This window comes from Monodon monoceros, unplaced genomic scaffold, assembly GCF_005190385.1.
Source record: "Monodon monoceros isolate NGI ecotype Baffin Bay Population unplaced genomic scaffold, NGI_Narwhal_1 Super_Scaffold_16, whole genome shotgun sequence".
Taxonomy (NCBI): Eukaryota; Metazoa; Chordata; class Mammalia; order Artiodactyla; family Monodontidae; genus Monodon; species Monodon monoceros.
This window is the reverse complement of record NW_021703772.1, coordinates 57,558,683-57,630,771: the sequence shown is the minus strand read 5'-3', so window position 1 is coordinate 57,630,771 and position 72,089 is coordinate 57,558,683. Positions and strand designations below refer to the sequence as shown.

Sequence of the window (72,089 nt, the reverse complement as noted above, 5' to 3'; positions counted from 1 at the left end):
GGCAACTGCAGAAGTTCTGATGAGAAAATTGACTTTAAGAAGCACAATGAATGTGAAGCTAAAGAAAAAAAAATTTATGGAGGTGAACTAATACAAGTAAATTCTGAAGTACATGAGCCTCTGAAGAGAATGACTAAGGATGGTATAAAGGGAAATTAATTTATTGGAGGGACTCTGGCCCTGGTCATTGTCAAGAAGCAATCACATAAATGTCACGATCAAGTCAGACAAAATCATGCAATTGTGTAACCTTTTTGTATCTTGTACCACCCAACAGGACTAGTCCCCACTGGAACACAAGAGTTATAATAGGTTTGTGTTAAGAGATAGCTGGCCAGACTCATTTAAAGATGGGCACCTGTATGTTGACTTGTGAACCAGAGCCTAGTCTACCATCACTCAGGGTCACGTGTTTTTGGTTAGGAACCTTTGAATAAGATTCTTGGCTGTGAGTTAAACACATTATTTAAGGATGGAGCTATAGGTAGACTGTGCATTCAGAACAGACCTCCTCTTCTTCTCCTCTTCCCTCTTCCTCTTTGTTATTATTTTTTGTTCTCTACTTTCCCTTATGGTAACAGCCTTTCCCCTACCTTACTCCACCTGCCAAAACTTGACCAATCATAATTTCTTCATCTCTTTGGCCACTGTGATTGGCTTGAAGAGTGGGAATAATACTTCAGCATGGCTAATCAGAGCCTTTGGCTGGGATATTTCAAATAGGATCTAGAAAGAGAAGCCTCATTCACCTCTAGTGGTGGAGTTAAACAGGCAGGAGTCTGGAAGTTATAATTAGAAAAATTTAAATGATTCTGACTAGATTCAGGTTAAAAAAAAAATCTGGTCTAAAATGAATGCCGTTAGAAATATAAAAAGAGTGTTTTGTCTGGTGTCATTGTGATGTGAATTTTAACATATAAGCTGTGTTTTAAACATTTAATGATTATTCTTCTGAATGCTCATATTACCCTGTCTTTGGTCAGTGGAAACCTTTCAGGCTGGCTCCTGAGAACTGTTGATGCAACTCCAACTCTATAGCTTCCTCACTTTCAGTTGTGATATGTAGGCTCATCCTGCACATTTCCTGTTCCAATCAGGAGACAGCTATTTCTCCAAGGATCTTTGGTTTGTTCAGTGGAAAACAGTATTTGGAGTCCACAACCTCTTCCCCTTTGTAGGATTCTAGGGAACTAACTTATGATATTGAAAACCGTTACAGGGAAAACAGCATTTATATTGCCTTTTCCATTTGAACTATACCTCAAGATATCAACAGTTCGTAAGGGGAAGTTTTTCTGTTGTGTGTTTTGTTTTTCCATAGAAGTATTTCAACTAACAAAAGAAGATGGACTGGGATCACTAGAATATCACTATTTTCCATTCCGTTTTGAATTAATGGACCTGGGCAATGATCGCCAATGGCTGTTAGCATCTCAAAAAGAGAGACAGCCAGATGTTATGTACTTCTTGATGGAATTAGACTACACCAACAATGAAGTAATCTTGCCACAAAACAGTTGAGTCTATTCAAGTGTCTCACTATCACTACCAATTTATAGAAAATATAAGGGACAGAGGAATATGTTACACTGTACCACAGACATTCAAACAGCAAAAATCCAACGTTAGGAAGCCTATATGACCAAAACCTGACTTCTTCAACAACAACAAAAACATTTCCAAAAGGCGGGGGGGCGGGGAGAAGAGAGAGGGAGAGAGAGGGAAAGAGAGAAAAAGAGAGAGAAGAGAGAGAAAGAGAAAGAGAGAAGTATGGAAAGGAGGAGTAACCTACAGATTAAAATGTACTTGAGGCATATCAACCAATTGTAACACTTATTGAATATTGACTATTGGATATTGATTGTAATTGGTTATTTGGAAACTGACCCAAACAAACTGGAAACACTTATAAAGCAACTGGGGAAATTTGAACACTGACTGGAGAATTTTGATACTAGGACATTGTTTTTTACATATTATTAGGTTGATGAGGGTATTATGGATCTGGTTTTACAAAGAGTTCTTTCCTTCAGAGATTCTATGCAGGAAGTAATATGATATCTGAGAATTTCCCTCTAAATAACCTGTGGGGAGTGCAGGGTGGTGATGTAGGTGAAACAAAACTGATGGGCTCAGTGATGGGTACAGTGGGATTCATTATATCATTCTATTTTGTATATGCTTGAAGATTTCCATAATAAGACTTTGTTTTTAATTGAAAAGACAATCTACCACCTGGGAAGAGATATTTAATGCCTAGAACTTAAAAAGACAAATATATAAAAAGAAGTTATTAATATCAATAAGAAAAAGGCCAAAATTCCAACTTAAAAATTGGGCAAAGGATATGAAGAGGCAGTTTACAGAACAAACTCTAATGATTATGAAACACATTAAGAGATGCTCAGCTTTACCACTAATCAAGAGAATGAAAATTAAAATCACGTTGAGACATCTTTGCACAACTATTAGTTTGGCAAACATTAAAATGCTAGATGATACCACATGTCGGAAACTTTGTGGAGAAATGGGAACTGTCCCTTGCCTTCGTAGGAATTAAAATTTTTATATCCACTTTGGAGACCAACTAGGTAATAGTAAGTCTGAAAATCTGCACATCTCCCAGAAATGAAAAATTACAAGACACTTGCCTTCCTCACCTTCTGTAAAGATGGGATGCAGGTGTTTGACCCAGTCTGCCAAACAGATACATCAGCTCCAAACTTTGAATCTGAAAATGATGTTAAAAAGTAGGGACCAACAGAATGGCCATCATCAAAAAATCTACTAACAATAAATGCTGGAGAGGGTGTGGAGAAAAGGGAACCCTCTTGCACTGTTGGTGGGAATGTAAATTGATACAGCCACTATGGAGAACAGTATGGAGGTTCCTTAAAAAACTAAAAATAGAACTACCATACGACCCAGCAATCCCACTACTGGGCATATACCCTGAGAAAACCATAATTCAAAAAGAGTCATGTGGGCTTCCCTGGTGGAACAGTGGTTGAGAATCTGCCTGCTAATACAGGGGACACGGGTTCGAGCCCTGGTCTGGGAGGGTCCTACATGCCGCAGAGCAACTAGGCCCGTGAGCCACAACTACTGAGCCTGCGCGTCTGGAGCCTGTGCTCCGCAACAAGAGAGGCCGCGATAGTGAGAGGCCCGCGCACCACGATGAAGAGTGGCCCCCGCTTGCCACAACTAGAGAAAGCCCTCGCACAGAAACGAAGACCCAACACAACAAAAATAAATTAATTAATTAATAAACTCCTACCCCCAACATCTTCTTTTAAAAAAAAAAAAAAAGAGTCATGTACCACAATGTTCATTGCAGCTCTATTTACAATAGCCAGGACATGGAAGCAACCTAAGTGTCCATCAACAGATGAATGAATAAAGAAGATGTGGCACATATTTATACAATGGAATATTACTCAGCCATAAAAAGAAACGAAATTGAGTTATTTGTAGTGAGGTGGATGGACCTAGAGTCTGTCATACAGAGTGAAGTAAGTCAGAAAGAGAAAAACGAATACCATATGCTAACACATATATATGGAATCTAAAAAACAAAACAAAAAATGGTCAGGAAGAACCTAGGGGCAAGACGGGAATAAAGATGCAGACCTACTAGAGAATGGACTTGAGGATACGGGGAGGGGGAAGGGTAAGCTGTGACAAAGTGAGAGAGTAGCATGGACATATACACACTACCAAATGTAAAATAGATAGCTAGTGGGGAGCAGCCGCATAGCACAGGGAGATCAGCTCGGTGCTTTGTGACCACCTAGAGGGGTGGGATAGGGAGGGTGGGAGGGAGGAAGACGCAAGAGGGAAGAGATATGGGGATATATGTGTATGAATAACTGATTCACTTTGTTATAAAGCAGAAACTAACACACCATTGTAAAGCAATTATACTCCAATATGGATGTTAAATAAAAAAAAAATGGATGTGGGCTTCCCTGGTGGCGCAGTGGTTGAGAGTCCGCCTGCCGATGCAGGGGACACGGGTTCATGCCCTGGTCTGGGAGGATCCCACATGCCGCGGAGCGGCTGGGCCCGTGAGCCATGGCCGCTGAGCCTGTGCATCCGGAGCCTGTGCTCCACAACGGGAAAGGCCACAACAGTGAGAGGCTCGCGTACCGCAAAAAAAAAAAAAAAAAAAAAAAAGGGTGAATTATATGGTATGTGAATTATATTTCAATAAAGCTTTTTAAAAAAATCAAAAAAAAAGTACGGACCAAGCGGAACCCTTGTCATGAAGGTGGCAGCAGAGACAGCACCTCTGTACAATTTCTGGAGTCGGCAATGAGTACAGTCCTAGAAATAGCACAAGCATCGAGCAGGTGTCATTTAGAAATAAAAGGGGCAGTACCCATGCCTTTAAGCAGAGTAGCATTGTCCTTATTTGATCAATTCTATGGTGTGATATTAGGTAGTTTATCTTCAGGTTGGTTCTCAAGCCCTTCCTGAGATTCTGTAAGCTATCTGACATTCTTTTAAAAATTATTTTTCTTGTTTAAATGATCCATAATGGCTTTCTGTTGCTTATAACTAAGACTCTTGACTGATGTGGAAAGCAATTTGGCAATGTCTATTAAAACTGAGGCTATGTATACCCTACAACTCAGCAACTCCACTGCTGTATATATACTTTAGAGCAACATTGTCCAGTAGAAATTTCTACGATGATGACTGTGCCCTCCAATACGCTAGCCACTAGCCATGTGTGGCTACTCAGCACTTGAAATGTGGCTAGTGTGACTGTGGAATTAAAATTAAATTGTATGTGATTAATTCTAATTAATTTAATTAATTTAAATTTAAGTATCCATATGACTACACAGTGGCTAGTGGCTCTTTATTGAACAGCAAAACTCTAGCATAATGCTTGCCTTTGTGCACAACAGCAGTATTTGTATTAATAGAAATTCAGAAACAAGTTGTAGTCATGCAAACAATACCGTAAAGCAGTCAGAGTGAAGGAATTGAGTTTATACTATCAACACGGATAAATCTAAAGAACACAATTTGGAGGGAAAAAGCAAGCTGTATTATGTTAGATACAGTGTGATACCACTTTACGTAAAGTTAAAGAAACACAGAAATATTCTTTATATTCTTTACTGATTTAAAAATGTAGTAAAATTTAAAAAAACACAGAAGGGAAGACTTCACACTAAATTCAGGAGTGTGTTCCCCCTGGTAAGAGAGGAGAGAGACTTGGAGGTCTTTCACTATACACATTCTGAGAGCTGTTAAAGCTTGGGTAAGTATCACTAATTTGTTTTATTGTTAGAATTTTTATCCATATTTAGGTATTTCATATATCAAATATGAAATATTAAAATATTTTAAAATTCTATAAATATATACCTTTTATACATTGAGTAACTGACTAGCGTGCCTCTTCAGCCTCCTTTCATTCCAATGATCCTAAGGGATTCTCTGTCCTCCTCTTCTTCCATAATAATGGAGCTGTGGCTAGGGTGAGACTTCCCATTTCCCAGTCCCCCTTGCAGCCACTGGGTGTGGGACTAAACTCTTGCCAATGGAAGGTGGGCAGAAGTGAGGTGAGCAACTTGCCTCTCACAAATTCCTGGCTCTGGACTTCCTGGTGGCTGGAATGGCAACAACCAATATGGCCTTGGCAGCCACATGTGGCAGAGGGAGAGCTGTCATCAGCCACAGTCTCCAAACAGAGCCGTGCACCCACCTGTGACTGTTACCTGAGAGAGAAATCAACTTCCTTATTTCTTAAGCCTTTTTGTTGTTGAGTTTCATTATGGCAGCTCCTTTAGATCTGTAATCATCTTTTTTTTCACTTCTTATGTTCCAAATTATTTTTCTGGTACCTGCATTGTTCATGGTGTTTATTACTATATTTATTAATTAAGGGATTAGGAGTAAGTATAAAATAATAGTAATTTTCACTCGTATTTAGGAAATAAAGAAAATACTGTAAGTTTTTGTAACTGCCAGATAGAGGATAGTGAATTGAAGATTATACAAACAACATTTTCACAGCAGTTATAATTTACGAAGAATTTCATATCTGGCCCATGTGGGCCTGCCTCTAGTTCCAACCTCTCATTCCCAGATAAAGAAACCACGGCCCACATAAAAAGGAATGAAATAATGCCATTTGCAGCAACATGGATGGACCTAGAGATTATCATACTAAACAAAGTCAGACAGAGAAAGATAAATATCATGATATCAGTTTTATGTGGAATCTAAAGATGATACAAATGAATTTATTTATAAAACAGAAACAGACTTACAGACATAGAAAACAAACTTATGGTTACCAAAGGGGAAAGGAGGGGGAGGGATAAATTAGGAGTTTGGGCTTAACAGATACACACTACTACATATAAAGTAGATAAACAACAAGGACTTACTGTATAGCACAGGGAACAGTATCTTGTAATAAGATCTTGTTCAGTATCTTGTAATAACCTATAATGGAGGAGAATTTGAAAAAGAAAAAATATATATATATAGTATATTTGAATCACTTTGTTGTACACCAGAAACACAACATTGTAAATCAACTATACTTCAATTAAAAAAAGAGAAAGAAACCACAGCCCAAAGTTACTGTACTTGGCTAAGTTTACACTGTGAATTAGTGGCAGAGCCTCCTGGTTTATTCCTACTTCATTCCTCACCTCCTACCACTGCCTCCCTTGCTTGCCAGGGAGCTTAGAGATAATTTGGTTGATGTATGATGCTTGAATTCTGCCCACAGTAATTTATTGAAACATCAGGAAAAGATACACACGCTCCTGGGAATTTATAATTATGGGCCACTCTGAATGTTCACTTACGCACATTATTGTTGGAATAAACTTCTCGGAGCTACTTAGAAGTTTTGAGACACAGTAATAAGTCTGATTATAAATTCTGGTACAGTGACTCAAAGGCATGAGAGCTCTCCTTCACATTGGAAGATGAGCATTTACTTTCCATAAGACAATGCCTCTCCAACTTCTCCTTTGCAGTTCCCCAGTGACCAAGCTCTCTGTGTGAGGGGACAAGGTGAGAGAAGGGTTCTGGGTGTAAAATCTAAAGCTCCTGCCTCATGAGCAAAAGATCTTTGAAGGGTTGTATTTTACTTTGAAAATTCTTGCTGATTTTTGCATGCTACTCTACAACATGGCTTTACTTGTTTTAACATAAAAAGAATCTTTTAAGTCATCAGTTAAATTTCTTAAGTCTCCATTCAAAATCTTTGTGGAAAGTTGATGCCTTATTTGTCCTGTGTCTGGATACACTTCCTCAGGTCCACAAGGGTACAAGTTTCCCTTTTTTTTTTTTTGGCCGCACGCTGTGTGGGATCTTAGTTCCCCTACCAGGGATCGAACCCGTGCTCCCGGCAGTGGAAGCACAGATTCTTAACCACTGGATCGCTAGGGAAGTCCCCAAGTTTCCCATTTTTATACTCATAGTTAAGATATTTGGCATGAGAGTAACTTAATGCTCTTCATTTCAGAACATCACTTCTCCTTCACTCCCCTGAGATTCAGGTTAAAGTTGCTTAGAATTAAAATCTTCCTGCGGGGGATGTTTAAAAACTGGGACTAACTAGATTCCCATGAGAGTCTAGAAGCTTAGTTTTGGAGGGGGCTGGGGGAGGAGGAGGTCACTTACACTTTGGGGAGAATATGAACAATAGAACAGAAGTGTTAAAGGGATGCTAGAGATGATTTAACACACAGCGTCAATTCACGGATAAAACAACAGAAGTCCAGAGAGATTATGGTTCTTGCCTCAAATTACAAAGCTGGCCAAATATTAACGTTGACTTTTTCCTCGATTAATAGTTAGTTGGGATATCTTTTGCCCACATTCTAAAATACTACCAGCTATAGAATGCATAGTGGTCATCGGATGCTTCCCAAATTACCAAGAAGTTGTGGAACACTTATAGGTTCCTAACTCTTCAAGGCGGTTAGTACGATTGAGATAGACATTTTGGTAGATGATTTTAGAATCCTTCTGCATTTGAAATGTTATTTAAAAGCCACGTCATTTTAAGCCATGTTCAGCAACAATACCAAATAGCATTCCTAAATCATAAAAAGAAATTAATTATTTAAGTAGAAATAACATGCAATGCCATAATGCAAAGGTCTAGAGCAGGGCTTGGCAAACGTTTTCTGTAAAAGGCCAGATAGTAAATATTTTAGGCTTTGCAGGTCATATAGTCTCCGTTAAAACTACTCAACAATGCCATTGCAGTGTGAAAGCAGCCATAAACAATATGCAAAGGAATGAGTGGGACTATGTTCCAATAAAACATTATTTACCAAACCAGGCAGTATGCTGAATTTGGCCTTCAGGCTGTAGTTTGCAGACCCCTGCCCTAGAGTCCTATATTTTATAGGATTTAAGTGGTGTGTGTACATAAAGTCACCCAGAATGCTTGCTCTAAAAATGCTAATAATCTTTTGTTTGGTTAGTTTTATTTATTTTTAAAATAGCTCCTACATATTTTAATATGTTGAATGTAAATCTAAGTGACAGGATACTTCTAGAGATGTGAGTGTCCTGGCAAGAGTCATGTAATATGACTCAGCTCAGTTACCTCATCTGTAAAATGGCTTATTGTATCATCCTTATTTAGTTGCTTTTTCTGAACCAGCTGGCTCAGGAATGATAGTTGGATGCACAAAAGATACAAAGGGCATATCACTTATCTCGAGATGAATTTGTTCTATCTATCTGCTTCTTTATTTTGCTTCTCAAGAATGCCAAGTTTCTACACCAGCCTCTTGTGTGGCCCACCGAGAGTCATCGCAGCTTCTTTATCTGAACACAAGGAAGGGTGCTTACCCACCTCGCATGGGTGTGGCAAGGAAAGCTCTCCGGCTCTGCCAAATGCCATCTCTCTAGCACTTAACGCTACTGCAGCCGGACCTATCCACACACTTTAACTGTTGCCGACGGATGATTGCCAGGCCCCATGGTCTTCTGGCTTTCCATCCAACAACCTGAGAAGGGAGGTAAAAAGGAAAGACAATAAAAGGTAAGGCTAATGGCTGAGTGGATAATGGCAGGCAACATCTTTTGCTACCATGAAAAGTATTAAGCCAGTGTGTTTGCTGATTTCATTTTGTTGGTGGTCACTTTGCGTTCATTCTGAACATCCAGCAGTTAGCTAAGTAAACACACATGACTGATGAAAGAAGAAAGGAAACTATTTTTACGGGGGCCATTAAACTTTAACTACCATCTGGCAGGGAATGATTAGAGAAGGTCAAAATTAAGGCAGTCAACACAAATGCTGTGTGAATACCTCAGGGAATTAACATGGATAAAGACAGTGAACTTGTGGTTAAATAAAGAGACAGACATAAGAGGGAAGTGGTGAACACATCCTTTATGGCTTTGGACCTCATGGTCACATTCATTGCCAGAGGAGCTCAAAGAGGGGAGAAATAACAAGGAGAGCACGAGAAAAAATCTGAAACACCTGGAAATAATCAGATGCTCTGCACAAATCTTAAAACAGAAAGTTAAAGAACTACACAGGACCACATCATTCGGGCTTCCTCCCTGCCCAGGAAGGGAATGTTTACAGGAGAGGTGTGTCGAAATCGGAAGACAGTTAATACTCAGATTAGTCCACTATTTCATAGTAGGAAACGGCTGTATATGCTGCTGGGAAGAAATATTAGGAACTACATGCTTGTGAACACTAAAAGACCCCGTCATTTTTGGGAATTGCCGTTTGCCCACTAATTAAACAATCATCCAGCAGGTAGTTTGAGAGAGAATTTGAAAAAGGGAAGCTGGGCCTTACTCTTTCAGGTCTTTGGTCAGTTGATAGCACAGTACTTAACCCTAGGGCAGCTTCATCCCGTTGAAAACACACAGAAAAGATTCTTAGAGAAAGCTACTTGTTTTGTCTTGTTTTCTATTTTTGTAGTTTGTATTCAGATGGACTCAGAAGGCCAAACTTCTGAGCATCTGAAAGAGGAACCATGACCAGTGAGTGGTGCTGGGTGGGCCCCTTAGCCTGCTCTCAGTTCTGAAATAAGGAGCTCCATCTGCAGAAAGTCCAGGGCCCTGAGCTTTTCTTTATTAATTCATTTATTAATGGAATATATTTAACATATAACACTGTGTCCATTTAAAGTGTACAACACATTGATTTGATACATACATATATTGTAATAATGATTGCTACTGTAGTGATGGTTAGCCCCTTCTGCCGTGGCATAATTTCTTTTTTGTGGGAATAATTGGGTAAGAATAATTAAGATCTAGTCTCCTAGCAAGTTTGATGATTATAATACAATATTGTTGTCCATATAAACTACACCATGCATAGGACCCAGAATTCTGATTACTGGAATGATCAAGACAGGTTTGGAACAAACAAGCTGAAGCTAGTCCATGCTAGGCATCAATTCGGACATACTCGGATGCAAAAGGAAGGAAGGATGTGTTCCCAGAGGCAGTGTACCTGGAAATTCATGACGCACAGCTTCTCTCTCTCTCTCTTTGATTTCTTATTTAAGGACTTGACTCTATACCAGGTAGTGTGCAAAGACCATTTCCATTCCTTATCTTCTTTGATCATCAATACAATCCTGTGAGGTACGCATTATAATCCCCATTGTACAGAGGAGAAAACTGAGAACCAAGACGGAGGGAGGTTAAGAACTGGTCCAAGGATAAGGCCATATGACTGGGAAATGTGGGTGCCAGGACTCGAACTCAGGTCTCACTCTCTGCACAGCTATTGCTCTTATGTTCTTCCCCACAGTGGAATAATCTCCCTCTGCAGCGCTACTGGCACCAAGGTCTTCATCTCAGTTCCCTATGATTATGGCCTCCATGATTTCCCCTTCTTGAGTGAGGGTGGGCTCAACTTCCCTTTGGGATCAGAGGCTTAAAAATAATGGACACAACCTAAGCAAATCTGCTATGGTCCCCCTGCATAGCCAGGGAGGTAAAGCCAGGGAGGAACAGACAAGCCATTGCCACAAGGGCCCAAGCCCCTTCAAGAGTGTCTGCAAAAAAAAAAAAAAAGAGAAAAAATCAATGGGAAATAAAACAACTGAGTTTTCCAAGCTGTGAATAATGCTTGGTATTGTCTAGTGATGGTATGTAAGAATATTTCCCTTGTTCCTTATTTTTAGCATAAAATATTCTGGAGTAAAATTCTATTTTAATTAAAATTTGAATAATAGCATGACACGCACATATACCCTATGTGCAAGAAAGTGTGGTGTTAAAAGTAAGAAAATTCAAAGGTATGCTAGAAACCTCATAATTAGCGCACTTCCTTCTGCCTTTGTACTTCTAGAATCTCTAAACATCTGGTGATTTTACCATCAGGAAAGAGTGTAATGTCCATCTGTTAAATCAGGCTTCGGCTTCACTCACCTGGGAGGATCAACCAGATGTGGAGGTCCTTTACATTATTAATGATTTCAGTCTTCCCTTTGTACATGCCCTGTGAGGGCACAGTGTGGGGTATGGCCTATAAATCACTAAAAAGTGAGAAAGTCATCTTTTACTTTATTCTAGGCATAATGAAGAAGCAGAACATTTTTTCTCGGTCAGAGCATAAATCATTAGAATCTATTTCAACTTTGCCACCAGAAGACTTTTAACTGCTTTGCTTTTCTTTGACAGATAAACCATCGCAAACCTTACCTCAACACACACACACACACACACACAAATGTGTGCGTCTGCGTGTTTCCTGGTGCTAAGGCCGCGGATGCTAAGTGGATCGTGCAAAGATCCTCCCCTGGATCACTCACATGGTGGCAATCTATGTGATCTTTACAACTTATTTATAAATAGCTTTGTGCGAAATTTCGGTCCACAGTCTTTCCTATCCCATCACAGTTATGAGTCGTGCCTCATGTTACAATGTCCCTGTGACAAAGCACTGACTTCAGCTAGCGTCTGTGGACTGAGACAGCCTGGCCTAATGACAAGTGTGGCTCTGTCCACTGTGACACTGTGACCTTTGGCAAGTTACTCAACCTCTCCAAGCTTCATTTCCTCCTCTATGAAGTGGGGATGATAAGAATAGTACCTACTTTACAGAGTTGTGTTCAGGATTAAATGTGACTGGGTGTATAACTATACCTGACACATAGCAAGAACTCAGCAATTATCAAATAGTAAGACACTGTGAGCAAGCTACTTATAAAAAGCCCTCAGCAAAATGTAGATTTCCCACATAGCCCCTGCACAGCCTCCCCCATTATAAACGTCCCCCACCAGAGGGACACTTGTTACAACTGATGGACCTACACTGACACATCACTATGACTCAAAGACTATAGTGTACCTTAGGGCTTACTCTTTCTGTTGTACATTCCATGGGTTTGGACAAATATATAACGACATGTATCCACCATTACGGTACCATACAGAGTAGTTCCACTGCCCTGAAAATCTGTGTTCTGCCTATTCATCCCTCCCCACCTAACCGTGGCAACCACTCATCTTTTCTACTGTCTTCGTAGTTTTTCCTCTTCCAGAATGTCATATAGTTGGAATCATACAGAATGTAGCCTTTTCAGATTGGCTTCTTTCACTTAGTGATACACGTTTAAGTTTTCTCCATGTCTTTTCATGGCTTGATAGCTCATTTCTTTTTACTGCTCAATAATATTCCGTTGTCAGGCTGTACCACAGTTTGTTTATCCATTCACCTACTGAAGGACATGTTGGTTGCTTCCATGTTTGGGCAATTATGAATAAAGCTGCTATAAACACCTGTGTGTAGGTATCTGTATGGACATAAGTTTTCAGTTCCTTTGGGTAAATACTGAGGAGTGAAATTGCTGGATCGTATGGTTAAGAGTATGTTTAGTTTCGTATGAATCTGCCAAACTGTCTTCCAAAGTGGCTGCACCATTTTGAATTCCTACCAGTAATGAATTAGCAATGAATCTGTTCAAGTTTGCTGTGAGCATAAAACTGCTCTAAAAAATAAAGTTTATTAAAAACTTAAAAAAAAATCTTTCAACAAAATATTTTCTGTGATCTGTTTTCTTTCATGATCTGGATTAGTAGTCCTGCGATCATGGGTATGGCCAATCTAATCTTTCAGTTTCTTCTTCCCTGAATGTGTTGGTGCCCATTATAGTCATAGTAAGATTATTATACTTGTGAAGTCTAGAGGTGCTAATTGCAAGAATTATCATCATCTTCTCAGCAGGTATTTTTTGAGAGCTATCCACATGCCAGATCTGTACCGGGGGCTGAGACATATGGTCAAGACAGGAAAAGAGCATTGGATAATTCCCAACCTTCACTATTGGAACTCTGAGATATAGTTTGCATCTTAAATTTGTAAAAAAAAAAAAAATCCCTTAAAAATCCTCAAAGATAATTTACATAAATCTGGTAGAAACATAAGCTTTTCCTTATTTTCTTCATGAGGGTACCAGAGTCTAGAAAATCACATTTAGCAGTGAGAATCAATCCATGTTGCTGCCAACCTCTGAGAAGCGTAGAAACTGAGCAGTGAACATCTCATCTAAAGCCAACATAAAAAATATGATAAGCCACCAGTTTTTCGTACTTTAGCTTACGTTGCATTAATTACTGTCATGTGGACCTGGGGACACACCTCACTGGGTGGTTGGCCTTAAGCATTTACTCTTTTCCCCTTCCCCTCCCCTCTCTCTGTGATCAAGCTTACTTCTGCCCTCATCTTACTCTTGCCTCTACCTGGGACATAACTAGGTCACTTGCCATCATTCGCCAGCTTTCCCAGGGGCTGGGGTAAGAGCTTTTAAGAGTTAATGTGGGGAACTTCCCTGGTGGCGCAGTGGCTGAGAGTCCGCCTGCCGACGCAGGGGACACAGGTTCGTGTCCCCGTCCGGGAAGATCCCACATGCCGCAGAGCGGCTGGGCCCGTGAGCCATGGCCGCTGAGCCTGCGCGTCCGGAGCCTGTGCTCCGCAACGGGAGAGGCCACAACAGTGAGAGGCCCGCGTACCGAAAGAGTTAATGTGGGAACCTCCCCGCATTTCCCTCTTTATAAACCCCTCTCTTGCCTCCATTTTCCCATCACTACTTCTTATGCTTCCAGCTCCTTCTTGTGGTTCAGAGTACCATCACCTCTCACCATTCACACCTTGGAGGTGCTTACAACTTGTATTTTGGAGCTTGGAAGACCCAACTTCTATCTGTCAGGGAGGGAGAAGGGGAAAGACAAAGTCCCTGTTCCCTTGCAGGGCTGCAGCCAGAGGAAATGCATCATCAGTATCTCCGCTTCATTTTCTGAAGTCGTTTTCCAAGAAAGATTGAGCCAAGCTGTGGTTATTCTCTGCAGTGCTTGTTGATTCCGTATTTCACCTGCATTCGACGTTAACGGGAATTGTGGTTGACCTGGTTCATGAGTCAACATTAGAAGCAAGCCTCTTCATTAAAAAGGGATAATAGTGCTGGGGAATAGAACTAGAACCTGCTATTCACCAACAATAATTTAATCCAATTTTTTTCTGGAGATATTTGTGGGAGCCTCTTTTGATCTGACTTATATTCTATCAACCTAATAACATATTCCTTTATAGAAGACCCTATAATTGGCACTAGATTCAAACATCTGCCCAACCACGAACTGGCCTTTCTCTTTGCGTGTGGCTCAGTTGAGGGGGAAAAGATGCAGAGAAAATCTAAAGATTGGATGTCGTCAGGTTAGGGCCCTGTGTGGCTACAGGCTTCTCTGACTCTCTCTCTTATGACTGGGCCACAAATCCTTTTGGAGTGCTTTCCAGATACTCTTCAAGCTATTCCTGATCCAACATTCCCAAATTCAGAATTTTACTTTTTTTTCTGAAATCAGGCCAAGTATCTTTCTGTTCATATAGCTAAAAACTGAACACAGATTAAAGCACTGAGAAAGAATATGGAGAATGTTAGAATACTGTTTATATTTCTTTATTGTAAAGGATAATCGTTTGCTGACAAGGACACACCAATAACTTAATTATAAATATTAGTGAGTTAAATTATTAATTGAACTTGACTCCATGACATAAAATTCAAATGCCGTTATTAAATGACAAATACTGACTCAGAATATAAGTCAGATTTAGTGAACAATTGCTTAAAACAGGAAGCAGAATTTTAAATAGGATATGAATTCATCTTTGAAATACTTTTTTCTCCATTTGTATATAAACAGAGATGGGAATATAAAATATGTCCTACATGTTAACCAGAAATTAAAAGAAAGCCACTACTAGGATGGCATCGAACATACTCTGCATTCTTAAGGAACTGATGGGTGTTCATGCATTTAGTAGACTATTCTAGACTGTTCATTTTCAAAATCAGCCTCTACTCCAAGATGTAAAAGGAAAAGAAAGAAGATAGAAAACTATTTAAATGAGGTCAATGTCTACGTCTTAAGTTTAGAAATGAAGATATTGATGATTTTAGAAAATGGATATTTTATGCATCACAAGAAGGTGCTACTTTATGGAAATAACAGTATAACTTACTGAGTACCTGCTCTGTGCCAGGCATGGTATTAGAGACTCACATTCATGAATTATGTCTCTGAATCCTCACTCTAACTCTTCAAGGTTGGCAAGTTTCTCCAGAAAAACCAGTGCTCAGGGAAATAAAGTAATTAGACGTAGCTTATAAATGTTATACAAAGTTTGGTTAGCAGCACAGTGCCGACTTGACTTGGAGTTTACCTTCCATCTGCAGTTATATCTTCTCTGGAAGTCAAAATGAAGAGAACCACCACAATCGCATGGCTGATTGCAAATGCCTCCTTACACACACAGTTAGAGAAAGGGCTTTTAAACATGTCACTCCGTTGCTTAACACCTTTCAAAGGCTTCTCATCACACTTCAGAAAACCCAAATTAATAAGCCCTACGTGATCTGGCCCCAACCCCTCTCCAAGGCGATTGCTCCCACACTGCCCCTCCCTTGCTCTGCCTCAGCCACACGGGCCTTTTGTGTTTCTGGGAACACCCAGGAATCCTGGAACACTGTTCCTCCTCCCTGGAGAGCTCTGGGCACTTCTTACAGATTATGGCTTAAGTGTCATCCCAGAGAAGCCCTCTCTGTTTGACCATCACCACTCCCTACTTGCTTCCTTCACAGCATGTAGCTGTGTATCTATTTGTGTTTCGTTGGTCTCTCCCATGGATTGTAACCTACCCAAGGGCAGGGAGTACAAACCTATGTATACTTAGTGCCTAGCATAAAAAGAAATACTTGTGGAATGGATGAATGGGTTTATGAATAGGGACCGAACAGGAAACTGAGAACCTGATAGGATTCTGGGTGATAGAATTCTGATGCCCGGACCTTATATGACTTCAGGAACAGATTACATGGATTAGGACATGTGGGCCTAATTTCATGGGTGACACTGAAAGAATTCTTAAACCTTATATGGGAAAGCAACCCACCAAAGAAACCCAGATTAAGATGGTAACAGTATTTATATCCTTCACGGAATTGTACGATTTAGCCAACTAATTGTTGCTTAGTACATCCAGATATTTTTATTCATCATAGGTTTCATGATTAACACCTCAGTATTTGGAAGAGTTTTAGGGAACTGGGTCCTGAATGTCTTATGCTAACCTTCTCTTAGTTCCGTCTGTGCCCCAGGGGCCCACAGGCTGTGACAAAAAAGAGTTCTGCATAGAACATTTACACGCTTGACGTAGTACATGGCAGTTGCTAAGGCAGAAAGCCAGAGGTCATGAGCACTGTGCGAATTATGTGCAGTTCTTTGCAGCACTTTCCGGCTGTAATTGAACTATCCCCTCCTGGTCCTTCAGGTGCTATCAGGATGAGTTTTCGCAGACTTCAGGAAAATCCCTGAAGGGCCAAAGACACTTTCTTGGTGTTACAATCCTTATTTCAACTGAAGCTAAATGTTTGGCTCCTGAGTACTTTAATAAGTTTCAAGAAAAAAGAGTATTCTAAGTTGAGAGTCCTTGCCCCCTTACCACCAAATGCAAAGAAATCAATCTTTATTTATTGTCAGGGTAAAAGAAATGCATAATATTCAGAGCCATACGAGAAGTGGAAGTTCAGTTTTCCAACTTAAAGCCACAGCATATTTGTGATCTGTAGTTTTTTGCACCTGTTCTTCTGAAGGGGTGGTGGCATGGAATTAATGTTTTATTAAGGAAAAAATGCAGTGTCAGCATATGAGCCCACCTAAGATCCTCTGTGACAATAAGCAATGTCTAAACCTAGCAGCGGGATACACAATGCCTATCTAAACATGGAAACCTGGCTTCCTCTCACAAGTGACGATTATAAATTTCACTCAGACAATAAGAATGTCTGAAAGCTATGTCTCTGTCATAATCCACCCTTGTCTCAGATATTCTGTTAAATCTACAGGGCTTTTTTGTTTTTAGCAAGGAAATGGTTTTAATTCTTCTGCAAGTGGTACCCATAATACCAAGAGTACAGAGACCATTTAGTACTTGTGGCCTCAGCAAAGAGCCCAAGCACAGAATAAACAGTGATAAAAATTCCTTCTCTCGTTTTCTCATCTCCTAGTGTTGACTTAGTGGAGTGATGATACCTACCTGAGTGCCCTCTCTTTGCATTTTGGAGATCTAGCTTTTAGATCTGTCTGCAATTTGTCCTTTCTGGGTGTACTAAAAAATATTAGATTTCTAAAGCTAACCCTCACTAGAACATCCATTTCCATGCAAAATTCACTATAATACCAATGGCCACCACTGTTAGAGCTCTTACTATGGACCAAGCACTTGACATTTACTTCATTCAACTCTTATCACATTCTCTAATGTAGGTACTATTCCCATTTTACACAGGAAAAATAGGTGTGAAGAGACTCAAGATTCCACAGTTGGTTAGGGGTGAGGCCTGGTTTCACACTCTGGTTTATCTGGCTCTGAAAAATGAGCGCTTGGCCACTACATGTTTCTGCCTTTTCCTTTCCCCCTCTGGATTAAAAGAGAAAAAGGAAAAAAAAAACCCCAAAAACCCTAAACTCTTTTTTCACACAAGGATTGGTTTTTACTGCCATCCCTTCCTGTATTAAAATATAAAGTCTCTTTTGTCTCAGTGCCAAATATTCATTTTTTCAGTTTATCCTATTCATATTCAAAATGCACTTGATCTAGAAAAAGGGAAGTGTGCTCAATTTGATCCGTTTTAAGATTCCTGCCAAATTAAAATATGCCCACATTCAAAATGGTCAGATGTTCCTTCAGTTACTTATTTTCATCAGTTTAGTTTTTCTAAATAAATAGTTTCCAACCTATGGATCTTAGTTTCGAGGAGCCCTTGGAGTTACTGTAAAAGGTGTGTGAATGGATTCTGAGTTTGTGTCTCCCACATATAGGCATTGCTACTTTCCAAAGATATGTATATGTTGTGATTGAGTAAATGTAAGTTAATTTAAGATTAATCATTAACCTGGCAGTAGCCTGTCATCAGTATGTAGCTCCCTAATCAGCAGATACTAAAAGTTAAAGGACTTTCAACAAGGGATTCTCGTACTTCAGGTTAAAAACCGAGTTTCAAATGCTTGGCTTTGAGATAATCACTAGAGACTTTCAAATGTTCACTTAAAGAGGCTCAAGATATCCACTCAAAGTTAGAAATTTTATAGTCTTTGTAGAATATCTCCATTTTTGTTGGGCTCAACAGTTTGGGAGAGAACCAAAGAAATACAGGGCCTATGACTTCCTCAAATCAAGGTTATATTTATGCAGGGAAAAATGGGGCTTCAATTCAGTATTGAAAGGTTGATTGGCAAAATGTACTTGACATGACTTTCTGTTTTAACCATGATTTATCGCTTTGGGAGAACAACTGGTCGCCAAGTATGTGACCCCGAGTCTCCATTTCTTGCTCTTGTCAGAATACCTCAAAATCAGAAGGAAGAAAGCTTCCTTCACTCCCACCCCCGTTGGATGCTGTCCCCCCGTTGGTAGGGGACACAGCTTTTCTGGGCTGAAATACAAGTAGGGCAGAAGAACCTACCATGGAGACCCTGTAGAAGTGGCCCTACCTAGAGACGTGAATACCTATTATATGGGCTGCCAACTCTGGCTGCTCCCCTCCCTGGCTGGCCCTGGTCTGGGCTTCCACTCAGGCATGGAGGAAGAGGCCTGTCCTTCCCTCCCTAGTGTAAATCTTCTCAGGGGTCTCTTTCTGGGTTTGTGACAGCCTAGTCTCAGCCAAGTGGTGGAGTAAATACTCCTTATTTGAGTTAGCAGGCAATATAGATTCTTCAGCTTATCATTCATTAGAGATTATAAAATATACATTTCAATCTTGCTCTCTGATATTATGACTAGACTAGAGATGGATTTGTGGGCGTGCATTTCACAATTCTCCCTTTCTCCGGACCTGAGTGGTAATTTGATTTGTATCTGGTATATATAAGCGCATATGCATAATGCTGTTCTTAATGTCAGTTTGCCCACCTCTAGAAATACTTTTCTTCCAGGGTAACCAAGCTTATTGGAATATATATAAAAGAGTAAATAGACTCTAAAAGAGGGGTCAAGGAATTTTCTCAGGAAGAAGGGGATGAACTTTGGCCTGATTTATTTTTATGTCTTAGATGTCTTTTCCGTTTTCTTCTAGCTCCCTGGTTGTTGTATTCTGAAGAATGAAGTGATCAGATACATGAGGTATAGTTTAAGTGTTACTATACTTTTGAAAGCATAGTTAGGTCTATTTTCTCAATTGTTGACAAGGTCAAGGAAATAATACAATGTGTGTGTGAATTCTAAGGTCAGGTGGACCACATTTCATCACAATTAAGAGTTACTGGAGTAAAGTATGTGGGGTAGAAGATGACAGTTTTATCTATCTGTGCCATCTAACACTGAAATGTAGTAGATATAGAGTTGATCTCATGGTAGGCTTTCTGAAGGCAAAATGTTTCCTAAAGTTTCTATTCAGAAAAATAATTTTTTGCAGTTGAATGGACTTATGGCTGTGAAAACATATTAATTTTACATTTCTGGTCTTTACTCCTTATTTTAAGATATAAGTAGCATCTGTTCTATAATAAAATAAATTGACTTTTTTTTTGCTATAGAAAAAGTAATTCCATATATCTTAAGTGGTAGGTAGTTTCTCTTCTATAATAAAATAGATATATTTTTGCATTTTTATTCAACTTGAAAAACAAATGTAAATGTTTAGAACTGACTCCTACACCAAAACACTTTTTTTTTTTTTTTTTTTGTGGTACGCGGGCCTCTCTCACTGTTGTGGCCTCTCCTGTTGCGGAGCACAGGCTCCGGACGCGCAGGCTCAGCGGCCATGGCTCACGGGCCCAGCCGCTACGCGGCATGTGGGATCTTCCCGGACGGGGGCACGAACCCGTGTCCCCTGCATCGGTAGGCAGACTCTCAACCACTGCGCCACCAGGGAAGCCCCCAAAACACTTTTTAATGAAAAGTTGTCAACTGTGGTAGTTTACAAGGACACATTGCAGTAGTTAACAAGGACACAATTGCAGGTGTCTTTATGTTCCAGCATATAAGCTTAGTTTGAGCATTCTTACTGTCATGTCACTGCTCTTCCCTGTAACCCTGATAGATCATCCCTATAAATATCTCTTGGGGTGAAAAGTAATTTAATCTGTGCATCTGTATATTACCTCCTCATGAACATCCTATCAATTGTGCCAGAGTGCTTTCATGATATGCACTGAACTGAAACCATCAAACCTATTTCATTGAGGACTGTTAGTTAGACCATAATCTTTGGTCTCAACTCTGTCATTAAATTTTGCTGAAAGGTTGTTCACTTATGCACGGAAAAAAAGCTAAGTTTGTGATTTGGTCTCAAAAGATCCTCTGCTTATAGGCCTGGGTGATTCCTGGGAACTTGAATATTCATTTTATCTTGAGGTTGACCCAATTAGAACCCAGATTATGATCCCATAAAGTGGCAGAACTCTCACCACTTCCCAAATGATCTGGGAACTCAGAGCCAGGAGAACACAGCTCACCCTTTATCACCAACACAGTGGATAACGCTGAAATGATCTCTCCTTGCCAGTTCTCTTCTAATTCATCGCCAGTAAGCTTAGTTGAAAATTGTCTACAGCCCTCAGACATGGGTTTATTAAGAGGTGGTCTGAATAGGATACTGTGAAGCATAAATACGGACAGGCAATTCAAGACAACACGGTTAATAAAAAATGAGATAATTTACTTAATTTTCTTGATGCTTTTAATTAAATAGTCCTCAAGAGAGAGGCCTTGAGGCCTTATTGAAAGAGGCCCAGGCTCTTTTCCACTAACCAGTGTGTAATTTGGGGCCAACTGTTTAACCTCTCTGACCTTGGTTACTATGCTAGTTAAATGGGGATGATAGAAATTGCTCCATCTCAGGGATGTTAGGATAAAATGTGATGATAAATGTGAATGTACTTTTCAAAGTAAAAAGGGCACTATATATACAACTGCTCGGTCTCAGAGAACTGCAAGTTAAATATATTTTTCCATTTAAACTGTATTTTTATGTATTATGTTGAGATATTATGGCCCAGAACGTAACCGTTTTATCAGCTGGTATGTGGGGTATGTATTTACATTTTATAGAAATTATATAGGGGAGGATGAAGTGGTTTGGGTAGCTACTAAATCTTCACTATGTCTCTGTTAAGTGTTCTGATCCTGTTTATGTAAGTTGCTGGTAATCATTTGTGTAAGTTATGTTATAAATTATACTTTATAACTCTGGCGAATATTTATTTTAGATACAAAATAGTTCAGTTTTTTTATGATGAAAAGACTAATTCAACCACAAAAATATCACTTAATCTTTAGTGGGAAAATTAGCTAGCTGTAAACCAAAACATTTGGTTTCATTGCATAAGGGTCCAACATTAAATTTAGCTTTAATATAAATGGCAAAATTGTAATAATGATAATACCCTTATTCTTAAACTCTCTGTAAATTTGTTGTCTTTCACTACCAGCAGAGGGAGCCCTGAGAATTAGATTGTGCCAAGATGGCTTTGTTAATTCTTCTGTGTTTACACATTTAGCTCATAATAAAGAAATAAAAATCCATCACAGATTAATGGAAAGTCATCATTCTTGGATTAGGCTGTAGATTACAATTTGATTTGACTACTGATTATAATGAGCTTTAATAGACTAGGAATATCTATAGCCTGCCTCTGCTCATCCTATCAAGGCATCAGTTACAAACTTCCACAATCTATCAAAGTTCAGTAATGATATCACAATGCGCAACTTCACAGGACACCAGAAAGGATGCACTCTCAAAACATAATTTTATCAAATACACTGCAACAGTATCATGAATTGCTCTCATTGACTACATAACGTCCACATGAGAAATGGAAAACACACATATGATGTAATCAGTTTTTCCTCATTTAAACATATTACTTAAATTTTATTACTTTTAAAAATAGGAAATAGGGCTTCCCTGGTGGCGCAGTGGTTGAGAGTCTGCCTGCCAATGCAGGGGACAAGGGTTCGTGCCCCAGTCTGGGAAGATCCCACGTGCCGCGGAGCGGCTGGGCCCGTGAGCCATGGCCACTGAGCCTGCGCATCCGGAGCCTGTGCTCTGCAACGGGAGAGGCCACAACAGTGAGAGGCCCGCGTAACGCGGAAAAAAATAAATAAATAAATAAATAAAAATAAAAAAATAAAAAAATAAAAATAAAAATAGGAAATAGACCAAAGTAATCTGAATGGAAAACAAATGATGAAGTCCCAGCATTTATGATTCAACGAAAAGCTTATTTACAGCATCTCACTGAAAAATAAGTTTTTCCAAACTTCAAGTATAACCTATTTATCAGAGAGCATATTTGCATTGCTTTATTGCCCTTAATTAGATAAGAGTGCAATGCAATTGTATATTTTATGCACCTGTGACTAAACGAACCTGCTGAAAATTGAGACTGCAGTAACTGCATTTTAATATTACACAAACTCATTTTAATAATGGTATTTTAATATTGGCATAACTGCTAACCTAATATCAAGAAGTTTCTTTGTGTCAAGACATTTACAAGCATGGGTCTTTGCCTTCAAGGAGCTTATCTATTACAGTTGGAAATCCAATAGTGATTGAATCCCTTTTTCATGCTAAGGAATTTACATTAGCAAACACTTACTGAGTACCCATTATGAGCCAGGCATGGTACTGAGTGCAGAGGTACAAATGTGAATAAGACAGCAATCAAGAGGCCAACACTGCTGAACTAGTCAAGGACTACAAGGCAAGGTGGTACATACTGCAGTACAATAATAAAGGCAACACACTGCTGGGCTTTGAAATTATTGAAGGCAGAGAACTTATCTAAATCTTTGTAACCCCAATACCAAGCACAGTGTTTTGCATATGGTTACCGTTCAACAAATATATATTGAATTCATTAATTAACAACATGTGAAGTGTTTTAGTAAAGCATCTTTTGGGTAAATAAGTTACTTTAATACTTCCTACTACTTCCTCTTCCCATCACTCCAGTCTTTTTTCCCCTCATTCTCACAACTTATGGGATAGCCATGCTTTCCTCTCATGTAGCACAGCAGTTGGGTCACATAATTGATGCTTGATTATTTGCTATTCCCCTGGCTTTTTTATTTGCTATCCTCTACCCTGTGATACCTTGGAATATGTGAGATGTATGTGATAATAATAACCCCTTTTCCCCCCAAAATCCCTACAACAATGACAGCAGTGATGGGCATTTGGCTAAGTACCACATATGCATTATCTCACTTGAGCCTTCAAATAACTCTCACTATTCCTATTTTTAGAAAAGATCTTATGCACAGAAAAATAATGTTCTTCAGGTCACAGGGCTGGTAACTGGTGGAGGTCAGATATGAATCTAGGACTCTGACAATAGCCTTCCTGCTCTGAATAACTGCACTATATTGTCTATTTAGATTGTCAGAGGCAATTTGAATCAGTAGTGGAAATACTTTCTTGGAAGAGCTAGTATACTTCCTCTGAGAATGCTACAAATAAATGGGTTTTAATGTATCAGATATAAGTTTTTAAAATTATATTGTGAATACAGTAAAATACTTAGGTTACAGAAGCATAAATGAATCAATAACTGATAATGTCTTCTCAGCAACATTTTTTTTTTTTGGTTGCACTGTGTGGCTTGTAGGATCTTAGTTCCCCAGCCAGGGATAGAACCCCTGCCCTCTGCAGTGAAAGCACCGAGTCCTAACCACTAGACCTCCAGGGCATTCCCAACAAGTTTCTTTTAAAACTGAAGAACTAAGAGTTCGATTTCTGTAATAATCAAAACACCTTAAAATGTCTCTTCACATGCTCACCAGACCCCAAAGGACTCCCCAGACCTGGGCCGCAGCACAGCCTGCTGTGGAATGCTCAGCAGCTTTGTTTTCCCAACTAGACTCATTACCAGTGCCAGGTGGTGATAACTAGCCACTGATTCCTACCAGTGAAAAAATCTGCCTCAGGTCACCATGGACTCGTTCCCCCACGCTCTGCTTCATCTCTGGCCTGATACGCTTTTGGAAAATAATTATTCATGGCAGGAAGTTGTCATACAACAGAGAACGACTGTGTGTCCTGGGATTATAGAGGCCCTCAGATCAAATACTTTTTATTGTGAAAAGAATACATTGAAAAACATGGTTTTCACCAGCATAGAATAGTGAAATCTATTTATGTTTTTTTTCTTTCCTGTTTATTTCATCATTAAAGGCCCAATAAAGGAAAGTATTTACCACCTGGAGAGAATGTTAGCACTGATGTTTAGCATTCAGCACAGTCATGTAGATTCCATAAACAGAAATAGCTCCAGCCTCCAACTGGAATAACAGAGTAGATATTTTAAAACCATCTTTTTTCACACATTATAAATTGTTACTCATGAGGTAGAAATATTCAGTATGCAGTAGTATGTGAAAGCAGTAAGTACTTAGTTAACCATTCTCTAGGAGGATTTTTCAGTTACCTAAATTTTGTTCCTGCTTCATTTTTTTTTTAATTTACAAAAGGAAGGTAAGGGGAAATAAATCAGAAGATATATTTAAAGCAACTTTCTGCTACCTTCCAAAGATTTGGTCAGCCAAACTCCTAGACCTGCAAGCACTGTCCAACATAGTAGCCGCTAGCCACATGAGGCTGTCAAGTATTTGAGATATGACTAGTTCAAATTGAGACTTGCTAAAGTTTGAAATACATACTAGATTTTTGGAAACTGAACATGGATGAAAAAGAGTATCTCAGTAATAATTTTTTATATTGATTAAAGTCTGGGGCAGTGAGCTTGGTGGTCTGCGGATCTGTCTCTTGCTTCAACAGTATTTGGACAGAACAGGCCCAGGGACGCCCTTTGCTCCAGCCTCCGACCAAGCTCCAACCTTTTTCCAGTCGCAGCCTTCAGAACCAACCACTGAGCAATCCTCGGCCACCGGGACCAACCAACACCATTTTTTGAGCTTAGCGCCTTATTACCAATCAACCATGAGCTCCCAGATTCGTCAGAATTATTCCACCGAGGTGGAGGTCACCGTCCACGGCCCGGGCAACCTGCATCTGCAGGCCTTCAACACCTACCTCTCACTGGGCTCCTATTTCCACCGAGACGACGTAGCTCTGGAGAGCGTGGGCCACTTTTTCCACGAATTGGCCGAGGAGAAGCGCGAGGGTGCCCAGCCCAGCCTTGAAAATGCAAAGCCAGCGGGGCGGCCCCCTTCCTGGACGTGCAGAAGCCACCCCAAGATGAGTGGGGTAAAACCCAGAACTCTGTGAAAGCTGCCCGCCAGATGCCCCGCTCTGTGACTTCCCGGAGAGCCGCGACCTGGCTGAGCAGCTGAAACTCACCGAGAAGATGAGGACCACGTGACTCACCTCTGCAAGCTGGTTGGTCCCCAGGCTGGGCTGGGCTAGTTCTCTTCCAAACACTCACCCTCAGGCATGGCTAGGGCCTCCTGGAGCCCAGCTGTTACCAACCAGGGTTCTTGGACTCTTTAATCAATAGAAATTGATAAGAGGCCAGAGGGGGAATTTAGGCAAGGCTTTATTGGGAGTCATGCTGCAGCATGAGGGAGCAAAAGCAAGTAACAGGTGCCCTCGCTCGTTCCTGGGAATAGCGAGGGTGCGTTGCACTGGTCCCTTAAATTGGGTGAGGATAGGGGTAGATCGGTGGGTGGGGCTGGAGGGGCGGCTTAGGTGGTCTGCCCATCCCTTTGGTGGTGCTGTGAGCAGGGATCATGCCTAGTATTCTGCTTTTGCTCCCCACACCTCTGAAGTGTCAGTTGGGTTTTGGCCTTTTTGTATCTCTTTGTTCATAATTTGCCCCAACTGTGCAAGCAGGCAGTTATTTTTAGTCCCTTATAGTTTCTTTGTATTCTGTTGCTGGAGGAGACATTTGTCCAGGTGCAAGCACTCCAGTAAAGGGTCCCAGGTCCCAGCCTGTCCCACAGCGGCCTCTGAGGAGTCCTCTGGTGTCAAGGCTTCTGCCTGAAGCCCGTCTCTGCAGCCACTAGGCAGCTTTGTAAGCACCCTGGAGCCCTCTCCCAAGCCTTGGGCCAAATGGGAACAGTAAAGCTTTTTGCAGCCGAAAAAAAAAAGGCTGAAAATATTTTAGATATAAGTTCAATAAAATTGTATTATTAAAATGAATTTCACCTGTTTCTTGTTACTTTTTAAAAATGTGGTTACTAGAAGATTTAAAATTACCTATATAACTTGCATTATATTTCTATTGGACGACACTGTCCTGGGCTTTTACTTTGGGACATCATTGTTCCCAGTGAAACAACTGACCATTAATAACAGCCAGATCCTTAATCACAGAATTAAAACTTAATTCAAAACACTTCTGAATGGATGAATTGTATGGTATGTGAATCAAAGTTAAGAAAATTATGCTAAATAAATTAGAAAACTCCTTTCTAATCTGCATACTGCTGCATTATGTGTCATGGTGAAAGATTAAAAACAACCCAAATGTCCAAATAGAGGAGTGACTAAATAATTAATGGCATAGTTTCATCATAGAATTCAGATATTAAAATGAAGAGTGTAGGCAAACTCTTGACAGAGTTTGTAATAATGAGAAAATTCCTGTTTTCTATGATTAAATGGAAAAAAACCCCAATATATATTATTTGCATCAGACCATAACAGTTAAAAATGCCTAGAAAAAAAAAAACTAGAGGGAAATACTAGCCCCAAAATATTAGTAATGTTTGGGCTGTGGGCTATGTGAAAATTTTTCCTCCTCACACTTTTCTTATTTTCCATATTTTCTATAATCATCAATTTTAAAATTGAGAATATTTTATTAAAAATACCAATAAATCCTAATTTTAAGCCCATTTTTACATTTTAATTTCCAAGAAAGGAGAGTAGAATAATAGACTTTTACAAAATTTAAAAACAGAAGTTGTAACAAAGGTAGAATATCTGTTTGAAATCTTCAATAAGCCTTCAGTTAACCAAAATATTATCCCAGTAGTTAAGTACCACTGTCCTTGTTATAGAAACATGAAGAACAGTTCACCAAACTGAGGTGAAAATGGGAGTCAACTAAGGGCTGGTGCAGTGTTGTTGACTGTTTACTCTGTTGATTGAGACCATGTAACACAAATTCCACCAACTATTTTCTTTTTTTTGGTAGTATTATTATTAAATGCACTTATTTTTTACTTTTATTGAGATGTAATTGACATATAGCACTGTATAAGGTTAAGGTGTTCAGCATGATGATTTGACATATATCGTGAAATGATTATTACAATAAGTTTAGTTGACATCCATCATCTCATACAGATTTAGAAAAACAAATGTTTTTTTCCTTGTGATGAGGATTGTCAGGATCTACTCTCTTATCAACTTTCCTATATATGATTACAACAGTGTTAACTGTAGTCATCATGTTGTACATTACATCCCTAGCACTTATTTATCTTATGACTGGAATCTTGACCACCTTGCTCCAATTCCACCTCTCCCCACCCTTTATCAACTATTTTCATTTTCTTGAAGTTTTCTTTTCTTCCCGTAGCTGAAGTCTGGAAAGAATAAAATTCCTTGCTCCTTCCCAAAGTGAACTTTTCTATGTTGCTCTCTTTCGGCTGCTAATTTGTCATATATTCACAAACATGTTCAAATCCCGCCCCCGCCTTTTCTAAAGAAGCCTTTCCTGGGCCTCGCATTTCGGCTTCCACTTCAGGTTCTCCTCTCTCTCCTCCCTCTAATTACCCGCGGCCTCCATTTTCTTTCCCGCTTAGCAGTCTGGGTGGTATTTCTTTCCCACTTAGCAGTCTGGGTAGCTGTGACCCTAGTAAAAGAGCTCTCTGTAATATTTATTATCTGCTCTCACCAAGCCCTGTGACCTCTCTTTGCAGTCTGCAGTAGGATTCTAGACAACTAGCAGTCCCCTGCCCCGTTCAGGCTGCTGCCTCTGCCCTCAGTGCCTTGTCATCTACTGCCCATTAAAGATTTACCCAACCTTCAGCCCCAGCTGGTAACCCACTTCCCGCCAGAGATTTCTCAGATTTTGACAGGCAAAAATAATTCTCACTCAGTCCTATGTGAGTGGAGGGCACGGGCTGGGTCTCATTCACCTTGTTCCTACTCAGCAGGAAGTTTTCCACACAGTAGATAGTGCTCGATACATGCTCACAGCGTTGGAGGGGCTGAAAAGACAAGGGGTGCTGAGCTTTTTCATCTCCTCTTAGTGGTGTGCAGAGACTTTTCACAGCAGTTGGGGATTTCTGACTATCCCTAAAATAGAATTTTAGAGCTAAGAAAGAGCTGATCTAAATTTCTCACTTATAGATGATGAACCCAAGGCCCAGTGGCATTGAGGCCAGACACATAGTTGATCTCCAACAGAACCAGAACTAAAATGCAGGCCATCTGGCTCCCAAGTCAAATCACTACTCACCTTTCCCTGCCTATCTTGTACTTTCTTTTTGTTGTTATTGTTGTCTTCTCTCATTTATAGCCTTGTACGTATTAGGCATTCCACAAATATTTGCTATACAGACCAAGATTTCATGATCCTCACAATAATGTGAGTGATGTAGACAGGAATAATGTTATAAGACCCATTTTACAGACAAGGAAACTGAGGCACAGAATGGCTAAGAGGTAGTGCTTTTGGACAAGTTGTTTAAAAATCTCTCCAGGCCAGTGCTCTTCCCAGTCCATTCCATACTGGGGACAGGAGATTCAGCAGAGTCCATGCTTAGTGGCAGGAGGTAAAAAAGAAGTAGGTTTTGGGAAGGTGGGTCTTCATTTTGTAACGGACACACTTCTCCCTTTAATCTTCATAGTGTTGCCGTGGTCAAAGACATGGGTGGATTTTTCTGTGAACTGCTTCAGCTAACCGCCAAGGTCTCCTAGAAGTTGAGGGAAGCAGGGGAAAAAGGGAATAACTAGGAGTCTGACTCCCCCTTGTCGCCCTCCAATACTCAAAAGTGTCAGTGTGTCCACGATGAATAGCTGAGGCTGCTCCACCTCCTTCTTCAGAGTTTCCTAAGGTTCCCAGAAGCAGCAGCTGCATCTCTCTCCTGCTCAGTTGAGAACTCCTTGTGGAGTTCCTACTTCAATGTTCTCTGATGAACTTCTGTTTATAGCACTTACAATAGAAATGAACGATGAAGTTCTCAATATTGAAGGTCCTTTAGAGGCACGTTTAATAGAGAATGGGCTCCAGAACCATTCTACTGTTTTTGAATCGCACCTTGATCATCTCCTCTTTGGTGACTATGGGCAAATTTCTCAACATCTCTGTGCCTTAGTGTCTTCATTTGTAAAATGAGAGTAACAGTACCTTCCTTATAGGATTGTTGTGAGCATTAAATGATATAAAGGATGTGAAGTGCTTAGAACAGTGTCTGGCATATGCATTCACACACACATATATACATATACACATACACATATATAAGCGCTCATCAAATGTCCTACAGTATTTCTATTATCATAGAACCACATATTGCCTTCACAAGTAGTGAAATCTTCATTTCTTTTTCTTTTTTTTCCAATCTTGTACTTTAATTGCCTAAAAATTTCAGAACTGACTTTTTGTGTCCTCACTGAAGCCTCTCAAGAAGGAATAAAAATAATCTACTGTGGACACTACTGCCCTCCCTGGTTTGGGCACCCAAAATTTTAATTCACACTGCATATTCCTTTTGTAGCAAATAGGGTGACTAGCTGTCCTGATCTGCCTGGGACTAAGGAGTTTCCCAGGACGTGGGACTTTCAGGGCTGAAGGAAAAAGTCTCAGGGAAACTGGGACAATCGGTCATCCCAGTAACAAAAGTTCTACTAAACACTTTAGTCTCCTACCTTATATAAATGACAGCCCTGTGAATAGGCATTCGCATTCCAATTCTACAGATAAGGAAAACCGAGGCATAAAGGCATTAAATGATTTGTCCAAGAACATGTAGATTATAAACGGCAGGGCAAGATTAAACCTTACATGTGTTTAACTATAAACTCATGATCATTCCACTACTTTCCAATGTGGAAGTATGGGTGCTTTACAGCTGTTAACATCTGCACAGGGAAAGATAACCCTGTGAAAGACTGAGCTTAACAATTGACTTATTATGGGCTAGTTTCTTTGAGGTCTTGCTAATTTGCATGATTGACACATAGGAGAAGAAAAGCAGCTGCTTAAAACGCATAAATTATTTGAAAGTGATAATGAACCAGGTAAAATTTAACTTATGCAATCTCAGTCCATTTAGTCTTCCCTTCCTGGAGTGGGAGGTGGGGTGGATGAGAGACAAATATGACATGTATTTACATGTCTAGAAAATATGAATCCAGTTAAGTTTATTAAGCTAAGTTTCAATCAAAGTAGTACACTACAGTCAAACTAGTATAGAAGAAAATTAGGAGAAATACTAGTAGTTGGATTAGTAACCTGATAAATTAGATAGTTTGATAAATTAGAGCTTGGTTTTCTTCTTTTCTGTACTTTTGAGATCAATTTATTGATTCATTCTTTTCTTTCTTTAGGAAAAAGCAGTGATTATAATTAAATACTGTTTTAAAAATTAAATGCTTAAATTTTATATTTATAAAAAGATAATAACAGTCAAATTTTTTTTTAAAAAAAGCGTAACAGGCTATTCAGTGAAAAGTCTCCCTTCTACCCTCAAGCTACACCACAAAGTTGTTTCCCTCAGCAGAACCAACCACAGATATTCATTCTGTGTATGTCCCTTTAGAGCTAATTAATCATCCACAAGCAAGTACAAGTTTATATGCCTCCTCCTTCCACAAAAATGGTAGCATGTGAAGGACATTATTCTGCACGTGAATATCCTTTTAAGCATAGTAACACATCTGAGAGATCTTTCTCTATCAACACATAAAGACTTTCCTTATTCTGTTTTATGGCCACATAATATTCCACTCTATGAATCTGCCATATTTACTTAACTAGTTTCCTGTTGACGGTACATACATCACTTAAGCAACTTTAAATTTATTGAATAAGTAATACATTCACATGTTCATTATATGTATATAAATAATTTATATATATAAAATATATAATGATATTTATATAAAGATATTTATATAAATAGCTTGCATTCATTAATGTCTTCCATCCACCCCAGTACCCCCACCTTACCACAAATACGCCCAGGTAGAAACGTTATTAGTTTTAGATATAGCTTTCAGAGTTTCCTTATTGATATAGAAGTAAATACAAATGTATGTGCTTAATTTTCTTCCGATTATATGTAAAAAGTAGACTAGTATATACAAAATATCCTGCAGTTTGCTTTGTCCACTCAATAAAATATCTTGGAGAATTTTTCATATCAGTACACAGCAAGCTTCCTCATCTTTTAACAATTTATTTAACAATTGCATAATCTTCTGTTGTGTGGATATACCATATTTTATTCAACTGGTCCTCTATTAATTCATGGTCATCAAATACTATTCTGCCTGTTCAAATGCCCTGTGGCTCAATGTCCTGTGACTATTGTCTGGCATAGAGAGAATTTGATAACTTAAGTTTATGATTAAGTGCTCAACTGCTTCTTTACTTTCACTGAGTTTTTCACATTAAGGGTTAAATATCCACGCTGATCTATTTGTTATGCTGCACATGGCAGAACCTTCTTACCTTAAGCACCATAAATAGTCTCTCTGAATATCACTGAAACGCTGTTGCTATCACAATGAGGAATTACAGAAAATGTTGCAGCAATTATTACATTACTCTTCCCTATTGATTGAGCTGTTGCAGAAGATACCAGACGTGAGTGTTTCGAGGGTGCCTGACAATACCCTAGGAATTTGTTCTTAATCATTTTTGTTTTTGGGGGTGTGGAGAGAGTGAAGACTTCAATGTTCATTGATTTTTAAAATGTTCCCTGACCATGATCCAAAATGATAATTCCTAATGATCCCTAATTAATTACTTCAAGAGCTAGAGTTTTACATCATTAAATAATACAGAATATGTACAAACCTGCTTTTAGTTTGTTTTGGTGGAAACAATTTGCATATCACATACAATACTATGAAGTCCTTCATATGCAAGAGACATTATTATAAGGCTTTTATTAAAAAAGCTAAACATAAATTATGGTAAGGTAGCTTTGGTTGTAAGTTGGTTTAAACGGAAACAGTCCAGTGGGGGGAAAATTAATCTACTTTTCTAAAATAGAGGCATGTTTTGCAACGAAACAGGGCAGACTCGTTGCTGTTTTACAGAGTGTCTTTAATTCTAATGCATACTTACTACAGCGGTAATAGTGTCTATCGAACATAGCTTGGCAGCATAAAGTAAAAAGAAATGGCATTGAACTATAGCAACAATTATTTAGTTTTCACATAAGGATGGGTTTCTGGGGTGTAAACTTTGTTACTCAAGAGATCTCATAGATTTAAAATTTTATTTTAAAGAATAAGGATTTAGGCTTCAGAGAGAGTGTGACATTTTGGCATCTGATGGGCAAGTTAGTATAGTGGTTAAGAGCATGGGCTGTTATACTGTCCGCAATACTGTCCATAACTGTGGAATTCATAGCCAACACGGGTATGAATTCCGGCTCCAGAATTTTGTTATCTCCAGGTAAATCACTGCACCCCTGCTTCCTTATCAACCATGTAGGGCTGTTGTGACAGCGCCATGCCTGCTTGTGTGTTTCAAGCTATCAGTAAGCGGCAGCTTTTTACAGTTTGCTCACTGCACCAGGGCACCTCTGCAAAGCCTTTGAATCTCGTCTTTGATTTGTCCCAACTTTAAGGCATGTTCTGGTGTCGCGTTGGGGTGTCAGATGACATCCTGGGAGATGATCATGAAAGCCTGAGTTCTGGGAGGCCACCTGTCTCTCCACCTCTTTGGAAACATCCTTGGGTTGGTTTTGTTAGGGTTGGGCTGAGAACTGAGGGTGGGGAACCACGCTTAGTAACCCCCTTGACGGCCTCCCTATCTAAGGACTGTGCTGTGCTAGGGTATAAATCTTCTTGTCCTCCATGTCCCGGGACTATCACTGGAGTGCTCCTACAACTGGGTGAAAATCATATTGTGGGATAAAGAACATAAACTCAATACTGTCTGCTAAAACTCCTCTCCTACACCTGGCCATATTTTTCTGAGCACCCAGAAGAAATGGTGAGAAACTAATGATCAGTTGATAGCAAGTTGAAAGGGCCCTTTTCATGTCTAGTTCCTACATTCTAAAGTAGCTATACAGTAACCTGTCAAGAATTTTATTCTTTCTTTAATACCTGTAATAAAGAATGGGGAAAAACAGGGTAATGAAATCAAAACCGTGTTCTGCCTAGTTTGTAGATGTATTAGAAAGAATTCATATGCTATCAAAAGTGTCTATGATACATACAGAAGAATAAACACAGTATTCAAAGAGTATGCCCTTCAGAAAAGGTCAAAGAAAGACAAGCCTACAGTTTAGAAATGTTAATAATGTATGGATTCAATGAAAAGTTTTAGGTTGTGGCTGATTTTTAAAAACATTTAAAAAACATATAAAGTCTAAATCAACATCTGAAATAAACAACACATAAATATATATAGGTCTGAAAATTTTCTTTCATTTATAATCCTTTTTTTTTTTTTTTTAAGATTAAAAAAACGCCTTTATTTCTAAAATGTGGCTCAACTACACCCGCGGTGTGCTAAGCCAGTTTTGGAACTGATCCTGCAGCTCGGAGTAAAACCGGGCCAATGGAGGAGCAGTCAGGGCTCCCAGTTACGGGCACCAAGATGTCACTACTCCAGCAACTCAATCTACAGAGTTTTTCTTCAGCTGTTTTTTGTGACGTGTGGAGAGTCATTTTGGATTTCTCTGTACGACAGAGAGGTCCGACCTTGAGGAAGACCGGTAGCCCACATCCTCTGCTTTTATAGGCTTAATGATATGGCCTGGCTTGGTGACAACCTTGGGCATAGTCAGCTTTTGGAAGGACCTCTGGGGGTCCCATGTAGATCCTATAGGGGCCTGAATGGTCCTTTCAAATTGCTGATGGTGTGTGAATGGATATGGAAGCATCCGCACCTGATGAGCCACTGCATGGATGTTCTGCTTCTCCTTGAGAATCACATTTGGCAAATTCTTGTCTTTCCTTGGAGGACCCTCAGGTCCTCCAGTACTGCTGCAGCACTGGAAGAACTGGAAAAACTCGAAAAGGCCAGAAGGTTCACCCTTTAATGAGAAACCGGCGTCTCTTCTTGGCACTGGGCTTCAGGCCCACACCACCCCACTCGCCCCAGCCAGGCAGAGTCAGGTCCACATCCTTCGGCTTACTCGCCTCCACAGCTTCCCTCTTCTCTTTCAAGAAGTCTCTGATGACATCATCCCCAGCAAAAGCTTCCTTTATCGTCTGCCTTTGATCTCTCTCTTCATCTTCCAACTCCTCTACCGTCGTGGGAACTGCCAAGGACTTCATGGAAGGAGATTTTGTGGTCAGGAGGTTCTGGAGATCAGTCATTTGCTCCTTCCTTTTCTTCTCCTTGGGGACACCAAGATGATTACTTGGGTTCCTCTCCAACTGCTGCCCTTCTACCGCAGCTCTGGGAAGCTCCTTGTTTTGAAAACATCCTTCTTTGCCCAGCTCCTCCAGTTCATCCAGAGTTCGTGCTCTCTGCGGCCTCTGCAGCAACAGAGGCTCCTCTTCCTCCCCGGAAGGTTCCCCTCTCTGGACCGCCAGAACTGTCCTCGTTGAACTCAGTTCTTGCTTCCTGGACTGATGGCTCTCCCTGTTGAGTTTCTGAGACAGTGCCCTCAATTCAGACAGCACCTCCTGGCTGCTAAGATCTTTTGCTTCTTGGCTGCCCACCGGCTTGGCGATCTGGTTGAGTCCAGACTTTTGTCTAAGTGATCGCCTTTCCTCAAATTCTTTCAACAGAATTTCTTCCGCCACCACTGGTCCTTCTTCCTCACTTTCAGGAGCCTCCTGGGCTGCAGGCTCTGCAAGTTCTTCAGGGTCCCCCTGGACCTCAGCCTCTTTTGTGTCACCTGAGTGATTCCTGAACATCCAGGGGTTTGGTCTGTCTGCCTTCACCTGCACCTCATTCACCACATCAGGGACAAAGGGTTCACCCTCTTCCTCCGCACCTCCCTCCTCTTCCACACTCTCGGAGGCCACCTGGATCTTCTGCATCAGCTCTTTGTTCCTGGCCAACTGTTCCTGCATAGCCTGGCGAGCCTCCAGGTCATATTTGGCCATAACTGCCTTTGACTTTGCCCATTTCCCACTGTTCTGGGGCTTAAGGCTCATTCGCTCCATCATTCTGGCCTTTTCGAGTTTTTCCAGTTCTTCCAGTGCTGCAGCAGGATTGACCTTCCGCAGCTTCTCAAACTCTTTTAGGGCTTGCTTGGCCTTTCCTTTCTTCAGAAGTTTGTGATACTTTTTGCTTTTGATTTTCTTCTCTCTTCGAGCCCTGGCCTCATAGTAGGACTGCAGGGCCCGGGCCCTTTGAAGCTCTGCTCGGCGCATCTTCACCTCTTCCAGGCTCATGGCTTTGAGAGAGGCCTTTTCCGTGGGAGTCAGTAAAGGGTCTGTCACTGGCTGCTTGTTCTTATGGAGGAGATTAAAAATCTCCTGCTCCAGGGGAGTTCTTGCCTTCCAGCCACTGACCACATGTTCGATGGGAGGAAAGATGGACTGCTGCTTGCTCAGGGGAAAAACCAGCTGCTCTGCTTGCCAGTTCTTCTGCGCGACGGGATCCCATTTGGAGAGGACTTGTGAGGTTTTATTGAATGCCACTTCTCTGTGGATCTCTTCTCTGTGAAGGGGTAACTCCACAGTCTTCTTTGATTTGACTCTATTCAGCTGCTTTTTCACAGCAGCCAATGAGGATGAAGTTTTAACAGGCTCAAGCAGATCTGAAAGGACCAGCTTTTCTCCTGACCCTTCAGAATTGACACTGAACTCTGACACCTTCGGACTAGCCTCAGATCTCTCAGCCAATTTCCGCCTATTCTTTCCATCAAGTGAACTGATTGCTTCCAGAAGCTTTTGATGCTTTCTTTCTCCACCACTGTCCCCCTCATCTTCACTGGTGCTCAAGGGGTAATCTCTTGGCAAATCCTCTAGTTCTCCCTGTTGGTTTAAAGCCAGAAGGCTGCTCTTCGCAGCCCGACTCGAGCTCATCTCACCAGCCTGTATCTCACATGGGCCAGGAGCGGAAGCCGAAAGGCTCATTTATAATCCTTGATCTTCAGGAGAGGGGACACATCTTCAGTCACTGTTTATCCTAGGCAGAGATTACATACTTGATGAATAAGTGAATTGATGAATGAATAAATAAATTAGAATAATGCCAGGGTCCAAAAACTCCTGACAAATTACAACATTTACAATATTTTCAATGGGATAATAGAAAGCCACAGATGTAAATGTCTCATGGTTGAGTGATGAATCTAAAAATAACACAAAAGAATTCTTCAGTATTTAAGGAAAAAAATGGTAAATGTCATCTATAAATTTCCTGCCTTTATAAAAATGCAGACTTTTGATTAAATATGAAACAAAAGATATGTCTCATGACCGTATCACTCACTATGACATAATTTCATCAAGGGGCAGTGAGTGAACGTGTCATTAGTAATATTCAAACAAAACAAAACCTAAGCTAGAATCCCGAAGTCAGTATAGTTGAGGTCAAACACACTAATCCTTCCCCTAATTTTTTGCCGTTTTATTATTTTAGGAGCAAAGATAGAAACAAACAAAAAACCCTGTATTTTCAGGTGTGCTATTAGCTCATTTACTTTATTATCTGAAGATCCTATAAAGTAATATTTTATTCTGAGTCTTGCAAGCAATTTGAAATTAAACATTTTCCTTGCACCTGTAAAAATGTGTAAATGATGAAACAGGCAGCATGATGATCGCTTTACAGAGAAGCATTTCCTTCATCATCTTCAAGGTTGTTCAGATTTATGACCTAATCACCCGTGGCCCTTTAACAGGATGCATTTGAATCTGATTAAAAAGAAAAACAAATATCAGTATGGATTTATTAATAAAATGTGCCTGACCTTTTCACTTATCTACCTCTTTCAACATAATGTGAGTTTCAACTCACAATCAAAGAAGGGAGTTTCTGGGAATTTAATCTTGAATGTTTCAGCTTCACAGTCGCTTCAGGAGTTCCTGCCTGTGTATTGGTGTGTGTGGATGGTGGAGGGCTATCTGTTTCCTCCTTCTTTCTCTTCGGGGTTTAATTACTTCACCTACATCCTAATTCAGGTAACTCATAAAGCTTAGCCTTTGTTGTAGGTCCAACAGCTGTCTTATGTCAGTAGCAAGTAAAATGTTCACAAAGTACCGGAATGCAGCAAGACGGTTTATAGTGCTGCAATAAAAGGTAAATTGAATTTACAAAGATGCATTTGTCACTGATTAAAAACTTACAAAGTTAATTGGAAACACTGTGGAGGTGTTACCACACAACTCGAGGTGTAATGGGTGCTTCTAATTCAGCCTGAAGGAGAGTTGCGGCTCCCGTTATGGTCTCACACAGTAAGATGCCTGGCGACGCTCTCCAATTTAAGTAGCAAAGCAACACCATAAAGATCTTAAATATTTTTAATGGAGGCGAGTGTAAATTTACTCACTATTATTCTTGAAAACAGCTAGAGGAAAAAGCCTTCAGTGTTAACTGAAACACAGTGTGCTAATCACATGGCCCCTCCTAGAAAACATATTGTAGGGTTTTTATATTCCCTGTCGGCAACTCTTCTCATTTTTCTGATATTTACATTGGCAGCACTACTGCAAGAAGCATATCAGTTGGGAAGGAAAAATGAGACTGAAACAGCCAGGAATCTGAAGTCAGCAGGACCCTCCCTTGGGATGTTGGCGAATTATCTCCACATAATTCACTTAACCTTTGCCATTTGGGGACTTGGGAAACTGAATGTATTTCTAAACTTGAGGCTTTTAATTGCTGGTTTTCGTGTCACTAGTCCAGGTCAGTTGGAGAGATGATGATTGAAAAACTGCTCTAGGAGTCTTTTCACCTCTGGTGCGCATCCTGGTTATAATTAAGTTGGTGGCCTGGGGTGGCCTTTAGATTTCTGCAGACAGGAGTGAACGGTTAAGCCCCAAGAGATGGGCCTTATGTGGACATTGTGTGTGTGCCTGGAGTTAACGTAGAAATTTTAATTTTAGACTAGGTTTATGTTGAGATTAAAAGGAAAAAACCGAGATAACTGAGTAATTGTCTTTGGTAAACTCATTATATCAAATATCTAGTACCAAATTATTATAGAGTCATAGAATTTTTGGACTGGAGTCTTAGAGATTAATGTTTAAATTCAAGTATCATGAATTTTATACATATTTTTATTTCTATATAATCTCTATACTTTCCAATACTCTAACACTGTTTGACAATAGTGTTTTTGGTGTCAGAGATGGTAGTGACTGTGGAATTTTCATATATGTTTAACTTGTTACCTCTGCTGCATGAGCAGAGTTTTAAGTCTGATTAATTCCTTTAGTCAACAAAGGGGACCATATAGCCACACAAATCTATATTTTTAAAGCTAGAATTTACTGAGTGCTTCCTATGTACTAACTGCTTTTTGTATTTAACCCCATTTAGTCCTCACAGCATTTGAGTCCCAAACTTCCCTGACAGGCTTCCACTGACCTGAATAAGGCAACTTCTTGAAAACTCAACTTCCTTATCCATAAAATGGGGATGATATACCTGAGGGAGGTTGTTGTGAGGATTTAATGAGACAACATGGGGAAATACTGGGTAAACTGTAAAGTCCTATTTAAATACTAATTACAGTTTTTCTTCTTCTTAATGTAACATCATTTACAGGACTTTCACCAAAATTCTCTCTTCTAAAATATATGCACTCACAAGTTGCTTAATAAACTTACTTGAGTACACATGAATGGAACAATGACTATGATCACAGAATATCAATCCTAGGAGGGCTCATTGTACCTACAGTTACCTATTTTGTTCAGAATTTTCCAGCAAAGCTAGGTAACTCTCAGGAAACTGTCTTCCTGAATGATGCATATGCATTGTCAAAGGACCAATCACTTTGCAACTATGGAGAAACTTGGAGAGAAAGGAAAATTTCAAGTTAAAAACCTCTGAAAATTTACAGAATTTCATTAGAGTCTCTGAAAAATCAGAAATGCATCATTATGGAAAAGGGACCACAGAAAAACGTTAAACATATCATTCCTTGAGGTGTAAAATGTGGTTCAGCCAGAGCCTGATTTCAATCTGCAGACAATTTAAAGAAAACAAATTTTAGCTCTAGTTTTCTTTTTCTCACCAAGCTTTTGTCGAAAAGAGTCAGAATGTTGTAAAATGGCCAAAAGTTAAGAGTGAAATTCACAAACTTAATAACCAGTTCTTAAAATCTGTGCAGTTGAAACCAACTACCCCATAAAGTATAGATTACTATTATCTCATTCTTTTCATGAATAAGGAAATCAAAGTTATGAGAGATTAAGGGGCTTGTCTAAGATCAGTGGAGGCCAGTCAGGGAAGAATCTGGGATTTACATAACAAATCCTTTTATAGAAGGGCTCACAGGGATGTCTCTGCCACAAAGGATAATGACTCTCAGTCCAAGCAAATGTATATTCTCATCTTTGAACCCAAAGGAAGCATCATCTTCCACAGACAAAATCAGGTTTATTTATATATATGTGTGTAAATATGTATCAAAACAATTCTATGTTTTAAAAGCCTGTATCTCAACAAATCTTTGTCTTTTGAAAATATGATGAGGCAAGTAAAAAATATAAGATGAATTATGGTTTGAGAGGAAAAGCTGAACAACAAAAGCACTGAAATGTTACAGTTAACTTTCCTTTGTTTCTAAAATAGCGTCCTTCCTCTGACCTCAGTTCAAGACCAAGATCTGAGAGATTTCACAATTTGAATGAGACTTGAATGACTTCAGAACATTTTAAACTGTCATACAGCTGCTTTTGACTAAGGATTTAAAAGTATTTATGAATGAATGAACCCACATTTATTATTGCTCTTAAAAGGTATGGGTAATAGACACATAGTATCCAAATTATGCCATCTGCAGGCAGAGGAGATGAGCGGCTAAAAGATATTATTCGTATTTCTAAGGGAAGGGTCTTCCTTATCACTGGGCTCTATGATACTATACTTCCTTTCACATAGCTAGATTTTTACATTAGATAGTATGAAATCATCATCGAATTTAGAAATTAGAGTTTAGATACCACTAAAGATGAGTAGCTGTATAATTTCGACAGTCAAATAACCTCTCTAGGCCTAGTTTGCTACTCTTGAAAATGTTTGTGTACAGGAGGGAGACTGGAAGAAGGAGAAGTTTTGCCAGCTCAGTGCTTCCAAAACCCTGTTTCGAGGCTCACTGGCAGGGGTGTGCTGGAGCCAGAAGCTTGTGAGGCAGTGCACGCTGTGTTTGACATTGGCCGTGGAGGAAGTGTTCACACCATGGAAGTTGGTAAATGCTCCAAATCAGGGCCCCACCTTTTCCCAAGAGCTGGTTGTTAAACATTTACCAGCACTCGGCTAGCCTTTGTAGATACTCTTTGAATGAAGAGTTCTACAGTCAAATAGGTTTTGTAAACACAAGGTTTCTCCATCTCTCTCTCCTTCCTCCTCTCTGTGCCCCTCTTTCCCTTCTTTTTCTCCTGCCCTCTTTCCTTTCTTCCCTCCTTTTTCCCTTTCTTCCTTCTCTTGCCCTGACAAGTAATGTGACTCTTGTCACATTAGAGATATACAGTACTGCACATTACAAAACTTTACAAAAATGCTCTTCAGACACGTCTCTTAATCCTTAAAGTTCCATTCCTCACTGGGACTGATCAAATCTCTCCCTCTCTTCTTTTTCTCCACTTTCTCTGCCATCTATTTCTTCCTTTCTTTCTCAGATAGCACACCATATATTTTTGTATAAAATAGGAAAAAGTAAAAATATATTTAGAGAATAAAATATAAAAGTCCCCACCCTCCCCAACCAGCAGTTTTTTGTTTTTATTTTTTTTACTGCAGGTCTGCTGAGCCTTTAATATGCTAATGTCCACTGTGAGCCTTCGGAGGAGACATTTCCAACTATTTCCACACAGAAGCTTTTTCCCCAAACACCTATTAGTATGTTGAAGTACGTGAATATTCTTTGGAAGATGGTTCAGAAAAAATGGACGAATGGATTTCTAAGAAACTTTTGAATTGAAAATTATACCAAGTATATGATTCTAAAGATGGTTATGATTTCAGATATAGGACGAACCACATGATGTATGGAGGTCCTATCCCATTTCACAGGATAAACCTATGAAATGAAGACAAATGATTCTGTTGATTTATTTCCAGGATGGTGAAGATACAAGTATTGAAATGTTCACATCTCTTTTGCTGTTTATCTAGAGTTATGATAGGTAGAGATTTTGTGAAATTTCAAGAAATGCTATGCTGTTGCTCTAACCCAAAACATCCTAGAAATACAGCCTGTGTGTAGTGCCTCTTGAAATAGAAAATCAATGACAATTCTAAGAACTAAGTGTATTTAAAAATATATCTACAGATATATAGAGATAGATAAGAGACAGACTGATGGCTAGATGAATATATAGTTTTAAAGAGTCTAGAAGAAATTCAGAATACATGAATTCCATTTAAAGCCTGGCTTTTACTTCTGCTCATCCTGTTCACTAAATTTAAATTATTTCTATGGTACATTTGCAAGTTTATGCCCACTGCTTCAACTAGTACTAAGGGATGTTATAAGACTCTAATTCTCTCTTAAGGAAAATTAATCCAATTAACTCTTTTGATTTATTGTCAGAGATCCTCTAAAGATAAATTACAGCTAAATTGTAGTTATTGAAGACAGATCATTTGCCTGTGAAATATGGTATCATTATGAAGTCTAATGTGCATGCCAGGTTCAGTGTCTTTCTTAGACTAGGTTCATACTACTAGAGTTCTTGTTAGGTTGAATTAGTATATGGATTCTGATAATTGCTATTAAAGTAAGGTGAGATGTTAAAAGACTAAAGTAAAGCAAAAGGCCAAGGGAGATGACAACACAGATTAAAGGAATTATTGAACTCTTATGCCAGAACACAGAGATAAATCTTAAAGATCGCCTTCTTTAAGCTCACTCTGTATCTTACTGAAGAAAGCAATAAAAAACTCAGTCTGGTCTCATTGTGCTAAACGCTACTGCTGAAAGGGTGTGAGACTGAAGGGATCCAGTGGTGAGTTGTAAGCGACACATGCACAGACCTGTTAACAATTAACCTTTTTCTCCCTCTCGGAATTCACAAGGGACTTGGCCCACAGGAAACTAGAGTTAGCTTTCTTCTCCTTTCAGTTAGGAGAAAATGCTTTTTGCAGAAAATACTACCTGCTGACCCTATTGAAGATCACATTGAGAATAAGTCAACGTAACATCACCATCCACGGTTCGGTTAAGTGTTGAAAGAAAGTGGTATGGAACGGAGGCTGGGAAGACGTCGAGTGTAAGGACTGAATAATGTTGAAACCCAAGGCAAACTGAACAGGGAAAATAAAGATATTACAAACAAACTCCTGTCAGAAGCGAAGATAAGCTAGGGTGATTTTCAAATTATTTTTGATGATTCCTAAGGGACAGATTATAAATTCCTGCTTACTCTGAGGATGAATGTACATGAAATGTCAGTGATACTCTTCCCAAAAAGAGATACTTCAGCTTAAGGGAAATGACTCTTCTCCCACGAAAATAGAGTTGTTCTTAGGAAAAGAAAAAATAAATGATGAAATGAGCTGGATTCATTATTAGTAGTAGACTAAAATCATTTTTTGAAAACTGAACTATTGTATATCCAGGGTCTAACACATATTAGGCAAACAATACCGATTTGCTGAGTAAACAGTGAACAAATGAATACATAATTTTTTGAAATGGAGGTGGGTAGAGAAGTCAGTAAGCAAATAGAAAAAATAATTGAAAGCTAGCTAGATACCTTTATACATATCCAACACAAGTTGATGGATTCAATTTTCCTTTTCGGCAAATTAATATTACAATTCTTTATAATAAGCACATAGTTCCATCATGCTTAGCTAATACTTGTGATCTTTTTGTATTTTTCCCCTTTATTCCAAAACCCTTATGTCCACTAGTGATGGGAGTTAACTCTAGTATCCTAAGAGTGCTGGAGAAATCTCTCTGCAGGGGAAGTGGGTGCCCCTAGCTCACAGCAGAGCCAGGTTACTGCGGGGGGGAAGTCTTCACCCTCAAGGGTCTGTAAGCACCCCCCCACACACACACCCCAGAGATTGTCCAGTCACCTTATCATGCTTCTCCAGGTCTCACTTCCTACTTGAAACCTGTTTGTACTTGTGTCTGACAACTGTGAGGAATTGGTTCTCGAGCTCCTTGCCCTACGCTGTCCTGCTGATTGAACGCTCTACAGCAGGATCCACACTCAGTCCCACTTTCAGCCTCAGATCCTGGAAGGCCAGCTTTGGCCAACAAGCTGGCCATTCTATCTTTGGAGGGGAGGTCAGACTTGGTTCCCAGTTCCCTCAAGGAGATTTAACTAGTTCACCTCCAAGGTCATGCTCAGATTTAAGAGTGGATGAATTTTGATTTTTATGGTTCTAGGAGTATATAACCTTAAGAAGTAGTAACCACAGAACATGAAAGGCCCATTTCAAAGGTCTGGCCTATATTTGATGGGCCAGGTGGATGGAAGGAGCAGAAAAGCTACACTGAGGAGGTTGCTGTGGCCAACAGCAGGTATGTAGGTGACTGCCCCCCCGGGGCTCCTACAGAAAGGATGCATATATACGCACTGCCACTTCTGGAGGTGTGTGGGGTGGGTAGGGGGATGTCAGGGCTTGTCTGCCATCTGGCTCAATCACTGCAAAGATTATGATCCCTGCCCCACCCCCATCTTTGTACGTATTTCAAAATTAAAATACCTCCTCCCCATGAAACTCAAAATTTACACATTCTAAAATGAAAACTGTGTTCTTTTTTTTTCTTAAGCTTTCCTCATTGTAAAATTCTGGACAAGTTCCAAGTTCAAGTTGAAATTTTCTCACTGCTATTGCAAGCATATGCTTGAGTCTTCCTGTTCGAAAATCTCACACTGACACTGAGTTTGGGTCTGAAGCGCTGCTTCTTGTTTCTGCGAAACACCGTCTCAATGGTTCTATCGGTCAGCCATCTGTGGAGAACCATGAGCCTAAAACACCAGACCCAGGCGCACACTATAGCTTCACAGATTAACCCCAAGAATGTCTCCAGCCCTTCTTCCATTTTTGTAATTCGATGACATTCTCGTTAATTCTAGGGCTTCATCAATAACTTCTGTGTCAGTGGTTCTAAAAAGCCCTTTCTAGGTCCACCCTGGATGATCCCCAACATTCCATTTTCTCCCCACTGCTCAGCCACCAATTTCTGTTCCAATTTCTGCAACATTCTCTCAGTCATGTAGCCCACAAACTCGAGGTAATTTTTGACTGCTTCTACTTTTTAAATTCATCTCTTCATTTAACAGTAGCTGCTATGTCTCTTTCATGCGCCAGGGCTGTATTAGGAACTGGGGATACAACTGGCCCTGCTCTTGTGCAGCAGACAAGCAGGTCTGGAATATCTCTTGCTTCTTGCCCCTTCCATTCTACTCCCTTAGCTCCTGTTCCCATGGCCCTGCACTAATGCTATGTTGTGCTAATACTGATCTTTTAACCCAGTTTACATAAGGGACTGCCAGATCAATCCTCCCCCGAACAGAGACAATCATGTCATTCCTTTGCTCAAAAACCTTCAGTGGCTCCCCATTCCCTACTATGACAAAGCCCTTTGTAGCAGAAGGAACACTGGGCTGAGAGTCTGCAGGCTGGTTCCTGGAACAGCACGGACTACCATGGAAATGCAGTAGGTTTCTAATCCTGGCTGTGCCTGAAACTCACTGTCAGACTTGGGATAGTTTTCTGGATCTTTGTTTCCTTGTCAGTAATGGGTTAGAAGGTTGGGGGTTTGGTGTGGTGAATTCTAAACACGAGCTCCTATTTTCTATTCCATTATTATTCTGTTTTCAGAGCCCTACCCCTCTGCAGACTCAGGGGTCTTTGAACTATGGCATGTTTTCTGGCATGTATACAGATTTTGAAAGAAATTTAAGAAAAACTTTCTAAGAATTTCTGCTTTTTTCTATGGAGTTGCAAAAGCTCCTTTGTCTTACCCCTAGAAAGAGATGGCTTAATAATTCTCTGCTCTCTTCTTTCTCAATGTGAAAATAATCACCAGTGCAGCCATTCGCTCCTACACACACACACACGCACACACAGAAAGTGAGCATTGGGAAAACTAAGGCTGGCTCTGCCGTTTCATTAATCAAAATACTTATAGTTTAAAGCTTTGAACACGGGCACATCTTCTGGTGCTAAATGAACATTAGGGCAGGTTGGGAAACAATTACCCTCTCCAGGTTGGGCTTTGGCCACTGACTTTCGCTGTGGCTTTTCGGTGGCACCCAGCTAAGGAAGACGAATAATGATTCTTCCTGTTCCTAGGGGGCTTCAGCCTCCTTTCTATTGCTCCGCATTCAGATGTCCAAGTAGGCAAGTTTGGTGCCTTTGGAGCACCGCTATTTAAGACTAGCCATTTCAACACGGGAAACAAATATGGTTATGAATATATTTGGATTTATATTAGAAAAAATCTCATGTTCCCAGAACAGACGTATGCAAGCTGATTCCCGCCCCGGGCCCCGGGCCCCCTGCCCCTTTAGATGGTTCTGTGACAAATCTGTTGTTGAGTTATGGTCATCAGAGCTACATAAGGAACAGCAAGGATAAATGATAGCCCACCATATATTACCATGATGTTCCCGCGTTATTCAGCGTGATTATACTGATTCTAGAGGTATATCATATTGACTACTAGCTCAAGTCTTACCCACTGCTGTGCGCCCTCTGTGACCTCCACAGTTACTGAGTCCTGCCTGCTGGCTTCCTGGGGACCTTGTGTGCGCAGAGAAGAGGATGATGGGGAGATAACGAGAACTAGTTCTTCATCTTATTATCATCTTTGTAATTTTGTACTTGAATTTCACTTAGAGAACAGCAATTGGTAGATTTGGTTAGAGAGAAAATAATATACATTATGGAACTGTTACATGGTTTATGTAGTTTTTGATGATTTCCTTGTAAAATTATGTCTTATAAAACCATGTCCAAATTATTTAGAAAATAATTACTAATTTCTTAGCAGAATATACTTAAGCTAGATCATTTTGGTGGCTATTATGTATATATGAGTAAAGCAAGTTACAAGAATTTTGTATTTTTCCTGTATTTTTCATTACTCTGATCTTAAAAGACAGAGAAGTTAGACCATCTTTTAAAAAATTTTGTATTCCAGCTATTTTTTTTACCTCCACACTTAGCTATTTCTCTCCTCAGGTAAGGTGTTATTGCTCTTTCTTAATTGAGTTGATACTTATAAAGCACTTGGAACAGGACCTGGCACATGGTATATGTTAAGTAAAACAACTAACTGCAAAAATTAATTAATCAAAAATTAAAAACCCCAGCAGTATTTTTGGGGAAAATTCCAATAACTTTGGCTTTAGCTGTTGCTCACATTGGAAAGTGATTTTAGAATTTATCCCCAGTAAATGAGATTTTAAACCAGATTGATAAAAGCCAATATTTCTGTTTAAAAATATATTAAATTTATTTTACACAATTATTACTCATGCTTATTGTAGAAAGTGTATGCAAATACAGATAAAAAATATTCCAATACTCAGACACAATCATCTTAATATTTTGTACATTTTCCAGAATTTTCCCCTCTGTGTGTGTCTGTCTGTGTGTGTATATATATATATATGTGTGTGTGTGTATATATATATATATATATATATATATATATATATACACTGTACATATGTAAGTATTTAAAGATACAAAAGTATGTGCAAATTAAATGATATGTTTAAAGGTATACATTTATACATGTACATATTTTAAATATATATTTTGGTGGGATCTGTTTTTCTCATCCATTCGAGTGATGGCTTAACAAATCCCTACAAAGTAAATTATTGCCATGTTGATAACGATGCAGCAGGCCCTGGGCTCTGTGCTCTACATGTATTATTTTGTCTGGTCCTTATAACTTCTAAGAGATAGCTACTATTCTGTCCACAACACAGAGGAGGATCCGAGGATTAGGCTAAGGAATTTAGCGAGTTCACATAGCTGGTGTCTGACCTGGAATTTGAATCTGCTGTGCTCTGAAGCACTAGACTTTCATGCTAGACATCTCCATGGACTAGGACAATAATAACTCATTACTTTCATAAGACTTAGGGCAACATCTTCATAAAAAGGTACAGAAGTCAGTCATCACAAGCCGCAAACTACATTCAATCCATTTTCTATACTTTCGTACCTGCGTTCAACTTGCTGGCTGAGATTTCCACAGCATGAAAATCAAAAGAGCTGAGTTTTTGTCCCGTCCCGATTCAAATCAACTGTGCAACCTAACACGTATCATTGTTCTTTTATTGGTTTCTTTTTTATCATCTGTGACAAGAGGGGATTGGGTCAGGAGTTATTTATTCACTTACAATTTATTGATCACGTTTGAAAAGACAAGTTAGATATGAGGATAACAAAAGAAATAAGATATTCCTCTCCTCAAGGAGCTCCCCTAATCCTAGAACAAAGACGGCTGGGCTTCAGCGCGCTGTGTGCTTTGACAGAGGGGCGAGCACCGAGCTGATGGAGGAGGAAGGAGCCACGCCTCCTTCAGCCGTCCCAGCTCTGAAACTCAGGACTCCAAAACGACTGGTCCCTTCAAATGTAGTTCACTTCAAGGTGAAAACTATGTGTTCACTGAAGCTCTCAAAATAAAGTCACATGAATAGTAGCTTAGCTCACTTAAACACTTCGTTGGAAAAAATTGCAATGACAGTGTAATGTTAGCCACTTGGCTGCTTCTTTCACGGTGGATAAAAGCCTTGAGTATGTTTTTGAGTTGGCTTGTTATAAATAAAGAATTGATTTGGGCTTTGCAAAATGAAGGATTCCATCATATCCTTTCGTTCCATTAAAAAAAAAAAAGGCAAGATATGCAAAGTTGAAACTAACGCCATACAGAATGGATATTTGTGAGTTTTCTCTGTAAGTAATGCTGGAAAGTCCTCAGATAAATTTTGGAAATAAAAGCCTTACATTTCATATTTCTTAGTAAAATATTTGTAAAAAGGAAAAAGTTCAAACCTTATTTTGTTGAAGTAAATTAAGCGGCACATTGCTAAAGAAATTTCCGTAACTTGTTTACTTTGTTTTATTCATGTGCTGCTGCATTCTACAAGGAGATCATCTATAACCTTGCTTTTCACCGAAATAAAATTGTAAATCCTTCTTATTGGTATAGGAAATAAAAATTTGCATATTGCATTTCTAAATATTGCTGCCAAAATATTCACAACCTATTGATTTTAGAGCATTTTACATTCTAAGACTTTCCAAGTACAGGCTTCAATACTTGAATAAATAAGGTAACCAAATTATCGTTTACTTATTTAATGTAAAATCACAGCTAAAAAAAGGAGTATGATTATTGTAAGCACAGAGGAATGGCAGTTTAATCACATTCGGTTTAAATTTAAAGAGGTAGATCTGTAGGGGAGGAAGAGAAGGAAATGGGGAGGCAATGGGCTTAATTCATGCTTCTTTATGAATGATTTTGTTTAAGGGTTTCTGAAGTCCCCACCAGGGCACTGTTGAGCCAATCCATGGTGTCCCTGCGCTCATACTCATGAAGTAACAATATCCAAAGAGCAGTCAGGCTCTAGAATCCTGATCTCTTAGGTTTTGTTCTAGGGCTCTTTCTACTACACCACCTTGTAGGGACTTGTGACTATTTTTTTTGGGGGGGGGCAGGGACAGGTCCAAGTGGACTTGATTTAGATCTTTATGGTTCAAAAACGATAGTGACGGTAACTATGCTATGACTCACAATGTCTGCTAATAACTCTACTGAGTTATAATTTAGCCAAAAAGTCAGAAGAACAAAGTTAATATTAACTAACCTTAAACATAAATGATACATAAATTGTAATGGTTATAAAATGCAGGGGAAAATTACAAAATCATGGACTCAGATTTCTAATTTAACAGTCCTAAACTTCCTGGGCACCCTTTTGGAAATGGAATTCGTACAGGTCACACCTCGTTGATTAAACTTGATCCTGAGCTGCAAAGTTCTTCAATGAATTTTATGTGTAATATCTTTCTGGTTTTATCATGGAGAACATTCATACTACTTTGCAGTTATGCAGAGAAGACAAACATTACTTGTTATTCTTCGAGTGCCTTTTCCTCCAGGTGCTGCGTGTTTTCAGGTTCTGATTTGCAGATAGAGGGAAATGTGGGTCACAGAAAGCACCATGATAATAGATGGTACATGGAGAGACAAGAGAAACCATGCATCTCCTCCTTTTTTGATAAAAATGTTATTTGCCAAAACCATTAATTTTCTAGGTATTTTTAAAGAATAAATGACCCCTTTCAATCTTAGGACTCTGTTTTTGGAGATTAATCTCAGGGTTAGGCAAAGAAGCTGACAACCCCCCTACTAGTCTTCCTGATTTTATTGCTAAATTTGCCTCTTAATTTTTCCCAGCTGGGTCACCTTTGCTCAGGGGAGACTTTCCTGACTCATGCCAGTCAGGATGCTATTATTTCTGAACAATTAAAACACAATCCACAACTCCTCTAATCGGCAAACCTCAATGATTATAATGCAAGGTTTGCTGATATTTTAAAACCAGAAGGGCTCTGAGCTGCTGAGACCAGGAAGCCAATGAGAGATGGGGGGATGGATCACGTGACACGGAGCCTGGCAATAAAAGAAGAGGTAAAGTTGGTGAGATAGGTGGAGATAAAGGTGAAAGCATTTTTATTACTTGGCAATCCATCATTTTAAGGAGGAGAGAGCCCCAAAGAAGAACAATGGAACTATGCAGATACAGTGAATTTGGCTGAAGAAACAAATGTTACTCTACAGTGGGGTTGTCAATTGACAACATCTGTTTATTGAACACAGAGTAGAGCACTGTACTAGACATTATGCCAGGGCTTAAACTGCAGACACTCTCAGATTCACACCCCCTCCTTCCTGTAACTTGGAGGGAAGGGAAAGAGGGAAGAGATATTTATCTCCTCCCTCCCCTTAAAGTTCATACCGTAGCTAGTTCCATATTCTAGTGAAATGATTTCACGCCAGGACGTTCTTTCTTATCACTGACATTCTGTTAAGGAAAGAGGACTCTTTCCTGATTAGCACATTAATATAGTTTCACAAATTGCAATTATCACACGGATGAAACGACAAGGGTAAAATAACTCTTTGCTTACACTGAGACAAGTATCTGTTGTTCAAGTTTCTTCAGGTCCCTTTAAATATACGGTACTCCCTGCCCTCCCCTTCCCTATTTCACTTCCCCACCCCAACTCCACTGGCCCCCTCCTTATTTGGAATAATCCCTTCCCTCCCCACCCCACGACTAGGTTTTCCTTCACTCCATAGAAGCACAGAGCCACTTGCAAAAAAAAAAAAAAAAAAGTCAGGAAGCAGGATGAAAGCATCCTGAGCAGGCAGTTTAAGGACGGCAGGGAGTCTTCCCTACTCACTCCTCTCCCTCCCCCAGTCAATTAACTGGAGCTTCTTTTGGTATCAACAGGTCCTCTGTGGGGATACAGAGCACCTCTTCAGAGTGCTAAGCTTTTTGTTCACTTTCATATAGTATTTATTTAAGCAAATCAGTACCTGACTTGGGGTGAAGATGCTTTGATGCTGATATAGAAAAAATGCAAAGATGCTGCAGCAGAAGAGAAGGTGAGCATGTCCAGGAGACGAAAAAAGCATAAGAGAGGTTGCTGGAACTCCACCACAGCAGCCCTTCTCCTCTACGCTTGCCCTAAATCCCACTTTTCTGTGCACTTTGGTTCCCAGCATCCTCGCCCAGGATTGGGAGGTGGCTACCTTATGATCTTATTACATTGTTATGGGCTGAATTACTTCCTCTCCAAATTCATATGCTGAAGCCTTAACCCCCAGTGCCTCAGAATGTGACTGTATTTGGAGATAGGACCTTTAAAGTGGGGATGAAGTTTAAATGAGGTCTTTAGGATGAGTCCTAATCCAATCTGGCTGGTGTCCTTGTAAGAAGAGAAAGTTTGAACGCACAAAGAGACACCAGGGATGCTAGTGCACAGAGGAAAGACCACGTGAGGACACGGGGAAGGTGGCCATCTTCAAGCCAAGGAAAGAGGCCTCAGGAGAAACCAGCTCTGATGACATCTTAGTCTTTGACTTCCAAGCCTCCAGAACTGTGAGAGAATGAATTCCTCTTCTTTAAGTCGCCTAGTCTGTGGTATTTTGTTATGGCAGCCCTAGCAAACTAATGCTACATGATGGAGTCCTGCAAAACAAAAGGCTCTTAATTCTCCGGAGTATTAATTAAGTCCATCTAATTATATAGAGCTCCTAAGAGTGCTTACCATGTGCTAGATACTGTGCCAAGCACTTTACCTGTATCATCTCATTTAACTGTTAAGCTAAATCCTCTGAAACCCTCTGGAGGTCAGACTTCTCTAAGAAACTCAATATTATAGTGAAGCTGTTTTAAAGAAAAGTGGTAAGTAATTTCTTTATCTTATAATTTGTTATATTCTATTACATTTCAAGACAGTTCCAATCTAAGGACTTCAAACAATTTAATTTACCAAGATCATTAAACCAAATAACGTCTCTGGCAGTGGCTTCTAGATGGGGACGGCGCTTTTAATACTATCTTTGGGAAAAACCAGAGAAGAAAACGTATCTATAAACAAGAACTAATTGCTATAAATTACTTGGAAAGGGAAGAATATCAAGTTAATAAAACAAATATTATTGACCCATGGATTTACAACTATATCATAATTTAGTACCTGGTTTATTTCTTAAAGACTGAAAACATTTCTTGTTCTTTTCTTTCATTCTTTTCTATGTATGTAACATTTTGATAGTTAAGCAGAATAGATACATGCACCATCTCAGTCTTTGTTGTCTAATTAAAAACTTTTTATGCACAGCAATTTTACTATTTTGCATTATCACTAGAGCTCATTTCTCATGGAAAAAAATTAGCATCTGTTTAAAGGAACATTTCTTTAATCACCAGTTCTGATTGTCAGTAGGACCATTTTGTAGATAGTTTTTAGCTGACTAACAAATCTTTTATTTTATTGGCTGTCTCACTTTGTTCTCTTTCATATTTCACATTTATGGTCTATTCAGACATTCTCCTGTTTTGTTAAGTAGGAATCTGTGTGGTCTTTGATGTAAGACATAATTTATTTGACAAGGAAATATGAGTCTGTGCCCTGAATCTACATTTAACTGATGGATTGAGAAATTTAAAAATTGCAACAAGATAGACTCTCCCCAAGATTGCCATACTACTCACATTTTGCTAATCTATTTGGCAGTGAATTTACATATCTGTGTCTATATATGAATATACAGAGATTCACACAGTCATACAACAGTACCCATGTGTTTTCATTAACAGAAAAAAAGTCTCATTTTTATTAGTCATTGATGCTTCCTGTGGAAAAATTTTAAACAATTTTTCCTTGAGATTAAAATCAAGATATTTATTTTATTTTATCTTTATATAGATAGTTATAGCTATATAAAGTGAGCCATAATGTCTTCAAATCTATGTTGCTCATTCCTCAACCTAGTAAACGGAAGTTCTGTTAGCATTTCAAGATTTATATATTTCATACATTCTCCCATGTCCCAGTTCTGGTAATTGGAAACTTACTTGCAGCTCATTCCCTCTGCTCAAACTGCTTGTCAATTAGCCTTTGAAAAATGAAAGTTTTAAAAAATAAGACTTTCATATTTCAATCATGTTCATTTTCCATCACCTGAAAATGTAGAAATTAAATAACACTCGGGGGCCTGCAATGCTTTTTACATATCATTTAAGATTTGAAACTAGTCTTTAAGGTTCAAAAATGACCTCTATTTATATGCAATGGATGAGATTACGTGGTTAAAATTACTTGTGTTGGGTATCTCCCTGCTTTGTTTATAGGTATGAACAAAATACTAAGTATGCCAAAGCATTTTTCACCAACGTGCACCATTTCTGTTGATGTTCTGGACTGCTGTCTGTGACATGCTGGGCCATACTGAGCACTGGGGAAGAAAACAGGGTTCTACTGTATATTTGAAATTTACATTTTGATGAACTTAGATGGAACTGTTGCCTGTCCTGAGCTGCTGACCATATGAGGTGAAAAAACCTGACGACTTGTAAGAATAACAGTAATGAAAAATGGAAAAAACTAAATGCTAAAGCTAAAAAAGATGGGCAAGTGCTGTCATTGTTACCGTTGACAGTAACTATGGAGCCTGTGTTTCAGGAGAGGTTGGAGTCACTGTTTCCTAATCCAGGTAGTAGCTAAGTAGAGAGGGAAGAGGTCCATCATTCAGTGCAGACACGTTTATTAGAGCTTCCTATTATGCAAGGGATTCTGGTTTCACAGAGATGAACTAGACCCTGATTTTTCCCACTTTATCAGCCCCCTCTACCCACCCCCATCCTGGACTGCTTAACTGTTTATTTGAAAATCCATGTTTCTTCCTTGGTGTTTATTTTAACTTGTGTTACTAATCTGGTAAAATTTCCCCACGAACGTCACAACTCTAATATCTATCCTTGGGGAAAAGGGTGAAAACGCAACCTTCTGTCTCAGTTGAAGGCAATCCTTCAGGCTCTTGGGAACATCTCAATGTAAAATTTTATGTCATTTACCTGCCTTCTGCCCTCCTAGATCTCAGATTTCTTTAGAAACAAAAGTTCTCATTCTTAGGTATACTCTCCCCCACTTAGAAAACCCACCCTCTACCACACTTGAATCCTATTTAATAACCACTCTTACTGTTTTGGAAAATTCCCAAACTTTGCCTGATCTTCTCTGTCTTAGAGCCAATTTACTCCTCACCCTGCTGGCAGAGAACAAATGTAGCACAGAGCTGTAGTCTCTTCCTCTCTTGCCTTTTTCATTTTTGTCCTTTCTCATACATCATTGAATATTAGCAGAACTAAAATCCAATGGTCATTTCTTACTCTGAAGTAATAAGGGTTTTTCGGGTGTGATAGGACTAGGTTTGACTCTGGTCATTACTACTTACTGTGTGACTTTGGGGAGGTTCATTTCTCCTTTTTGAGCCTCAAGTTTCCCCATCTGTAAACCCCGCTTTGTAGAGCTATGCAAACAGAAATAAAACATTTAGCACAGGCTTGACACAAAGTAGGTGCCCAGTAAGTTCTGTTTTCTTAGAAGCAGTATAGGATAGAGGTTAAAAGCATAAACTCTGAAACCAGACAGCCAGGGTTCATAGTGCCAGTTTTACCACTTAATGCTGTGTAACCTGGGCAAGTCATCTAATCTCTTGGTATGGTAATAGTAATTTACTTCCTAGGGTTTTTGGTGAGGATTAAATGAGCTAATATCTGGAATTGTGCCTGGTATCTGGTAAGCATTATTTAAGTAAGAGGTATTATTATTTTTCTCTCCTTTCTCCAAGGTATAACCCTGATCTCATGAGTGTAATGTTTTTTGTTTTTTTTTTTTGGCTGCGTTGAGTCTTTGTTGCTGTGCACGGGCTTTCTCTAGTTGTGGTGAGTGAGGCTACGCTTTGTTGTGGTGTGCGGGCTTCTCATTGCGGTGGCTTCTCTTGTTGCAGAGCACGGGCTCTAGGCAAGCAAGCTTCAGTAGTTGTGGCACATGGGCTTAGTTGCTCCGCGGCATCTGGGATCTTCCTGGACCGGGGCTTGAACCCGTGTCCCCTGCATTGGCAGGCGGATTCTTAACCACTGTGCCACCAGGGAAGTCCCATGAGTGTAATCTTTGGTTCTCGGTGACTAGAACCAAAGTTGGGCTGGGACTTGTTGGTGAGAAACAGCCTTCCTTGGCCAATCTTCCAAGCAATGCTCCCATGATTGCACTTTAACTTTTCTTAAGCGAAGGAAAACATGGAGGGTACATTCTATCTGCTATGAGTCATGAGTTGGAGAGATGGCGGCCCTCACTAGGACGCTGGGCAGATTGGTTGGCTATAGTTCATAATCACTCTTATTTATTTGGGATATCCAGGAAACCAAGATGAGGTTAAGGAAAGGAAAGCCCTAAGAGTGAACCTCTGAGCACTGAATTCTACATCCTATCAGTAGTACTGAAAACTGTGAAAGGAGAGGTTGCTCATTATTTCAGCAATCAAATAAGAGTCAACCTCATTTATTTATGTAGGCTGGAACTGAGAGTCAAATGAAATCCTAGTGGAAACTCGGATGAGAAAAAAATTCAAGATCAAATTTCCTTTTCTATAAATCAAAAAGAGACCCTTTAAAAATGTAACAGTGATGCCTGTATTTAGCTTGAGGAGACTGAGATGACGGTATGGGAATTCACCAGTCAACTTCTGGGGGCTGGTGATACATAAATTACGTAGACCGTTACGAATGCAAATTAAAGATAAAGGAAAGATAATGTATAGAGCACAGAGCTTTGGAATTTTAACTTGCTGCCCTGATTACGTCTTGCCAGAGCATCAGTGTGATTAGAGCAATTGATTTTCCTTTTATCAGTTCATCTTTTTATCCTCCATCAGTAGCCTCTTTACCTTTATCCATTTCTATAAACAAAGGCAATGCTTTGACTTCATAAAACCAATCCTTGTTTTGCCTCAGTTTTATTTTAGACCTAGTTTTGGTCCACGATGAATTGCTGAGTGGTTGATTTCCTCACACTCCTTTTTGCTAACATTTCTTGACAGCTTCTGGATTGCTCTACCTAGTAATTTGCTCCATAATAATGGCTACTGTGAGCTGTCTCGTAACTATTTCCTTTATTTTTAACAAGGATTCTTAACACCCTCTGTAGGTGACAGTATGCAATTACAGATATAAACTGTCCCTCAGGGGATGGCTGCTCACAGATGCCACCAGGATTTTTGTAGTGCAACTGTTACATGTAATGAAAACAAAGAATCAGATTCTCCAAACATCCAGTTCAAATAAAATTTTAATTAAAAGTTATGAAGGCATTTTATTGATTAACAATCTTAGTAATTAAAGAAAGTGGTTGACATTTTTTTTTCTAGTTGGATTTGTTCTTCCTTTGAGATCTCTAATTGTTGTATGGTTTTACATTTATTGATAACTCTGTTTGATGAATGCAGATGCCACCTTTTACAGCCGTCGTTGACAGAGTAATCATATTGTGAGAAACACCAGGCTTATGTAGTAACAGCTGTTGCAGTTATCCATGCCGACATCCATTGGGGAAATGTGTTTGCTGCTATCATGGGTACACGATAAATGGAAGGTGCAATAAAGCACAAGCTAACATTTTGAATATCCTTACAACTTGACTAACTTTATTGCATATTACAAGCACTTTGATCTCTGTCCAGTACTTAAGTCTTAATTATCAGACTAATTGCACAGACTATGTTCATTTTCGATGGTAATCCTTTTGTGATTAGCTTCTGTGTTCAATAACTGACTTATCCTTTAATTAAAAGGACTATTAACCTTAAGGTTGCTGCTGTGTCTTGGGATTAACCCATACAGAGTTAATGTTTAATATCATTGTAAAAGCTTTTGCTGAATGGTGTAGCGTAAAAATGTGTGGAGGAAAAGGCATGAAATGTACCTCACTTTTCTGATATGCAAAAAAGCTCTGCTAAAGGTGAGCGTTTTAAGGGAGCCTCTTTGTAGATTAAATTTCCTAAGGGCCTACCAAACTGTCCAGCCACTGGACTCACCCTGTGAACCTTGTACTCATTTGCAGGAGGAGAGTTCTTACTCTAGGAGAAGGCTAAGTTCTCGCTCCAGTTTCAATACCATTACATGTGTACGTGATCAGGGTACTTAGCTGCCTGTGGTCCAGAAGAGAGAATTTCTGTTTTCTTTTTTTTACCCTTAGAGCTGAAAGTTTTTTAATATTGATTTCTCTGGAAAGGGTCACAGCAGCTGGAAAAGAGACAGAACAGTGGCACATTTATACAAGTTCCAAGCAGTGCACAAAGTGGGTAAAACCTGGTTCACAGGCAACTAGTCAAACAATGCAGAGAACCAGTTCCACAGTGTGGAAAACCTGCCAAAAAGCCAGATACAGCCGCTGGTAGTGCTCTACTTCTTCCTCACTTTGGTTATCTGGGTTCTGCAATGAACATTTTCCCCCAGTGTGCCCCATGGCCCGGGGTCTGTTACTGTGCTGGTCGCTTAGGACCAGGAAGAGAAATGGTTTCTCTGATTCCTGCCTCTCTTGCTCAGATCCTCGCCTCCCAGAGGAAGAGGCCCTTCATTGATTTCTCTCCCCCAGTGTCTTCACATGTAAAACGCAGGCTGCCAGGACGAAGGAGCTGCGGGAATGCCTGCATTCTAAGGCACCTGGGGCAGCAGGCGACCCGGCAAATGCTGTTCTGTCTCATCTTCCAAATTTCACTTCCTCTATTAGTGACGTGAAGACTAGCCAGGCAAGCATTTTTCTTCAATGGCACATGTTTCTCAGGAATTCAGCAAAGACATGAACTATTTACCAAATAAGCATTGCCATCTGCTGGGGGATTCTGTGGTGAACAAGAGGGTGAGGTCCCACCCTCCTGAAGCTTGGAGTCTAGCTGGTGGGATAGTAACTCCTTCCAGCCCACCATGCTTATTGCTGGGGGTGACAGCACAGCAAGGGGATTGACTATGCCCTGAATAGACTGTATTATCTCTAGATTTAGAATTCCCTGGGTATTTTGTTCCTAATAATGAATAGAGTTTGTATGTGATGAGTGGGGCTGGTAAAATTTTACCAGTGTTAGTAGGAGGGAGTCTACCTCGGTGGTTTACAGCATCAACACTGGAGCCAGATAGATAGATACCAGTGCAGTCCCAGCCCACCGGTTATCAGCTGTGTGACTGTGGATGAGTCACTATCCTTTCTGAATCTTGGTTTCCTCAACTGTAAAATGGGGATAATAGTAGTGTTCTTGTAAGGAATAAATAAAATGGCACACGTGAAGCATTTAGCACAATACATGATGCATAATATTTAATAAATGGTGGCTATCGTTTTCTAGATTTAAGTTTCTGTATCTTGAGAGACTGTCCAGTAGTTAAGAAATTGGGGGGATATGTTACATACAGTAATTATGATGATAATACCTTCTTATAATTCTGGCCTACAGATATTCCTTTGATCCTTACAGGAAAGCTATGAAGTAGGCTGCTTTACTGATGTTGAAACTTGGGGTAGGTGTGTGCCTTGCTCAGGCTTACATGCTGTAAATGAGGGACTTAAAATCAAACCAGACTCTCCCAGCCCAGCACTCCATGGCTAGCAGTTCTATTAGAGTAGAGGGAGAAAGATGAATCAGGAGACTTCATTCTTTTTTGTTTCCCTACTAACTCACAGCTCAATCATTTATCTCCTTTCCCCTTAAGGCATTAAACTTGAAAAACATAGAATATCTTAAGTATATCTATTAATTATATATTCAATATATAAAATCTTTGGTAATTTCCCATAATTAAAGGATCCACTAATATTTGTAAATTTAAAATTTATTTATTATTTATTTATTCTTGGCTGCATTGGGTCTTCGTTGCTGCACGCAGGCTTTCTCTAGTTGTGGTGAGCGGGGGCTATTCTTCGTTGCGGTGCACCGGCTTCTCATTGCGGTGCCTTCTCTTGTTGCGGCACATGGGCTCTAGTCGTTCGGGCTTCAGTAGTTGTGGCACGTGGGCTCAGTAGTTGTGGCACATGGGCTTAGTTGTTCTGAGGCATGTGGGATCTTCTGGGACCAGGGCTTGAACCCATTTCCCCTGCCTTGGCAGGTGGATTCTTAACCACCGTTCCACCAGGGAAGTCCTGCACTAATATTTGTAAAGTTAAAAAATCTACCCTTCTGTCAAAGCAGATTTCAAAATATATTTCAAAAGCTCTTACAAAGGGATTTGCTTTCAGTAGAGAAATTCTAATTATGCATTTAACTTTGACAGCAAATCTGCATTAATTATATGAGGTTAATTTACATTAATTATGATTTATCGTCTATTATATTATCATATTATCAAATATTTTGGAGGAAAGCAATGAATGAAAAACTATAATATTACAGCTAATGTTAAAGTAAAGCTGAGGTGCTATTGTTCCTGTTCTACTGTTTAGGAGCACATGTGAAGGAGGGTGATCAGACTGTTCAATGTGTTGTTTCTAAGAGAAAAATGGACCAGCACAACGCTGGGTAAAACTGGATGTGTCTAAGACATCATCCTAAGATAACTTATTGGCCCTGACAATTTTGAGGTCAGGGATGGGAGGACAGAGAATGTGTTGACACATGTATACAGGAAAATGTCTGGTAGTTTTAGGGGTAGATTCTACAAGCTAAGTATTTATGCATACATTTTAATTTCTGCCTATTACCTTAAATGTAGATGAAGATACACTGTATATGTTTAAAAAATAAATTGGAGTTGAAATTTCCACAATGAACAACCTATCTCAAATAGTACAGAAAAGTAGACACAATTAACCTCTTTAAAAAAAAAAACCTGTTTAAAAATGTCTATTAAACATAAAGGACTATTTATTAAAGGGTTATATTTTATATGTTGCCCAAAGGTGTTTTTGTGTCTAGAGGGGAATCTCTCCACTATTTATACTTTCCTAGTGTTCAGTGGCATTGGAGAATTTCAACTCACTGAGATATAAACTGCCATCAGCGCACTCTGTGCTCCAGTCATGATGCTCCTGGGCTTTATCTTTCCACCTCTTACATTGGGAGCTGCCTTGGTAACAGCCCCCTCTGTTCTCAACCATCTCAGTCACTTTTAATTATTAAAAGTCTCATTTTGGTTACTATAATTTAGTCCCTTTTATTTAAAAATGTTAATCTACTATTTGATCTAAAGCATTCCTCGTCCCTCAGTACAGACCAGCCTTGGGACTCCAGCAGCTTAGGAGCGCGTGTGTCTGTGTGTTTGTGTGTGTGTGTGTGTGTGTGTGTGTGTATGTGTGTTGCGCAGTCTGCTCTGTCATATACCTCTTTCTCATCCTCGGTCTTACTGCTCTGGTGTAGAGGCAAGGAGGAACAAGAGAACAAAACCATTTCCCTGTAACTCCAGTGCTGAGTCTTTGTGGGTTGTAATGGCTGTTCCCATCCATGCACATCTCATGTCTGACTCCTTCCTTTCCATTGTGTTTTGCTCCCTTTGCTGTGACTGATTAGCCATCCTAATGCTGGCTCTCTTGTGCACGTGCCATGAGGTTCCTTGATGAGTTCTTCCAAGGGCTGGACAGACACCTCCATCAGAAAAGTCCCCCAGAAGAATCTGAGAGCCCTCTGAGTCTTGGCCTCTTGCTTTCTCCCTCAGCCCTCATTTCAGACTGTCTACCCAATGGATGGCCTGCAGAGATGGCACCAGTTAGGGAGCCTTTTAAGGCTGTCTCCTCTGTCCTTTCAGCACAGTCTCTGATGTCCTTGAGAACATCCCTAGTTACTGATAGGCAACAACAGGATGCTCCAAGGCTGCCCTGATTTTCTCCTGCCTCAGAACATAGGAGCTCTGGCTCTTTGCAGAAAGAACAATATTAGAGACTGAAGTCTGAGTACTCCAGGCGTGCGCGAGCTTGAGAGTTGGTAGCAGGCAAAGTGCTGCTTTTCTCTTGGGTGATAGAGCTGGAAAATGTTTCTTTTTAAAATCAGCGTTGTATTATTTTTCCAAAGTAATTCAAACTTACTTAAAATTTTTGTTTTAATATAAATACTTTTTCTCTATCACATCCTTACTTAAAATCTTCACCTTTCAACTAAATTGTAATTCTGCTGTTTTTTAAAAGAATTCTTACAATCTCAACACTCATCATTCTCTAATCATTTTATTGACACAACTGAGGATATTTTAAAATTTTTATGAGGGAATTACATAGTAATATATAATAAATATATAATGTATAATAAATCTATAAATATATAATGAATATCTTATGACGCACTTTTTCAGATCTACTGAATCAGACTTAAGCAGAAAACAGTCAAATAATCAGGAGAGCTCTAACTTACTAGATTCTTAAATAAAGGTTTCTTGTTGTTATTGACATGAATGATGAATTTTCATTGTAAGCTCATTTTATTTTTGTGGGTGGGTGGCGGACAGAATCAGGGGCCTAATTCTCAGCTTTCATCCCTCTTCTGCATTCCAGTGGCATTAACAAAACACAAACAGAGGAGTTTCAAATGGTCATCATCAGAGCCAAGGCTATTTCAGTGGTTAGCCAGAATTAAATCTTAATGAATAATACCCAACCGCTAGCCTCTAAAAGCTGGAAAAGGCAAGGGAATGAATTCTCCCCTGGAGCCTCCAGAAGAGAAGCCAGCCCTGCCAACACCTTGATCATAGCCCAGCAGCATCTGTACTGAACTTCTGAACTACATAACTGTAAGATAATAAATTTGTATTTTAAGTCCCTAAGTCTGTGCTAATTTATTATAGCAGCAGTAGAAAACAAAAACAAAAAAATACTACCCAACAGCAACGTAGTCTAGTAATTTCAGTTTTTAAACTTTTTTTGTGATTTTCACATTTCTGTCACCATCACCATGCATTTGTTACCTCTAGCTTCAATTATTACCATGGTGTTATCTTCAAATGCACCAGTTTTCTTTTTGACGATGACTAGTTAAAATCTACCCATCTCTTCAGGGTTTTTATAAAATTGCGACAATTGTATTCATTTCCAAGATTTCTATATCTTTTAAAAATGTCCTTGTACCTGAGTCATAGCTGCTTGTTTTTCTTTTATAATGCCCTACTGTTTTAAGATAAAACCTTTCGGAAGATCTTAACAAATGTTCTTTTAAATTGCTTTAGTGCTTCCATTTCCAAAATAAAAGTGAATTACTTTGTGTTTTGAGTGTGTGGACTGTTTTTCATGGGGTGAATTTTCCTTAAGTGCTTTGAAATTTTCATTCAAATTTTCGTTTTCACTCAAACTTTGAGTGAAAAAGTTTGGATTTTGTTTGTGTTTGTTCTCTTCCTGAGCTCATCCTTTCTTTTAAAAAATTTTTTTTATTATGAAAAATTTCAAGCAGAACAGTAAAGAGAATGGTCTAACTAAACTCCATGTGGCAATTACCCAGATTTAATCTAGGTAATGGCCTAGACTATATTTTTTTTATATTTACTTTTTTTGGTGAAACTATTTTAAAGTAAATTGTAGATACTGTGACATTTCAATGTGAATCTTCTAAAAACTGACATCTACTTACATAGACACAAAGCCACCATCACACCTAAGAAAATCAACAAAAATTTCCTAATATCATCTAATACCCAGAACACATTTAAATTCCCCCCAATTATCCCCATAAAAATATCTTACAGTTGGTTTGTTCAAAGATCCAATCAATAACTACTCATTGCATGCAGCTGCAATAAATTCTAGGTATCTTTTAAGATTTTTTTAATTTTTTAAATTGAGGTATAGCTGATGTGCAATATTATATGTTACAGGTATGCAATATAGTAATACACAATTTTTAAGGATTATACTTCATTTATAGTTATTATAAAATATTGGCTATATTCCCAGTATTGTACAATATATCCTTGTAGCTTATTTTATACATAATAATTGGTACCTTCTAATCCCCTACCCCTATCTTGCCCCTCCCCACTTCTCTCTTCCCCCTAGTAACCGCTAGTTTATTCTCTATATCTGTGAGTCTGCTTCTTTTTTGTTATATTCACTAGTTTGTTGTATTTTTTAGATTCTACATATAAGTGATATCATAAAGTATATGTCTGTCTCTGTCTGACTTATCTCACTTAGCATAATGCCCTTCAAGTCCATCCATGTTGTTGCAAATGGCAGAATGTCATTCTTCTTTATGGCTGAGTAGTATTCCATTGTATATATGTACCACATGTTCTTTACCCATTCATCTGTTGATGGACACTTAGCATCCTTTCTTTTTTTTTTTTTCCAGTACACGGGCCTCTCACTGTTGTGGCCTCTCCTGTTGTGGAGCACAGGCTCCGGACGCGCAGGCTCAGCGGCCATGGCTCACATGCCTAGCCGCTCCACAGCATGTGGGATCTTCCCGGACCGGGGCACGAACCTGTGTTCCCTCCATCGGCAGGCGGACTCTCAACCACTGGGCCACCAGGGAAGCCCTAGCATCCTTTCTTATTTAGTGATTTTGTAGCTGTCTCCTGGAAACTATCGTCCAGAACTAGGTCTTGTTTTATATGAGCAAATTAGAGCTCCTTCCCTGAGTAGATATTGCACATATAGTCCCAGAGCCTCAAGTCTCCATTCCTGAGATGGGCAGCCCCATCCAAGCACTGGTCCTTTCCACATGTGGGCAATGTTCAGTCTTCATTCCGCTTCAAGAGTTTGATTCCCCTCCTGCTTCTCATCCACTGAGATATTTATCTTGATTTTGAGTGTAACAATATCTTTTAAATATTTTCTCTTATTTTATCTGTCGTTGCTAAATGTTTCAAGATCATAGTGGTAGTGGTTGTGAGGTGTGGCTGAGGGGTGTTTGTGTGAATTATTCTACCCTCTTGACCAAAATCTCTGCACTTACGTTCATAATTTGTATCCTTGCCTCCATTCCTTTCTCCACTTTATGCTACTGCAATATTCAAATTCTTAAGGCATCAATTTTGGTCTCTACTTTATACTTCTTAAAAATCTTAAATGGTTCCCCACTGGCTATCGTTAAAAATGTTCAAATGCATTACAATTACATATAACATTGACTACTGGTTTAAGATTGAAGAATTATTTCTAAACTTCATACTTTTTAAAAATTAGAATAACTTTCTAACAAACCAATTTTTTTTCCCATTTAAGAGCCAGGATCCTCACCAAAAATAGTTGTTAGTTAATACCAGGGAAAGACAAAAGTTTTGTTTTTGTTCTTTGCTGGTCTACTTTTCAATGAGCTCTGATTATTTCTTTCTACCCTAATGTGTTAAAACTATAAAGAAAGATGATTATATCTACCCACTGCTACTTTGGCATTTCTTTTGATTTATTTTCCAGTATTAGGGGTGGAGTAATATTGATCAATTCATACTTTCTTGGTCACATATACAAGAGGTAAGAATTAGGGATGCAGCCTATGCAATGGATCAAATTAAAGTTAATGGTTTTAATGAGATTAAACTTCTGGCTTTGACATCATTTATATATTGTCCTAGCCTGAGACTTCTGCACTTTATGGTAATCAGTGAAAACATGATGATTTACCTAGGAAAGCCACTGGGGTTTGCTTGATGGCAAAGAGATGTCCAGTGTAACCATGTGACTGTTCCTCATAGGGAGAGAGCTTCTGGGTGGGGTCACAGCAATCCAGAGTGTGCCCCTAAGCTTTTCAGGTTTACAAACTGGATTTTGACTGTCCAGTAGTCCCCTCTTACTTGCGGTTTTGTTTTCCACAGTTTCAGTGACCTGTGGTCAACAGTGGTCCAAAAATAACAAATGGAAAATTCCAGAAATAAACAATTCGTAAGTTTTAAATTGCACAGTTCTGAGTGGTGAAATCTCATGCTGTCACACTCTGTCACTCTCAGGATGGGAATCATCTCTTTGTCCAGTGTATCCTGCCCATTAGTCACTTAGTAGCTGTCTTGGTTACTCTTAAAAACTTATGTATAAACCAGAATGCCAATTTATTATTTTACAATGGGAGCTGCCCTTCAAGTGGTTGATTTTTGTGTCCCTTATTCAGTATACCCTTTTTCTATTACTAAGATACTTGAGAAACTGATTTTGTATTCAAAGTATGCTAGGTGAGTGGAGATTCAGGTAAAGGCTGGACTATGGCCAGCCCTAGGAGGAAATAATCTGTCTCTGTAGGCTCTCTTGCTAATTCCACCATTAACACAAGGCAGAGCAGAGATCAGACATTTGTTAAGGCCTCAATAGATGGCTTGCTCCTGTTTGTACATCTAGCCCTCACAGAGTGGGCATGAAACAGTTCAATAGTAAAACCCAGCTGGAGGGACACTTGATGGTGTGACACAGGAAGTGTTCTGCTCAATGACTTCTGCACAGTGGGGGAGACTTTTTTCTGGTTGTACACAGCCTGGTAGCCTGTCAAAAAACCAGGGTGGTCTCTATAACCTCCCTCACCCCTAGAACGCAGAGGACAGTTGATGGCATGCAGACAGGGAATGCAGAGAGAAGGGAATCACTTTTGGATGAGAGGCAACAAGCTTCTTTGGCAGCAGCATATGGAGAAAGGGAATCTGCTTAAGTTCCAGCTTGCATGGATGATCCAGGGCAAAGTAGAAACAGCAGTGGCAAGAATGATAGCAGTACTGCATATCTGATAGTTCACGTCTCTCTTGCTAATAATATTCTCAATGTTCATGCCTCCATGTCCTTTTACAAAAATGCTTTGAGAACCCCCAGTGTAGCTCATTCTGTCCATCATCTCTGCTCCTGCATCCCAAACTGCTGAGGTATTCGCATAGCTGTGAGAACTGGTGTTACTGTAAATGTAGGATTTCCCACTTGACTAGGCATCTCTGAAACAGGGAGCAATGTTTTTATCCTCCCAGATCCACTGTCTCTTTCTCGGTCCCCACAGCATGGAAGACCCCTCTCCTATAGCTCTATGTTTCTATCAGTCTTACTTATTTGCCTGGAGCCTGTCATGAAGAGGGAGCCCTTTTCCTTTTTAAGACAATCACTTGCTTTTGCTCCTGGACAACTGTTTCCTTTTAAATCAATCAATCAATCAATTTATCTATCTTTAACTGGAAAAACAAATAGCAAAATCTCCCTCTACTTTGCTTTCTCCCACTTGCTTCTGCCAATTTTTTTTTTTTTTTTAGTTCTATCACAACTGAGTTCTAGAAAGAGAAGCTACTACAATCATCTTCTTTTTCTAACTTCCCAGCCCACTGCAATTGGCTTTTGGTTTTATTTATTTCCCAGAAATTAATTCTTTAATGTTTCCAATAACTTCCCCTTTTCCAAAGTCAGTGGAATCTTTTCTTCTCTTCTTCTTACTTGACTTACGGAAACATACTAAACCTATGATCATCCATTTTTGAAACTCTTTGGTTTTTACAGGAGGAGGAGCAGAAGAGGGCTGTTGGTGGGGCGTGGAGCTGAGACCTGATTACCTTGCATATCAATACATATTTATTAAGGGTAAGGGGCCTGAAAATTGTTTTTCCAGAGGGTCATGAACCCACTCTGGATGACTTTGGAGGTTTCCCCAGTACCACTCTCTCTGGTCCCATTTCAGCCTCCTTGGATGACTGCTTCTTCCTGGTGGGCTCCTGAAATGTGGTGACCCTGGAGTTTTGCTTTCTGCCCTTCCCTCTTTACATGCCCTAGAAATGTCTCATTCACTCTTAATGGCTCCAGCATTAACTACGTGCTGTCAGCTTCTGAGTCTACATCTCCAGCTCCCAACTCTCTCCCGAACTCTAGGCCCAAATATTTAACTGATTACTAAATCTTTTCACCTAAAAGTCCCACTGGCATCTTAAACTTAATATACTCTAGACTTATCTCCCTCACCTGTCTCAAACCACCTTGATGCTGCATCTACTCAGTTATTTAGGATGGAAACTTGGGAATGATTCTTGACTTCTTCCTCTCTCACCCTTTCTAAGTCCTCCCTTCAATCAGAGTCTGAGCTGTCCCCATGCTTTTTTCTATAGCTCTGTTACTACCAACTCAGTTCAGGCCTTTTTTGTTGAGTGTCTGACAAGATTCCAGAGAAAGAGTTTTGTGCATAGTATTTATTATTTTAATTATGGATACAGATTATAAATATTATGACCACATTAATTACATACATCGCTTTAAAGACCTAAAGTACCCGTTTTTCCAAAGGGCTTTTGATTAGCACAGTGATTACTGGAACATATCATAAGGAGGCCTCTTAACCAAGGAGATTTATGACCAAGTTTTGATTATCTTGGTTGGGAGGCCAAGGAAAACACAAGGGATGGGAAGAGTGAAACGACCCTAAAGCCTCATGTTAGGAAACAGCTTCAATCTTCTTTTCCTCTGAATATTTTATCAGCACAGACAACATGTGAGGAGGCTGTTACTGGCTTGAATTTCTGCCTCTTGAATGTCCCATTCCAGATAAGCAGTGAAGTAGTCAGGGGACCACAATTCCCAGGCAAGGTAAGAAGAGGAAGAAAGAAACCCTCCAAATCCACAAACAAGATAAGAATCTGCATGTTCCAGTGAAAGGGAAATCAAAAGACTGAGCCATCTTATCGCCTTTATCTCACTTAGTGCTTATCTCACTAAGTGGCATAGTGATGACTGAGGTTTTGGGCTAAGCTTCTCAGATTTAAATTCCTCATTTGTAGTGGCTTTCCCTGTTACTGCTTGTATTTTGGTCATTGGTACAATGAGGGGAAATGCTGTCCCAACAGCTTAGTCTTGCCATAATGTGAGGAGCCCCAGGCAGGATGAGAAAAGGTCAGTCAGAAAAGGAAATAGCATCTATTAGACGAGGACCAGCCATGTCAGTGGGCAAACTGAATAAGACATTGCGATGGTACAGAAGCCCTCCTTTAGCTAATCTCCTGTGAGGACCTTGATTTCAAGTGCATGGAAATGGAGGGCAAAATGTGGCTTTTTAGAGCTGCTTTATCCATCATTATCTCAGATTTCCTGATGAAGCTGATAAGCTCTGTGTAAGCATTACACTAGCCTCTGTCATTTCTCTCCTGCCACCTTTCATGATTTCTTACTGGTTTAGCCCAGTAATCTGGGTAGGAGCTCCCTTAATGTACCTGCTCTGTTATGCAACTGCCCAATGTGACTGTCTCTAGGTTTACTGATTTTCTCCTTCCCTTAAAATCAGATGACAAATACTACATTTGAGACTTGTCTTTATTTAGCATTTTGTTTGTTTATATTCTGGCAGAATATTCACATAAAGGGTCCCACAATGTGGAAGAAACTGCTGTACTGCATTTTGAACGCATGGTATTGATTGCCAGAGAATCAGTTAAATTGTGTTGTGAATAATGACTGGCACTGGCCTTAACCCTTTTGGCTAAAATTGCTTATCTGTCATCCTGGCTTATGGAAGAGATGAACAATTGCTTGCTGATGATCTAACGGATCAACTGTATCATTTGGCATGTCAGATGAGAGCTAATTTAATGAGCTGCGGTTCCTGCCAATTACCTGGGAACAAATCCCTCCTCAAGCTATTCTGTACATCATCAAAATGTTTAACCAAATTCTCGCTTGTGGCAGGTAAGATGATTGGGTGTTTGATTAGTCAACATGCTGTCGATATTATCTCGCGTGCATTTGTCCTGTCTACTTATCCAATCACCTTCATTCTTTAACAATGACAAATTATAATATGGAGTCATCCAATTCTTTATTTTAAATTACTCTGCTCAGTATGTGTACTAACTGTAAAGCCAAAACCTCCCCATGTGTGGGTGGGCTGAATTGCAGACCAGGTTATTTGTGTGGTGTGAGATCTTGTCAGTCGGCTGTAATAGAAAACAGTAACTTTATTCATGTGCCATTTGAATGCCTATGAAGAAATTCTCTAACAAGAACAGGAAATCCAGATGATCTATGAATGCTTTCACATAAGGGGGGATGTTTGGGAATGAGAGGTCTGTGGACTAGCCTGAATGGGGCAGGGAGAGATGGACGGGCAATGGGAAGGAGAAAGTGAGGAAGGGGAGTACAGGGGCAGGGGGAGAGGGAGCATGAGGTACACGGAGCATCCCTGTGAGCATGGAGGGGAAAAGGCCAGAGTCACCCAGAAAGCCTGAGGCCTCCCTGACAGGGAGCGTCATAAATCCTCAGCTCAGCCACCTTCCCTTCTCCTCCCTGGACTTCTATGAGTTTCAGGAAAAGCTCTTCCCCAGGAACATCTCTTTTTAGCTCTATCTTTCTACCCCGGGTCTTGCATTTGAGTGCATTTACTGCTTCCATTCTGCTGCCATGTTAACCGAAACAGGAAGCCCAGTTTTGATGTTAATCCCCTCCCAAATCAACCAGAGCATTCGGGTAACTTCGGTAAATTTACCACCTACTACCCTCCCTGCCACTGCCTCTGCTCATCTTCTCTCTCATCTTTCTTCCACCTCTCTTGAGCAGTACACACCTCCTCTGTTTCCAGAACAGGTCTGAGGGTCCGGAGGAAAATGGCCCAGCAACTTCTGTCCCAAACAATCGTATCAGGAAATGTGTAACATAGGTGCCTTTCTCTCTGAAGAGGAATTCTTATTATAGTTGCTAAGATGGTAACATTTTCATCATCTTTTTACATTCTCCCATGAGAAAAAGACTTCTGTTCTTCCTAATTTACTATGCAAATTTTCTGAGGCATAAGTAAGAAACATCCTGAGCTGTTTTTACTCACAACATTTCTGACACCAAATATATGGGTTTTTTCCCACACCAAGCATTTCTCCAATTCTCTGTGGACACCAACTGGGTGTCCCACAATTTGATTCAATTCTGACACTATCTATCTGGAGTCAGTGCAGACCCCATGGGTTAAGGGCTCAGTGCCACAAGACTGCCCCCTGCTTCAGCCAGTTACTGGTTCCAGGTGGCCACCTGTACTTCTGACTGACTGACCATAAGTCAGGGGTTCTCACAACTCCCTCTTAAGGTTTAATAATTTGCTAGAACAGCCCACAGAACTCAGGAAAGTGCTTCACTTACTATGAGCAGTTTATTACAAAGGATAAAACTCAGGAACAGCCACATGGAAGAGGTGCATATGCAAGGTACGTGGGAAGGAGCTGGGAGGCCCCATGTCCTCTCTGGGTGGACCACCCTCTCAGTACCTCTGTGTGTTCACCAACACAGAAGGTCTCCCAACCCCATGGTTTAGGGGTTTTTATGGAGGTTTCATTAGGTAGACAAGATTGATTAAGTCACTGATCGTTGGTGATAAAGTCCATCTCCAGCCCCTCTCACCTCTCTGGAGCTCAGGGGGATGGGTCTAAGAGTTCCAACCCTCCAATCATGCCTGGGTGTTTCTGGCCACCAGCCTGAAGCTATCTAGCGGGACTAGTCATCACATCAGCATACAAAAGACACTCTTATTAACCAGAGATCCCAAAGGTTTTAGGACCTGTGTGCCAGGAACCAGGGACAAAGACCAAATATCGATTTCCCATGGTACTACAAAATCCAAGATTTATTTCTGGCATCCATATTTCATTCATATATCATTATTCCAAGGGACTGGGCAAGATTCTTTAAAACTTGGAGACCTCTTTTGGGGTATTCTTTCCTGGCTCTGCCTTATCACCTCAGGTATTGGGAGAAAGTGTCACTTTCCTTCCACTGTCCTAGTGCCACATCCTGGGCCTCTCCATCCCCATGTGCAGGCGTGCTTCTACCTTCATTTGAAGAAGTCCTCAGTGGTTCACAGAGGCCTGGGGGCAGCATCTTTGGTTTCGGCACAGTGGTATTAGGGGCTGGAACTTCTACCATACATCCTTCCCCATCAAAACAGATTAAGGTTTTTGCATCCTACAGTCCCAGGAAGTCCTGTGTGCTTCTGGTTTTGCGCTGTATGTCTGGACTCCGCTGGGGGCCACGGCATCCCATCTGTCCTGTGTGTGACCTGCCCCATACTGAAGCAAACTTGTGGGTTCTGTCTCTCATCTGGCCCTGGTTTGTTCCAGCGTGTAGTCTTCAGTAGAAATGAGTAAGCTACTTCTTTCTTTCTCCTGGGGCTCTGCCTTTTGTGAATATGACAAGAAGAGGCATATCAGAACCTGCTCCTCCAGTTCCAGCTTTGATGTTCCGATTTGTTCCCCAAGGACGGCTGACCACCTTGCTTCTCCTCCTCCCCCCAAATTAGCTTCCCTGCAAGTGAGAATTCAGTGCCCTTTCAGCAGTATTTCGAAGTATCGCTCCCACAGCAATTTGCTGTAACAGGGTCTAATTCTCCAAACCGTGACCGCAGCCTTGTGCTGTCGTAAACAGCTTTCAGTAGAGAGGGGTTTTTCCCCTCTTTTCCATCACTGCGTGATCAGAAAGTTGACATTCAAGCCCCAGCACTTTTCCACTATAGAAAGCCAAGTCCACGCTGGCAAATTTCAGCTCTAGCAACAGGCACATGGGTGGTTGTGACCACTTTTAATTCCTATCCCAGGGTTCCCGCTGGCTCGCTCTTAATCTGCGTGGCTCCCCACTGCTGAGGTCTGCCACGTGTAAACTTTCCTTCCTCTTCAGAGGAACAGGTATGGGGAGTGCAGTTAGAACCCAGTCCGCTGTTCAGGGATCCAGTTCAGGGTCCCACCTGGGTGAGTATCTGGGATGTGGGAGCTGTCCCCTATTCCTCCTCTCTGTTTTAAACTCAAGTTGGCCAGGAACAAGTCATTCTGTCACCTGTGGTCCCTAGGATAGCACTTTGCCCACATGCTTAATAAATATTTGTTGAATTAACTTTAATAAATCCACAGCAGGACACACGGCTAAAT

General features: G+C 39.9%; 1 protein-coding gene and 1 pseudogene across 1 annotated transcript; one reads left to right on the top strand and one right to left on the bottom strand.

Annotated features, from left to right (window-relative positions):
* Positions 1-25,487: 25,487 nt before the first annotated feature.
* Positions 25,488-25,775, top strand: LOC114896669 (annotated as a pseudogene).
* An 8,348-nt stretch (positions 25,776-34,123) lies between these two features.
* LOC114897096 (U3 small nucleolar RNA-associated protein 14 homolog A-like) lies at positions 34,124-37,509 on the bottom strand. The gene is made up of 3 exons (XM_029225763.1): positions 37,339-37,509; positions 34,687-36,741; positions 34,124-34,634 (listed from the first exon to the last, which is right to left on the bottom strand). Exons 2-3 carry the CDS (start codon positions 36,687-36,689, stop codon positions 34,316-34,318), a joined length of 2,322 nt encoding a protein of 773 aa, XP_029081596.1. The 5' UTR covers positions 36,690-36,741; positions 37,339-37,509; the 3' UTR covers positions 34,124-34,315.
* Positions 37,510-72,089: the final 34,580 nt, after the last annotated feature.

What these genes read in the sequence shown, in the direction of transcription:
- LOC114897096 (XM_029225763.1), bottom strand. Translation starts at nt 36,689, where the DNA reads ATGAGCCTTTCGGCTTCCGCTCCTGGCCCATGTGAGATACAGGCTGGT. An exon ending in CGCCGGTTTCTCATTAAAGG is followed by an intron (nt 34,635 to 34,686) that starts GTGAACCTTCTG and finishes GTGCTGCAGCAG; the next exon opens with TACTGGAGGACCTGAGGGTC.